Here is a 72,089-nt window from a genome sequence, read left to right as displayed (position 1 = left end):
GAGATCATGACCTGAACCAAAACCAAGAGTCAGTCGCTTAACTGACTGAGTCACTCAGGTGTCCTGCCCCACCACTTTGCTTTTATGAAGACCTACATTAGTGCTTCTTTTCACTAACTGAAAAAAACCCAAAGAGGATTTATGAAAATATCCATTACTGTACTAATGAAGATATTTCATAATAGCAAAGTGGTATAATCCAAACTTTTGGAAAATGAGGATACTCTTCAGTTTATGCCACTAAGGCTTACAAATGCTTTCAGAGGAACACTCTGCTTTCAGATAGTGGGAGAAAATCTGTAGTTATATGAGCCAGTAAATTCCCAATTTTGCTTAAACTGGTTTGAATTGGGTTTCAGTTGCTTACAAACAAAATATTCTAAGCAGATACAGACAGAAATAAATGCAGCAAGTTGGTCATAAAGGCCAAAAGATGACAGAAGACAGGAGTTTGAATAGGGGCTTCCCTGCCTTGCCCACTGACTTATACCCAGCACCTAGAACAATGTTTGGCACATAATAGGCACTTAAAAAATATCAATTGATTGAATGCAAGATAGAATTCAGGTTGACTCAGGCAGCTTGCAGGTCAGACTTAGCTATCTTAAGTTTAGAGCATAGTGGTGGTATTTTTAACTTTTGCCATGCTTTTGTATATATGTTTCCCCTTAGTTCCTAACAAAGTTTTTTTTAAAAAAAAAATTCATGCTTGTCTCTTGTGACAAAAAAGGCAAAGAAGAAAAGATTTATCCAGTCCTGGGCTATGAAGAGGAACAGAATACCCTTGGAGGTTGGGTATGGTAAATGAGGCAAGGAAAGGATTTACACAGCACCATGATGTAAAGATGTGGGGAGAGGTGGTCTGAGATCAGTGGTGAAGTGGTCTCAATCTCTCTCTCCCTCTTTCTCTCTCTCTCTCTCTCTCTCTCTCTCTCACACACACACACACACACACACACAGAGAGAGAGAGAGAGAGAGAGAGAGGCTCTTTCTCCTCTCCAGTGGAAGCTTTTCTGTTGTTTTCAGGGACAGTTATGTCCTTTAGTTACTTGTACATACTTTTCTTTCTCCTCCTTTTTCTTATTTCCTGCTTCTCTCTCTTCTTTATGCTGTCCCTATTTTTAACCAAGTCTTTCCCCTCTCTCTTTGCTCTCTCCTTTTCTTTCTTCCACTTCATCTCCTATTCTTCAGTTATTGTTTTCAAATCTACATGACTTTCAAAGGCTGGTCCCCCTGGCCAGGCCTCCCCAAGCTCATCCCAACATCCGCAACTTCCCTCTGCCCACCCCCCATTATTCCAAATCTCAGTTATATTATGGAAAAACATAGACAGAGGCCCATACATAGATGAAAAGGAAAGAGCTTCTGGAGAGGGTACCAGAATTTGCCAGTTCACCAACACCAGTTGGCTCAGAACCAAAAGGATTCGAGCATGGCCAAAGTATTCTTCACAATCTGTTGCCTCAATAAAGGTTACAACTGTCTATTTATTAGGCAATTACAAGGAGCAGTGTGGGAGAACACAAAAGACAGGGGATCTTACAATCTGGTAAAAAGCTAAGACACAGCTAAGAGTGGAATCCTTAGTATTCTTGGAGTTCCAGATTCACATCCCAGTTCTCATCTGTGGAAGGCTAAATTTGCCCAAGATACTTAACTGTTTTGTTTTTTTTTTTTGCATTTAATTTATTTGTAAAATATAGTTAATTGTGATATTTACCTACCAGGGTTTTGTGAGGATTCAAAGATTCAATATATTTAAATTAACTACTTAATAATTAATAATTGATACTTCTTTCCCTCCTTCCCTAGTTGCAGAAACGAATCTTAAGTGTATAACACTTCTCTTCAAGAAGACATTGCCTGGCATCACAATTCCCACCACCAAGAGATCTGTGATAGTTTCTCAGCCTTATATCTGGGTTGCAAACTCAAAAGCCTGTTGGAGCCAGATAGATAATGTAAATGAGGGGAACTATTTAGGTTCACTCAGTTACATGGGGGTACTGTGGAATAGTGAGGATTGCGGCAAAATGGAGAGTGTGTGCCCCATCTAACAGGGAAACCCAATTTCCATCCATTATTTCCTTGTGAGACTATGGGCCCCGAGTTGCCACACCATTTTACTTTTTCAAGAAAAGATGAAATTCTGGATTTTTAGTAGCCAAATTTGCTGAATTTTATGATATTAAATTCATTCTGATTAAAAACAACAACAGCAAGAAAAGACTGTGATGGGTCAACATACACACCTCTAGAAATCAAACACATTTCACTTCTTGGCTTGTGTCTCAGAACTATAGCTTATCTTTTGGGACCCCTTCTGCTGGGGCTTCTACATACAGAAGCTGCTTCTTTACTCACATTCACAAGAATTCCAATAATCTCAATGAGCATTTAGTGTGACAAGAGAGTTAGCTGGGAAGTTGAGGGTCACCAAAAAGTCCCATCACACCATATGTCTCTCTTGCCCCTTTCACTTACACTCTTCTTCATTTTCCCCTCTGCTCCCCCCTCCATGATCTCAGGAATAACTAATTTTTCTTTGCCTTAGCTGAATTTGTGAAGCTCTCTTCTTTGAAGTTCGGGCACCAGCTAACACGTGTGCCCCACAGAGATGCTCTTATCCCAAGATTGCCCCTCAAGACGTTTTTCTTTTTTTTTTTTAAAATTTTTTTCAATGTTTATTTATTTATTTGGGACAGAGAGAGACAGAGCATGAATGGCGGAGGGGCAGAGAGAGAGGGAGACACAGAATCGGAAACAGGCTCCAGGCTCTGAGCCATCAGCCCAGAGCCTGACGCGGGGCTCGAACTCACGGACCGCGAGATCGTGACCTGGCTGAAGTCAGACGCTTAACCGACTGCGCCACCCAGGCGCCCCTCAAGACGTTTTTCTATCAACGATGTTTCTTCCTCTGAAAGAATCCTCTGAACAAAAATACAAAAATCATTGTATATTTACAAATGAATGGGCTGATCAGCAAGGAAGGCATGGTTTTATAAAGTACCAAGAAGTGTGGTCCATAGGTTGAATGTCATACGTTATGGAAGAGAGAGGTGCCTGAGCCTGAAGGGGGCTTCTGTCTCAGAGAACACCTGATGTTCTGCAGCCATCCACAGTGGCCCACAGAATAATGACTGAAACAAACTGTAGCAAATGAACTGCAAGTTTGTGTTTGTAGAGGGATTGTCTAAAAGTTCTGCAGATACTAGAATGGTGGACCTAGGGAGCAGGAACAGGGGGTTACATCAGAAAGACAGACTACAATGCTTATGAGTATATGCTTGGAATCTCAAGTCTGCCATTTGCAGACTCTCTTTGAATCTCAGTTTTCTCATCTATAAATAGGAGAGCACAATACTGCTTCCTATGGCTGTTGAAAGAATTTCATGGAAAACCACGTGTAAAGTACCTGGCCATTGTAGACACTAACGAACGCAAGCTTCCTTCCTTCTTAATTCCTTCTCATTCTTCAAGGTTCAGCATAGGCGTCATCCCCTTCAGGCTGTTTGCCTTGAACTTTTCTTCATTCTTTCCATGTTGGGTTAGTACTCCACTCTTCTCCACATTCCAGACTTGCTGACATACAACCTGTGTGTGTATCATCCTTATTGCATACCTTTGAATTACCTGCTTTTATTTTTGGATCTTCTTGAGTGCTAGGAAACATCTCACATTTACCTTTGTCTCGCTAGCTCCTAGCACGGTGCTACGTGAGTAATAGAACCTCATTAAAAGTTTGCTGACCTAGGGGCTCTGCAGTGAGGAGAAAATTATCTTAGGTGACCAGATAAACTTACAATTGAGAAAAACCTTATAAAGTATACCATTTCTGAAAGGTGGGTTGTTTTTTTTTTTTTTTTTTTTAAAGAAAAATCTGTATCTGTCTCTATAGAAGTTATTACCCAACATCAGTGCTTGGTCAAACTCTAGCACTTATGGAGGACATTAACAAAGGCAAAGCATGGAGTTTAACCCGGTGTCAACTTGAAAGTTTGGTCAAGATCTCAGAGAGAGAGAATTGAGTGGGAAGGAGAATGCTTGTTTCCCTTGTGGAAAATGTCTTTGAGGGATGGCAATTAAAGACCCAGTGTACTTGAAAGTGTCTCTTCCAATCTGAAAATAAACTAAGCTTCCTGAGCTGCTTTTGGAAAACCAAAGCTTGGAGGATTTTTCTGACTTTCATCCTGCCTGCGTCAGCATTTGGAAGAGAAACAGGGAACAATTAACAATTAAAAGGAACCGACTGTATTAGCAATCAGTAGATTTGGGGGAGAGGGAGACAGAAAGGCTAATGACTCTAACTTTATAATTGTGTGAAGCCTACAGAATTATGGAATTACCTAGAACTTAAGCTTTTCATCTTTTTTCATTTGATCTCTAGCCAAGTAACTACTGTAGGATAATTTAATATTCTCTGAGTCGTCAATAATAAGGCTTGCAATGTGATAGTTAAATGCACTTGAAATTTTGATGAGATCATTAATAATATCTCTTGTCAGTGACTTAACTCTAGTTAATAACTTCCTTGTGACTTTCGTCAAATAGATTTTCCTGGGGGATATTAATTTCCAAAGGTTTATGGATGTCCTTCAATTGTTAGCCAGTGACAGAAATAGCTTTTCTGCTGTGGCATGTTTTGAGGTTTTGCCCTTACTTCTAAGAAAAAGGCGATAATTGTGTAAACCAACTACTCATCTGTGTTTGGCATCAAGCTTTAACCTAAAACCTGAAGTAATATTTTCTAAAAAGAATAGTTTCATGTAATTTTCACCACAGCATGCCAACACCAACTATTCTAAAATGGCAGCCTGTTATTTTACGAGTTATATAAGTCTAATAGAGGAGAAAAAATCCTCTTACCGCCTCTCTTTGGGAACAGTTTCTTAGAATTTTTCTGACTAATAGGAGATCACGTCAGTATGCTCATTTCTCATCTTCTGCAACTCACGCCACACAGTGAATCCAAACCCACTCCCATTCCAGAGCCAACCCAAGTTTTCAAAGTGAACTGTATTTGTATCTGTTCCGTAGTGGGCACGAAAAGCTTCAGAAAGGGTCGGCAGAGAATCGTTCATCAAATCCTAAAACAGTTGAGCAGTGGGGATCCCTTCGAAGTTGGAAGTATTTGAGGGCAAGGAAGAGAGAACAGTGCTATACATTGAATAATATTCATTCAGAATTGGTCACTTCACATAGGAACCTGGAGCCTCAATGCCAAGCCCACAAGCATTTTTGTTGAATGAAGGAATGTAATAAATAGAGAAACAGGATTTGGATAAACTTAGAGTTGACTGATATGTAACTGATTAGGAAGAGGAATTCAATTTCTCATAGGTGACACACCCTCCACTTCTTTCTTCCCTTGTCTTCCTCTTCTAATCATGTGAATTACTGGACAGACTCTTACCCTTGGAACCAGGAAACCCTTTTCCACTATTATGTTCTTAGAAAACATAAACATATATTCTTTGAAATTTCTTCTTTAAAAAAATGAAAGAGGGAGAATTTTTCTTATTTTTATTTTTTTGAGAGAGACAGACAGAGAGACAGAGAGACAGAGAATCCCAAATAGGCTCCACACTTAGCACAGAGCCCAGTGCTGGGCTCGATCCCAGGACTCTGGAATCATGACCTGAGCCTAAATCATTAAGCATCGGATGCTTAACCAACTGAGCCCCAAGAGAGAGAACTTTTTTTAACATGATCTCTAATATCTTTTAACCATGCAGCCCAGAAAAGGACTGTCCCTTAAACCAGCCCTTTGCTCCACATGTAGAAAAGAAGCAAAGGGCTGGGTTATAAGCAGTCCTTTTCTGGGCTGCACGACCCCATTGGAGGATAAAACACATTCAGAACTAGAGGAATAACGGTACAAATGAACACATACTTAAGTCCAAGCAATTCGCAGGTCTATATGCTGTCACCCCAGGAGATAAGATATCCTTTCACCCAATCAAGGGGACACTGGCCTGGGCTCTTGCTCCACTCCACTTGTTCTTCCAGGTCATTATTCCACCAATTTCATCACTTCTCAATTAATTTTAATATCTCCACCTGTCTTGTAGATTTCTCCTGGGCTCAGAAGAGTGCTCAGAACTTTCCTAACCTAAACAAACAACAACCACCTCACTTGGGCAATGTCTCACTACAACTATTCACCCTTCTTTGTCCTATCTCATCTCCATTTCCATAGTCACTACTTCTACACTGTCATCTGCCTTTCATTTCTTAATTCTCCCTACCCTCATTTTTTATCACTCGCTGTCCTTGGAGATGTTTTCTCTAAGATCTGGCGGCCTCCTCACAGCAGCTAAGATCATTAGCCCAGTCTCTAGACACTTTCAGTCCTTATTTATTGGATGGATCACTCCACTTCCTTTGCCACCACTTCTGTGATCGACTGAAATCTCTTTAATGTTTTGGCTCCCTTGGTTCTCTGCTCTCATTCTCTCTCCAACTTTCTTACCATTTCACCACGTCCATTGTGAAATCCTTTTTCCTCTTACTTTCTCTTGGATCTCAGTGATTTTCCTTTCTTTTGCCCAGTTCTTCTCTCAATTTATATGTTTTCTTGAGGCCATTACGTTCACTCTTAGAACTTACATATTTTTGCCTTATAAAACCACACACTTCCTGAGCATTGCACTAATATGTTCAACTGTCTGCTCACCCAGTGGTTTGATATCAGGCATGACTGACTTTGTGCTAGAGCCCATGAGCTTTTCAAGGGCCAATCAACACCTGTGAGACTAAATAAAGAAATAATAAGCTCCAAAAACATGAAAAAAAAAACCCGGCAAAAGAATTAATAAGTGTTATTTAAGACATAACATTTTGTTAATTTCATTACAAAAGTAAATTTATTATTTAAAAAGTTCAACTTGTGAACAATTGAAAAAATTATAACCAATCAAAAATTAAATGCATTGCAAATAATTTCAAAAATCAAAATTATAAAAACCCTCTCAAGTTTTTTATTGAAAAAGTTAAATTTAATGTGGGATGTGGGTAAATTTTAATATGTTTGTTATGATGTGGGATGGGGCTTCCAGAAATAAGAGTGCCTGGGACTTTGAAGGTCTTACAAACAGCACCACTTCCTGTATTATCTCCATCTGGATATTCCACAGGCATCTAAGACTTGGCATGTCCAAGGCCAAATTCATCTTCTTCCCTCTGGTATTCCCTATTTTAGTTGGCATCACCCAGTCATCCAAGCTGGAAGTCATCCTTGGCTTTTTGATCTTATCCAAGACTCCTCATATTCTCTCATTCAATCAATTGCTACATCCTATCAGTTTTACCTCCATATTAGGTATTAGATGGATTCATTGCTTCCCTTTCTCTTTTGCTGCTATAGTTTAAGCACTGGTCAACCGTCACTTTGACTTTTGCAAGAATCTTGTAAGTGTTCTCCCTACAGCTGCTCTGTCTGCTCTTTGCTTACAGTTGACTCAGAGTTCACCTTAGACCTTGTCACTTCTAGTTAAAATACTTCAGGGACTTGCTAGTGATTACAAACAAAGCTTGAGCTCCCGAGCATGGCCACACAAAGCTCCGGTGACCAGCTCCCACCTGTTTCTCCAGTCTTATCTCTCACTTCTGCCTCCTTGGCACTTACCAGTTAAAAAATTGCTTTCTAGGCAACACGAGGGCTCTCCTGGCTTCTGAGTTTGCTCAAAATGACCTCCCTGCTTGGAATGCACTTTTCCACTTTTCTCATTTGACTTTAATTTATTCTTGAAGATTCAGCTGAGGTATTACCGCTTAAAGAAAGCCTTCCAAGAATAGCTCATACCTGGACAAAATTCCGTCCCCTGTAGTATCCACACCTACTTCTATCACAGGCTTACCACACTATATTGCAGCAATGTATTCACAAGTCCTTCTCTGTCTACTCAGCCATAGGTCACAGGATGGCAGGGATGCTCTCATTCTTATCTTCAAATTCTCACTCCATATGCAAGACAGGAATCAGCTTCTCAACCAGACTGCTTTCAGGGGAACCATTTCCCAATTAATCACTCTGGAAACCCAAGCTTGACTAGAGTACTCAGGTAGAAGTCAGATACACTCAGCCCAGAAATCTATCTAAAACAGTCCCTGTAAAATAATTCTTTAACTCAGGTTTCATTGAATGTGAATGAACATGTTCTTTGAAGTGGAGACTGCATCTAGGTTACGTAACAATTAACACCAACTTAATCATATGTGACCATGGAGGCTATTAATTTCTAATTTCTCCTTGGTAAGAATTTGCTAAAATCTCTTGCCTAGGTGGGGCTGAGGAATTGTCTCTGTTCTGGTCTGGTCCAGATGTGTTTTTCCTTTAATTTTACACTTTCTGCTGATCCTATTCTGGGGTCTTATGTTATGATGGTCTCTGATGTTTACATGCAAGCCTCATTCCATTTACTACCATGATCCCTATTGGAAAGAGAAGGCTCATCCTCTTTGTCTGGCACTTGTTCAGTGTCCATCTCCAGGGTAGAAATAGGATCTGCACCATCTACATTTAAGGAGGTTGTTTTTCTCTAGCATTCTGCCAAATGTTCTCTGAGAGCTCCTAATTCTCTAGGTCCTTTTCTTCTCCTTTCCCTACACAACCATAACAGAGAGTGAAGGAGACAGGTAAAGGGAATGAGGAGACAGATTTGTTTTCTAATGGCCTCATAAATTGGGTTGTTGGATTTAATAAACAAAAAACCCAAGATGCCCAGTTATATTGAAATTTGAGAAACACCATGGTTTGTTATTTTTATAATATGTCTCATGCAATATTTGAAAAACAGTTACAGTAAGGAAAAAAATCTATTATTTATCTAAGATTCAATTTTATTTTATTTTGTATTTTATTTGACAATATACTCTTAAGTTGTACTCTTAGACACACTTCATGTACGTATTAAATAATTAAGAATATTTTTCACTTGCATAAGGAAATACCTTCACTCCCACTTTTCCTAAAGCAAAGATGCCTTCTTGTCTATCTTTAGTTTCTCTATATGGAACAGGAGGCCATGAAATAGTTATTTTCTTCTTTTTTAAAACATTTTTTTATGTTTGTTTATTTCTGAGAGAGAGAGAGGCAGAGTGCAAGCCCGGGAGGGGCAGAGAGAGAGGGAGACACAGAATCTGAAGCAGGCTCCAGGCTCTGGGCTGTCTTCACAGAGTCCGACACGGGGCTTGAACCCACAAGCCGTGAGATCATGACCTGAGCCGAAGTCAGATGCTTAACCGACTGAGCCACCCAGGCGCTCCTTTTCTTCTTAATTCTATAGTTGGAAAACAACATCACAATTACGATGACACCTGGCATCTGGCACCATGTCTGGATTTTTGGGACTGAGGAATATTGGGTTCTGTGGGAAACCAGAGGGCACGTGCTCCCTGTGAAGGTGATGTTGCGACTCAGTCTTAGTGTTGCCATTTGACAATACAGGTTCAGTATTTTAAGACTCTGGTTTTTTTCTCCCCAAAGAAATGCCAGATATCTTGATTTAATGTGAAAAGCCCAGCATTTTAATCATTGATAACTAATTCAACTGTTAGTGGAAACAAATGAGCCCAAACTGAAACACACACACGCACACACTCTCTGCACTTGAGATCCCCCTCTCTTCCCGTGTTCATCTTGCTGCTGCTGGAGTCCTGCACTTTGCCTTGATGTCTTGAGGCAGAGGGACAAAAGTTAATCTCTGAAAGAGGCAATTCTGGGGGAGTTTCTGAGGAAAATGGCCCCTCCGTGGGACAGAAACACAGGTGTCATTGTAGCAAGATGATTTTTCTACACATTTCCCCCCCTGAGTTTTCTCTTTTGCTGTCCCCCAGTTAAACAGGGAGTGAGATCTTGCTTCCCTTTCTCAGGAAGTTTTATGGAAGAGAACAAAGGATGTAAACAATGACCTTTTCTAGCTTTTGTTTTCAAAGTTCCATTCCATTGAGGACATATTCTAAGGCTGTAGTCTAGAGAGTTTGAGAGCAAGAATGGCCCTGAGGGAACCATAAAGAGTGAGATTCTTCCAGACTAAAAAAAAATAATTCTCAGACAGTAGAAAGGGGCAGAGGTTTGTGGTTTCTGCGAGCAGTGGACAACATCCTTCTCCTCACCATCCCTCCCTGGCAGTGCTTCAAGGAGGTGGCTGGGTCCCAGAGGGAACAGTGGCTGAGGAGACCAAGAGTAAACACTGAGCTCCCCAGAGGCACATCACAATCCCACGACCTGAGGGAACCATCTGAATGGAAAAAACACAAATCACAAAGTGACTCAATCTCTACTGTGATTGGTGAATAAAGGGGCTTCACTTTTGCTGGGTGCTGCTTGAGTCCTCAGAACTTATCTAGTGCCAGGTGGGAGAGGAAACCACAAAATGACCATGGTTGAATAACTGCATACTGTAATGGGGACTTAGAACTGAAATCAGTTAATTTCTTTTTTTTTTTTTTTAATGCTTATTTATTTTTGAGAGAGAGAAAGGGGCAGAGAGCGAGGGGGACAGAGACTCCGAAGCTGGCTCTGCACTGACAGCAGAGACCCTGATGTGGGGCTCGAACTCACAAATCATGAGATCATGAACTGAGCCAAAGTTGGACATTTAACAGGCTGAGCCACCCAGGCACCCCCTGAAATTAGTTAATTTCTAAAACACAAAGGAATAGGCACGAAGAAATAGGAATATTCACCTCAGTGTATGGACAGAGGTTCTCATTTACAACCCCTTGCTACTTCCTAAATAAATGTGTAATGTACAAATAACATTATTTGTACCTATCTGGAGGCAACAGCTAAGATTTACTAGTCAGACATTTCTCCTCATTCAATATATAGGGCACACTTAGTCAAGGTTGGACTTTCTCATAGACTAAAATATAAAAACATAGAAACTCTTGGATTACTTGGCATAAGAAATGTATGTGCTTTTGCCTTACCACTAGGTAACTAACCTAGATTACTATTTGCTAACCTCCTGACCTCCTGATGTATGTCCCCCCAAACAAGTGAGGAGTGTTAGCTATACTTAGTACGTGTCTGTAGTTTAGCACTTAAAATTAATCTTCATACCAAATGAACTTATGATATAATAATAATGATAATAATAAATATGACATGTAATAATAATAAAATTATTATGTTATAGTATGTCTAATAATTTGTTATTAAATAATTATTATTAAATCTTATTTTACAAATGAGGAAACTAAAGCAAAAGAGGTTAAATAACTCATAGTCAAGATGACACAGCTAAAAGTTCTAGAACTAAGACTCAAACCTGAATGCTTTGACTGGTTTCCAGAGCAGAACTTCAAAACTGCCCCTCCCTGTCTGCTGTCAGGCTATTCCTGCTTCCTGAATGCTCTGGATTTGACCAGGTTAGTCTCCCCATTCTATGCTCTCAGGCTCCATATATGTTTCCTTCATGATGTTTATCAGAGTTCACAAGGGTTTGATTATTTTCTGTCCCCTCTAGATTGTGGACATACAAGGCAGGGATACTGGGAAGGTTTGCCTTACAGAGGCCAAGACAGGTAGCTGACTCTCCACACCCTTCTTCCTCTTGTCCACAATGATAGAATTTTCACTCCCAGGCACATGACTCCCAGCTCTCTACATCACCCAGCCTCCCTTGTATTTGTGTGTGGCCACATGGTTAAGTTTCTGCAAATAGATGTGGGCACAAATGATGGATGTCACTTTAAGTTTTCCTTTCCATTCTTGCCAGCTGGAATCAATTGTGATCCAGTGTCCACCATAGGAGGATGGATGGCCAAGCCTCCAGAGAATGGCAGAAGTGGGGGAAGAAACCTGGGTCTCCAAATGACCAAGTGGAGTAAAGCTACCCACCAGCCTGAGTCTTACCTCAAACTATTACATGAGAAAGAAATTCACTTCAATCTTCTTCAAACCACTGAATTATTTTGGTTCTCTTTGTTATGGTAGCCTAGCCTCACTCTAAATCTCCACTGTATTTCTGGAAATTTGCAAAGTGTTTGGCACAGAGCAGAGGCTCAACATGTATTGGTAGGGTAACCCACTGAATTTGTTGAGTAACCAACATGAATAATTGTCTGTGCACCAAAACTCCTTGAAAGTTGGGACTGTGTCTTCCACTTGTTTTCATCCACATCAAGCATAGCATTGAGCATATAGTAGGTGACCAAACAATGAATAGATAAATGAGGAAGAGAGAAATATTGGGTATGCATGTGTTCACATTTGTATGTCTTTTCACATTTTGCCAGTAACAGAAATACTTTTCAAATAGTCATAATTTATTTTTTTTTCAAATAGTTATAATATAATATATTCTTACATGAAAAGCAATTCAGGGGTCCTGGGGTAGCTCAGCTGGTTAAGTATCTGACTCTTGATATCGGCTCAGGTCATGATCTCACAGTTGTGAGAACAAGCTCTGCACTGGGCTCCGTGCTGATCATGGAGCCTTCTTGGTATTTTCTCTCTCTCTCTTTCTTTCTCTCTCTCTCTCTCAATCAATCAATCAATCAATCAATATTTTTTTTAAAAAAAGAAAAGCAATTCAACCAGAAGTTCATGTAAGAAGTTCATTCATGTAGATTAATTTTCAAACCAAAATAATTGGGAAGAGGTGAGGCACAGTATTATGTTTAATGCACTTGCAGTTACGGGACCTGGATTCTAGTTATATTTCTAGGTCTGTGATCTTAGGCAAATCACCCAGTTACCCAGGCGTGTTTGCACATCTACATATTCATGAAATGAATAAAAAAGTGTGTTCATCTGGATATATTCATGAAATGAATAAAAATGTTTCTTCTTGAAGATTCCTTCTAGTTCTAAAAAGTCTACGATTCTATATACTACACTTTTTATTTTCTGGCAATACCTTGCCTCACATTCTTTAGATTCCAATTCCAGTATAGTAGGTTTCAGAATACTATATATATTAATATACTCTAGTAGTTTCAGGATACTGCCTTTGCAAAGGTAGGCACTGCAGCTTAGAATAGTTCAGTAACTTGCCCCAGGATGCACAGCTAATAAGGTGCTGAGTATTAATGACTATTCTGTGGTTCATACGAATGATTATTTTCATTTTTTCATTACTATGTAATGAAGTCTTACTCTGGGCCAGGCACTGCGCTTAGTGTACTTAACATTCATGGTAACCCTGTAAGGAAGCATTGTTATCCTATTTAACAGGTAAGCAAATTAAAGCTCATAAAGTTTAAATGTTTTCTTAATCTCCCATAGCTAGTAAATGCTAGGTGTAGGTACCAAATCCAAGTCAAATTGTTTATCCATTCATTCATCAATCCATTCACTTAGCAGCTGTGTATTGAGCACCTACCATGTGTTAATACAAGTCACTGTTTGACGCCGTAGAATCACAGCAGTGAACAAGACAGATATGGCTATGCTCTCATGAAGCTCAAATACTAGCTTCTTACCTGGAGGTGGGGTAGGCAATAAACCGGTAAAGACAAAAATAAAGAAATCTCAGATAGTAGTAAGTTTTATGAAGAAAATAAGGTAAATTAATACGACAGGGACATGAGTAGAAATGAGTTTTTATAGGAGAATCTAGAGTTCTATTTTAGGAGCATAACTTCAAGATGCCTCTTTGGTATCTAAGAGAAGACTCTCCTATTGCCACCACTTGTAATAATAATTGGTGTAATTTATTGAGTGTCTACCATGTGCTTGGAATTGGTATATGTTCCTTAAATATATCAACTCATTTTATCTTCAAAAGGTTACAGTGAGGCATTATCCCTATTTCATAGATGAGAAAACACGTCCTTAAATTCCCAAAGCTCTGAAGAAAATAAAGACCAAATAAGGATTCAAAGTCAGGCACTCTGACTGTATGGGGCCCAGGCTTACTTCTATTCAACACTGTCTGGCAAGAGAAATGTTAGAGTGAGAAGTCCATAAACAAAGCCAGGACAGGCAGGGTTGTGAGTGCACATACAGCATTAAGACCACTGGACAGGATCTAATGGAAGAGAGACAGACAGAAAGGCAAGGAAAGCTTGGCTGGAGGCCTAGGGCACACCAGGATTTCAAGGTCAGGTGGACAGCCTGGGAGATGGAACCAGGAGAAAGTGGAATTGACAGTAACCAAGAGAAGAGACAAATGCTTCAAACAAGGAAGGTGGTACTTATGTGTAGATTATTGTTGAAAAGTCAAGTAAGATAAAGACAGAGAGGTGACAACATGGAGGACAGTGACCTCCATGATGTGAGTGACCTCGGTGTGAGGGGACAGAAGCCTAACTGTGGTTCTGGAAAGAATGTGAAGTGAGGAAGTGGGGCGCATGTATAAATATATGTAAATAACTCTTTAGAGAGTCTTGCTGTGAAGGAGATTATCAAAATGAAATGACATGGTAAAAAGAGGAGAATGTGTGGTCAAGGGAGGGACATACGTGCATGTATACATGCCTCCAGGCTCACATACATATTAAAGATGGGGGACACTACAGCATATTTATTTCTCTGATTCCAAGGCCCATGCTCTCAACCTCCATGCCACACTATCCCTGTAATTACATTAAATGAGAAGTGACTAAATAGGTTTATTAGTGGACTGAAATGGACTCCACATGTAATTGATTAAAAACAGCACAGTTATAAAGCTATGTCAATGATGCAAAAGCAGTCCTCAGTGCTGGAATCACGATGTCAATTTCTTCATGCCTCCATTTCACTTACCCATCACATAGGCAAATAGGAATTCAGGGGGTGGCAGGGGCTTCCAGTGCATTTTAATAAGTTTGCCCCTAGGATATATGTTTTTGAATCAAAATTTCAGCTTCAGCCTTCCCTTAGCTGTGTGACATCTGCGCTTGGGTAGTTTTGAAAGCCAAGAAGTTGCCTCATCTTTTGGGAATTGGATTCTGTATGTGCACAGTCAAACCTTGGTCAAAATAGGAGTAAAATCTGTGTTTATATACACATTGACATTAGACTATTCATTCAGTCGTTTTCCAGCAAACATTTATGGAGTGTCCACTGTCTGATGAGTACTGTGTTAGACACTGATTATATAAAATGGAGAGGACACAGCCCCTCCCCCTCGCAAGAGTGGAGATAAGAAGAAACCTTTTACAACTAGATGTCATAGAGCAAACCAAATGCAGTGTCGATGACAGCACAAAGTTCGATGGTACTCTTGTGAGTGGAAGCTATTTGTGTGTCTGAGATGTGTGTCAAGGGGTGGGTAGATGTGGGTGTAAACGTACCTGTTGGGAAGGGGAGGTTTAGATTAGGCTCTGATGGTGATTATGGTACACCTGGCACAGGGCACAGTGTAAGCAAAGGTCACTTGGGCACATCAGTGGGGTTCATTATATGAGCTGCCAAGAGTGTCTACAACACTGGAAAGACACACGGTTGGTGAGGAGGTCTGAGTGGTGAAGAATGGTTGTGGGTAAAGCAGTAGGATCTGAGGCTAGAAATGTAGGTTGGCCAGATCATCCATTCATTCATTCATTCATTCATTCATTTTTACACTTATTTAACAATGACTTTTGAGGACCTACTAGGTACTGGGAACCTGTATATGTTGTTAAGGATGCAGTGGTGAGCAAAAATGGACACAATCCCTGCCCACATGGAGCTTTTCGTCCAGTGTGTGAAGAATAATTGGTTGCTGTGCTAAGTTAGGAATTTATCAGTTTTTGTGAACTGTAACTAAGCTCTTTTCAGAATTGGTGATCAGATCTGTGTTTTGGAAACTCATATCTGGAGATCAGGTGGAGGGCAGACTTGAGAAGGGACATTACTTATGAGTCTGGTGCAACGGTCTCAGAGAGGGATGCTGAGGAGGGAAATTAGGGCATGCTGGCACTCAGCCATTTGTGACCATTTTATTCATTTAGGAAATACTTTTCGAGAGGCAGCATCGCATAGCTCTTAACACGGTCTTTGGAGCTCCATCTGGGTTCTGCCATTGATTATCTGGGCGAACTTGAAAAGTTATTTCATCTCTGTGCTCAGGGCTTTTAATCTCTAAAACTGGCATAACAATATCAGTGCCTACCTCTGCTGGCTTGAATAGTGTCCCCCCAAATTCACATCTCCCTGAAACCTCACAATGTAACATTATTTGGAAATAGGGTCTTTGCCGATGCAATTGGTTACATTAAGGTCATATTGAAGTCAGGTGAGTCGTAACCCAATGGCTGGTGGTGTTCTTATGAGAAAACAAACACACAGGGAGCACCATGTCATGATGGGGGCAAGACTGAGTGAAGCAGCTAGAAGCCACAGATGCCGGGCATAGCCCACCACCACCAGAAGCCGGAGGAGGCAAGGAAGGCTTCTCTCCTACAGATTGCAGAGGGAGTATGGCTCTGCCAGTTCCTCGTGGACTTAAGAACTGTGAGAGAATACATTTCTGTTGCTTTAAGCCTCCAGTTAATTTGTGATAATTTGTTATAGCAACCACAGGAAAGTAATGCATAAGTTGTGGTGAAGATTAAATCTGTTAATACGTGTAAAATGCTTAGAACAGTGGCTGCTATGTAGTATTTGCTCAATAAAATATCAACCATTATTATGTGCCTGGCATTATTCTGTGGCAGTCCCCTGGGTGGGCTTATTTGATTGGGAAAATGTCCCATTGAACATATTGCTGGAAATTATATGTGAGTAGGTGCTTGGGTGGGTAAAAGTGATGTTTGACAATGCCCTTATCAAAAAAAGCCTTTCTGGAGATATGGTCGATTTTGTTGAGCATCATATCCTTCTGAAAGTAGAATGCACACCCTCTGTCATTCACTCAATACACTTCTGTATCCTCTTGGGCACAAAGGCTCCTCTTTTATCTTACATTCACCTAGGAAAGCAACAGAATTAGTTTTCTGGGGCTGCCATAACAAAATAGCACAGACTGGGTGGCTTAAGCAGAAATTTGTTTTCTTACAGTTCTGGAGGCTAGAAGTCCAAGATCAAGGTGTTGGCTCTTTTGGTTTCTCCGGAGGCCTAGGCTTGAAGACAGCTACCTATTCACTGTGTCCTCACATGATGTTTTGTGCATGTGTGTCCATGGTGTCTCTTTTACGTGTCCAAAATTCCTCTTATAAGGATACCAGTGAGATTGGATTAGGGCCTACCCTAAAATGGCCTCACTTTAACTTAATCACTCCTCTAAAGGCTTCTATCATTAAATACAGTCACAGTCTGAGGTACTGCGGGTTAGGAGTTCAACATATGAAATTTGAGGAGACACAATTCAGTTTCTAACAGTAGCCTAGGACAGGTCAAGTTCTAAGGTTCAGTCATTAGTGAGAAGCCATTTGCTCATCTTATGAAGCTCCTATGGCCCAGGAAGACCCAGGTCAAGGATTTCATGTCTTCTGTCTGGATTGACAGGAAGTGGAGTGTGAGACAGGGAGGGGACCTGGTGTGGTTTCTGGTGGGGATGTGTGTGTGGGGGGGGGGGGCACCAGGACACTGTGTAAGAGATGGGACCCTTGCTGTAATTGCCTGTTTCTATGTGTGCGTGTCCTCTAGACTGTTATTTTCTGGAGGGCAGGGACCATTTCTATCTTGTTCATCTTTGAATTTCCCAATGGCTGGCACATAGTTGGCATATTTGTGGAATGAATGATTCACTTCTGTAGACTTTTCCCTATGTGAAAGCTACTTTCCATGTAATGAAAGCAAATTCTTTCTGCATCTAGAAACCTTCAACATCCTACAATCTTGATCTTAAAGAGGTCTTGTCTTATTTTTTCTCTTTGGAAATGTTTGATGCTCACAGATGTAGGTACCATTTAAGAAAGGTTAACCATGCTCCAGACACCATGTTAAAGGCTTCACAAATATCTCAGTTAGTCCTCATGGAAACCCTGTAAGGTGGGTGCTACTTTATTCATTTAATAGGCGAAACATCCACCACTCAGAGAGGTGAGGTCCTGGCCCAAGTCACACAGCTGGCAAGTGACTGCTGGATCAGCGTGAAAACTCAGGTCCTTATGACCACCAGGCTTTTCTGCCTCACAAACAGCATTCATGTCTCAGATTTGCCAATTCTTTTAGTTCTTCAAAATGGATTCCCAGGGATAGCCAGGCCTCCTGACTATTTAGGTCAAGTGTCCACGAAAAAATTGAAGATTTGATTCATAAAAGTATTAAGAGAAGATAATACACTGTTAAGCCAAATAATAGCAACACTGTTTCATAAAAACTTTTGCTTAGAACCCATGATTCTAGGGCAGAAACTTCCAAGTTGCACCAACCTTCATCTTCCCTTTCTTTCAGCATTTGGTCTGTGGGGGGCAGACAGGGTGTTTATTTAGGTCCACACACTGAAATGAAAATTCACAAAAAGAGACTCGTTTGTATTTCTTTTGTCAACCAGACTTGAACTACGAGATTTTTCTTCTTTTCTTTTCTTTTGCTTTGCTGCTGCTGAAATTTTTTTTTCTTAACCAATTTGACTTATTGTCTTAATATTGTGTAGACACAGCCCTGGTGATACCCCAGGATGAGTTTGGTATTCTTCAAGATCTAAACACAATGGGGGTGACTTAAGGACAGAGTTTCAGCTTTGCTTCTGACTCTCCTTGGTTTTGTGGGTTTAACTTAATGTTATTTGAAAGTTTTTTTGTGTGTGTGGTTGAATATATACTATAACTTGTTCTTTTGTGACAACAAGATTTATACTGGCGGTGTCTCTCATACCACTGGAAACTGGAAGGAAATCTACAATGTGAACCTCGGAGAGTTTTAAAAAGACAGCAAGCCATTATTCGGTGGTGATGGGTTCAAGCTGCCCTTGAGCCTAGTTACAGGCTTGTGCTGTATTCTGGCTCACCAGTGAGGTCAGTGTGCAAACGGTCTGTCAAATATTTAATACATCATATATGCATTTCGACCAATTCCTTTCCTTCTTCTTAATTAAGATTTCTTCAGTGAGTAAGACTTCAGGGGAAAAAAAGGATCTGATGGAACTGTATTAAATGCCAATTTACTTCCCAAGTTTCTGAGTTTTTTTTCACTTAAATTAACTTGGCCTGAAAGACGAAGGGATTTGAACAAAATATAGAAGCTAGTGTTCCATTTTGTATATCATTTTGGCTCCAAGGAGCTGCTCCTGGTAAAAATGAGCCTGTGAGATGTAGCTGTTTTATGCAAGGGCTAACAATACTAGTCTTTTATAAATCATAAATCCTCTTAACCTCAAACAATTTGGAGCCACCAACTGTAATCTATAAGGTTTCAACTCACAGGGATTTCATTTCTTCTCGGTGCCTTTCAGGCCATTAGGCAAATATTTATATGAAGTTCTCAGCTATTAGGGGATTTAAAATCATTTTGTGTGGAATAGAAATTTCTGGTCTATACTTCCTCAATTGAATTTTTTGATATGAGTTTTATGCTTTTCCTTTTGTATTTTCCTGTAGTTTTGACAGTCATTTGATTTAATTTCTTTTTGATGTAATTTGTAATAGACAAGCCTTTGATAGATTTTTTTTTTTTTTTGGATGAAGAGAATGGTGAGGTAGACAAATTATTATTGCATAATTCTTCCTTTTAGCAGTTTTCCCTGTACCTTGTGTTTCTGGCTTTGAAAATAAATAGGAATCAATGATAATTATTACTTGACACTCTAGCAATTAAGATGCTTTAGCATAAGCAGTGGTGAACAACTCTGGAAAACTTGAGCTGAAACGGAATTTATTGAGTACTTACAAAATCAAAGAGGGGGCCAGAGGATTGAACCCTGATGAGTACAGAAATCTGAGCAAAACTGTGAGGTTGGGAGCAGGAACTATTGAACAAACCAATCAGGTTGCCACTATGGAATGAGACAACCAGTGAGCACCAACTGTTTATTTCCTTCCTCCATCCCTCCTGTGTTACCACTCTGAGAATATTCACTCCAGTCCTGGGAGACTAGGTTTGATTAGTATGGCTCCATCACATGCTTCATTCTTGTCCTAGAGAAAGGCAGGGTCTGTTTTTTGGGATACCCCAAACCTCCAACAATCCATTTAATGGAATCTCTCTGAAAGGAAATAGGGGACTGTTAGGAAAGAGAACTGAATGCCGAGCAGCCAAAAACAACATCCACTTATTGCTTAACATCACACTTAGAGAAATAAGCAAAAAAAAAAAAAAAATCCCCACTCTTCTCAAATCTAACGCAGGAATTCCAAGAAATTCAATAAGTCTCTTTGCAAATTAATTTTACCTCAGTGAGAAGAATCTGATCATCTTAGATTCGATTCAGTGAAACAACTGTGAAATCCCTTTGGCTTCAAAGTGGAGAGGATCCCGGGAACAATACCCTTGATTCAATTCCACACTGTAAGCTGGGCAATTTAGAAGAATGGCCTGGGTTTTCTTCCAAGCCCTAATGAAAGTTAATGATCAAGAACTGGGCTACATGCTTTTTTATGGTTGCTTATTATGAGCTATTTAACTTTTACAGCTTTATTAAATGTTTTATGGAAAGGTTTATTTCATGTTTTATTACAGCTTTGTAGGATGGCCATGTTTGGCCAAGAAGCCTGACAGATGAGCACAAATGTTTTGCAAATATCACTGGTAAGCAGTTTCTGGGTAAAATCATGTTTCATTTTGACATTTTGTGGGGGCTAGGTAGGAGTGTTCTCTTTAATGAAGCCCAGTAGAGCTGGGTGATATGACGGGAAGGGAGTAGAAAGTAGGAGCATGCCCCACATTCTGATCTTTTAGATGGAAAAAATTAATTAATGAAAATAAAGTGTTATAGAAATCCACTTTGGCTAAAAGTGAACATTTGAGTAAAGAACCCCTCCCCCTACTCAAAATACATTTAGCTGATATTAAATGTACTTTAAAAAACTAAAAATAATATTTTACAGTGCATTTGTTTCACTGTTACAATAAACTTATGAGGTAGGTAAAAATAATAACTACCTTTACCGCTTGTTTAAAGCCTTTTTCTAATCACTTGACATGCAATATCTCATTTAATCCGTATAAGAAGATACTAGATGAGCACTAATATTAACCCTATTTTATAAATGGGAAACTAAGGCTTTTAGATGTTTCCCAAGGATCTCACTCCCAGTCCAACTTATTTCCCACTCTGTCACAGAGACCTAACTCTGTGGTTTGATGTATGGGTTGTTCAAGTTATCAATTAATCTTTGAGACATCTTTTTCTTATTTTTCTACAAACAATGTAGAAACTATTGTGGACATGAATTCTAAGGCTATAGCCACACTGGCTAGATCTCAAGTTTGACTTGTGAATACTCTTTACACCCTCACCTGACTAAAGGTCACTATTTTCTTTAGAAAAAAAGCTCACATCTCGAGATTCTTGATTCCCACTTGCCACCTTTGCCGGGAAATATGGGCAGAAAGTTGAACTTTTCCCTGCAAAGCAAGAATCTAGCTATTTGGAAATCAAAGCCTCATGCAAAGCCTCATGCAAAGAATTCCTAAATACTTGCCTAATTTTTATGAAGAATCCAAATTTTGTTTTTCCTTACCAATTTTGTTAGTGTTGCAATGAGAAATTCAGCTGAAATGCCATTTTTTTTGTAAAAGCACCCACATCTACCCCCAGAGAACTTGGCTTTGTGTAACATCTCATGTATGTAGAGTATAACACAGCATTTAACCTGTCATTAATTGACTGTGATGGGTACTTTACATATATTGTCACTTCACTTAATTCTCACTACAACACTTAAGTGGTGAGTATTATCATCTCCTTTTACACATGATAAAACTGAAGCTCAGAGAGTTTACAAGGTAGACGTGGGTTTCAAACTGAGGTCTCTGTCTCCAGGACTCCGTTGTCTTTCCTCTACTGTATGTGGACTTTTTCTTGGAGGTGAAAGAAGACTTCAAGGATGTCCAGATTAAGCTCATTGGGGTAATTTTCTAAAGCATTGTGACATTTAAGTCAGGGAAATAATTGTAGATAGGTGCCCTCGATTGGGACTGTTTTCTGGCCTTTGGCTTTATGGATAGGGAAGTCTCCCAACTTACCTTCTGATTATACTGCCCTCTTCTCCCTACTTTGCAATTCTTCCCTCTTCTCTTGCCCAAGCAGTAATTTCAGTCACTATGGTGAAGTCCAAAGAACTTGCCAGACACATTTAGGGCCTCAAAGTTGACATGATTCTTGAACATTGTGAAACCTGGCATTTGTGTGTGAGTACCTGTGTATGTGTAGGTTTAGTTACAGGGGTGGGGGGTAGGATATGAACAGGAGATGTTATCCAAAGAGATATGTGTATGTCTTCTGTGTCCATAACGATCTTCTTCTTGGGGAAGGGGAGTATAATCAAAAGGTGTGTGTGTGTGTGTGTGCAAATAAAGTTTGTGTGTACAAGAGGTGATTATGCAGTCATGTGTATATTCGCTTATGGTTTGTGTGTATAATCATAGAAGTGAACATGTAAATTGGGAGAGTACATGGGCTCAGGTAGAAGAGAAGAAAGGTTTAAAATTCAATTGAGGGAAATGTATGAATTCACACAATTCAAAATGCATTCCCTGAAATACGAACCATTTAAATTTACCCTAGACTAATGGTATAGGACTTCACTCAAGTAGAAATGAACCCCACACACATCAGCATAACCAGGGGTGTGACAGATCCATTTTGGATACTTCCCTGAAGAATCAGTACAAAAGGGACTGCATCATAGGGCATTACTGCCACTTTCCCATGAGCTAATTATTTGCATTTATCTTTCCTGATTTCGCCAGAGTGGGCTAACTCTCTAGTAACTGTTGAGCCTTTCAAATATATCAAGATATTGGTTTCCAAGGGGAGTGGATAGAACAATCAATCAGGAATTAGGTCTGTCACTGACTAACTTTGAATAACCTGGAAAAGTCATCTAGTCTCATTGTACCTCAGACTTCTCATCGCCTAAACAGGCATTAGAGTATTTGTCCAATCTACTCTGCAGGGCTGTTTTATGTAGCCAACAAAATAATATGAAAGCTTCTGAATATCATATATATTGTAAAGCAAATAAATTGTTATTGATTTTGTTGCTGTCTCAGAACCAAGTTATTAAATGTACTTGTTGTTTGGGTTTCTCTGTTAACTGATTAAATGAAATGAACACCTGATACAAACACAGGAGTTGACTTAAATTTGAGCACTTTTGGCACAGTGATTTTTAGGTATGTCATTTTATCTCTTGAACCTTAAAAGTGTCACACTTGTAAAGTAAACTTATGATACTCGAACTCACAGGATTGCTTTAAGGATTACATGAGATACAAGAGCACACTGTAAGCTTCAAAATATACACATGAAGAGGGTATTAGTGTTTCCCTTGTGCTCTCCTAGCAAAGTTCACTTTGTTTTAGTTCATGTGACACAGGGAAAGTTGAAGAGCTTTGCCAATAAATACGAATTTTATTTACCTCCCTGTCTCCAAGTACATAATTAACAGCTGGCTGGTGTGTTACTGTGAATTAGGATTAAGAGGCTCTATAACTAACTGCTCAAGCTTCTTGAAAGTTAGTTGACCATGTAACACCAAACAATTGGCTAGTCAATTGATTAATATTTAACTAATGACTGGGTTGTTTTACCAACCTAGGTATTTTTGGTTTTGTATCTTCAAGCTTAATATCTAGACACTAATTGATTTGTTCATCAAACATTTATGGAGTTCTTACCTGGTTCAAAGTAGAAGATAGATATCCAGAGATTAAAAAATACTTGGTCCTTGTTTCCAAATAGCTCCCAGTCTACTTAGGAGACAGAAAAGTAAAGAAATTAAAAAATGATTCTGCAAAGGTGCATTGGGTACATTAATAGATGCATAGATGTAGGTGCTGTGGGGGAAGAGAGGATGGGAGTCTAACTTTGACATTTGTCCCAGGTGTTAGAGGTTATGATGGACCTGAGTCTGGAAGGATCCGTGAAAGTTTACCATGCAGAGAGGAGGGAGAAAGATTTGAGACAGAGGAAATGATGCAAGTAAAACAGACGTGGAAGTGTGAGAATGAATCATATATAGTGGAATTGAAAGTAGTTGATAATGACCCATTAAGATGCCTATGAAAATGTAGTTACAGCTTCTCTCCTAAGAGTGGGGGAAGTACGGGCCAATTTATTAAGGACTTAGAATCAAAATGAGAAACTTAAATTCTCTCTGCATTTAATGACACACCAAAGACTATAGGCAGGCAGGTAAATGACATATTTTCATTTTAGAAAGAAATAAAATCAAACTTTTGTTGAACATTCACTATATGCTCTGTGTGAAGCTGCGACAGACTAAAGATAAAATATCTTGAGGGTTGTAATTTTCTGGAACTTATAATAGAGTACATGAAGGGGGCTGTGGATTTTTCAGCCCTTTTTTAGTGTAGAGGATAAGGATACCAGGGTGGAGGACTTCACGTCTCAGTCCATTAGAGCAACAGCAGAAGATGGCCTGGTGGATTGGGCAAGAACTTGTTCACATCAGTTTGTGCCCCTCTTCCACCCTGCCCCAATGTAATAGGGGGACTTTTCCAAACCTTTGTGAGTGGGGAAAGTGCAAGTCACATACCCTATTATTGGCAAACATCAATTATATAGGTCTCTCCTACTTTCAGGAGAAGAAAAGAGAAACCTCTGAGGAGTATGAAAATACACTCTGTAAAAGAGGATTCCTCTAGGCCTATGAAAATTTATGGCAGAAAAAAGGAACACATTTCTTTGTGTTGGATTAGAAAATGAAGATCATTATCTTTAAAAACTATTTTTAAATGGGAACCAGAATTTTTTTAATAATAAGATTCAAATAGATATGTGCTTTTTAAAGATAAGAGCAGAGAACAATGAGAAGAGAACATTCTGGAATGAAAATACAGAAAGATGAAATGTGAAGACAATATGTTGAGCAAAAAGAGAACTAGGTGACATAAGGAAGACACAGCAACCAATTTAGTTACCTGACCTCCTTACTCCTCTTTCTGAGCCTGTGCTTCTACTCCCACTGAGGAAAGGGCACATGATTTGCCTTGCTCACAGTTGATTGGAAGAGGAATGGGCACATGATCCAAACTTGGCCAGTCAATTCTTTCCTTCTAGAAAGTCAGAATAGAGACCCAGGAGTGCTATGCAGGCTTGGATTGTGCTGAAGAAAAAAGGTAGAACTACTTTGGGGGCCATTTCCTTTTCTGTTCTTGGAGAAATAGAGATATGAACTGCAGAGAGGAATGAAGTAAGAAGATGAACAAAGAAAAGCAGAGACAAGAGACCACAGAGTCTGGAGAGAGATAGACACAGAGAGAAAGTAGCTATCTTGGTCCCTGACAACTTTCCAGTTCCTCATTCCAGTCTCCCATGAGGCCTCACAAGACTTCCTGACTTTGGGTTCTATGAATTACACTTGTATTATTTTAAAAACATTCCACTTTTGGCTTACCCTAATTTGAATGGGATACTATTATTTGCAACCAAATGGTCCTTGACCAGAAAAGCAGGATTACAAGAATACGAAAAACAAAACAAAACGAAAAACCCAGTACTAGTGTAGACTTCTGTTTTGAAAGTCAGCAGGAGAACAGCTTCTACTGCAGAATTTCTGATTTCCCACAAAAATACATATAAATTAAAGGATTTAGAAACGAGTCACAAGAACATTGAAAATTTAGACTTGTAGTCAACCTAATTCCGGAATCAAGAGGGTTGATTTTTAATATTTATTTGGCTTAACCTCTCAATGGCATTTGTCCCTGTGGGCCATCCCCTCTCTCCCGAAGCATTTTCTTTCCTTGGCTTTCATGACTATATTCTCCTGATAGTTTCCATGTCTCTTTAGCTACATACTTAACCATTTTATGATTTCCTTTAGGGTTATTCCTGAGCATTTTTCTCTCTCATTCTACTCAGGGTGGTCATGTTTATGGTTTCTCTTATTTCCCATATGCCAATGATTTTGAAATCTAATGCTCAGTCCATAGCCCCAAAGTATGCAAACATCTTCCTACTAGAAATTTCCACTGGGATGTTATGACAGTATTTCATAGGTAACCCAAATCATTCTCTTTCTAGCCATATCTGCCCTTCCTTCAATAAATATCACCTTCTCTATCTTCCCAGTCATTCAAACTAGAAACTTGTGAACTATCTTGAAATATTTCATTTCCCTTATCCTTAATATTCAGTCGCTCACTAGGTCCTATTGTGAAGATGATAGAAAAAAAACCAAACAAGTAAGACACCCCCTCTCCCATTGACCTTTGATTTGGTACCAGCAACCTTTAAACTTCATCTCCTTTCCATGTTCTTCACCTCTAGCTCAATCCTAATAGGGTCACACACTTCCTGGTAAAATGGAAAGCCTGTGTGTGTGTGTGTGTGCATGTGTGTGTGTGTGTGTGTGTGTGTGTGTGTGTGTTAGAGTAGGCATATGCTGAAATAAAGAACTCTAATAACAGTGGATAATGGAAATTGAGTTCTAAATAAATACTATGAGATAACACTATCAGAGAACAAGGTGATGACTGTAGAGAAAGGAGGGCATTAAATGAAATTGTGGTTGAACCTGAGGATTGAAGTCAAATGAAGTACACCCACCTAACCTTACCTCTCCTTACCATACCACCACCATCACAAGCAGCAGCAGCCCACAGCTGTACAGCTATAAAGGAGATTTTTCCATCATATGACAGAATATAAGTCCAATGCAATCCACATACTGTTTGTGGACAAACTCTATCTGAAAGCGCTTTTCTATGTTTAAGAATGAGTAAGATGGAAAACAATGGAAATAACCATATGGAACTTATGAAAAAATATTGTAGAATAAGAGAAAGGGATAAGTATTGGAAGACTCAAAGGAAGAACCTATTTCTGAAAATGATCTCTTGCACTGTATTAAAATATAGATAAAGGTGTTATTAAAAAAGATAACCCATAATACAGTGTTTCAAAGAAGATAGAAGTTAATTCTCCTTTCCTATAAGGGTCTAGAGACAGGATGGTCAAGCATGGGACAGCAGCTCTAAGAGATGCCTTCTATCTTGTTACTCTGCAGTATCTAGAGAAATACTACTCAAAGTGTGGTTCAAACCAGCGAGCCATCTTTGGACTTCTTGAAAACAGTCAGCAATGAGACAAGTACAGAAACTGGCAGTGTTTATCTTCTCTGATTTTGCACTAAAAATACTTACCACTAACCAGGAACAGACAATTTTCAGATTGTACCTCTGTAGGCACACTTTGAATAGCACTGCCTTTGTGGACCATCTTCATTGTATGTGTGACACTAACTAACACCATGCTGCATACAGACAGATAACAACAAAAAATTCTTCAGGAAGGGCAGGCAGTAATTTCACTAATATAAAATTCACAAGACACAATGAAATAAAACAGAATATTATAAAAAATTAAAAAGAGAATAGGAGATGAAAAAGAGAAAAGAAATGATGAGCTAAAGATGTTGTTGAAAATACAGTTTAACAATAACCTTGAAATCTACATTGGAGGCAGCAGAGAGCATAATCAATGCTGCACAAAATCCAGTAAGTGGTGTAAGAGATATATCTGAGTTGTTCTCCTGTAATGCAGGAAAAAAAAAAGCTCAAAGAAATTTAAAAATTGAAAGGGAAAATGACCAATGTGGAAGCCGGAAACAGAGAACCAAAAACTAAATAAATCACTCTCTTGGAAAAAAGAAAAAGACCACAAATAGAATCAAATTATTAATTAAAGATATAAGACAAAGCAATCTTAACTGAGGTGAAGTGAAACATGTTTAAGGATTTAAAAGCTCACTCCATTCCAGGAGAAAATCACTGAAAATGTAATTAAACTTAAAGTCATCCAGATAAGATTTCTGGACTAGAAGGATAAAGAAAAATCCACTGAAAATCCAGGCAGAAAAAGCCATAATGGGGAAAATCTACGTTTATTCTTTTTCATAGCAATAAATTCTATGGTTAGAAATTTTGAGGGAAGAAATTAAAAAAAAAACCTATTAGCCAGGAATTTTATATCCCAGCAAATTATCTTACTTTTTCATAGGTAAAGTACTAAAATGTCATTGAGTTAATTTGTTCTATAAATATAGCCATGTTTGTTAAATGTCAGGCCCTTTAGATACAATAGTAAGCAAGATATATATCTTTCTCAAGTTGGAAATATAAAACAAACAGTATTGTTAGATTATAAATAATTTGGATTTAAAATTCCAGATTATATCAATGAAGACCATGAAATGAAGAAAACATGGGAGAAAATGAATGAAAAGATACTTTTTCATTCCCGACAAAGATAAAAATAACTAAAGGTTAAAAAAATGCTTTTGAAAATTTTATAAGTATCAATTTGTAAAATTAATAATAGGAAATCTTTAGAATAATACAGTACAAGATTGTAGATCATATATGTTAGTGTTAATCAAAAGCATCCATGGGCAAATTTTCTTTGTTAAATGAGTCTCAAACTATATTAAAATAATCTAATCATTTTTGTCTTGGTAAGGAACATATATAACAAAAGCAAAGAGCAAAATTATTAGCAGTGGTAGATGTTGAAAATTCAAAGAGAAGGAAACAGATTGTAATGTTAATTTCAAGGCAAAATTCAAGGAAAACGTTACAGATAACAAACAATTATCTTTGACATACAATAAAGATATAACTATCATGAACCTTTTGTTGCTGAATGTTATACTATTGAACTAAAAAAAGATAAAGACAATTAGAAATACAAATAAAATTTTTTTAATGTTTATTCATTTTTGAGAGAGAGAGAGACAGAGCATGAATGGGGGAAGGTCAGAGACAGAGGGAGACACAGAATCTGAAACAGGCTCCAGGCTCTGAGCTGTCAGCACAGAGCCCGACGTGGGGCTCAAACTCACCGACTGCGAGATCATGACCTGAGCCGAAGGTGGACGCCCAACCGACTGAGCCACCCAGGCACCCCTAGAAATACAAATAAAGTTGAATGAGTATATCCTGGAATCTTTTTCTCTCAATCCAACCCCATAAAAATGAAATAAAAGATATATTTAAATATTAAACTAATAAGAATAATGTTTGAAAATAGGAAAATAATTTATATTGGCCCAAAGGCCAATCTATAGAAGAAAATGGAGAGTGGAGATCTCAGCACTAAGTTAGTCTGCTTTTGCAGTAAGCCACCTAGAAAGTGCACAAGTCATAGGAAAGTGCACAAGTCAACCTAGAAAGCCACAAGTCATAGGAAGACTTTTAGCTCAGGACACAAGGATGAGAATTCTGTTGCAGAAGATGAATTCACAACCAAACATCACTGAATCTATGAGAAACAACTACACCTCATCAGGGTCTATCAAGCCTAACAAATAGAAACACTTTCAGCTTAGGAAATAGAGTTAGTAAACCAATTAGAAAAGGACTTTAAATAAATAAGTTAAGATCTTCATAGAGATAAAGGAAGGAAATTTGGGATAAGAATAGGGCTTATAAAACAGGAGCAGATTGATATATCAATATATCTGAATCTATATATCATCTATATATCTCCTATTAGAGACCTGAGAGGAAGTAGGTGTGCATGTATGTATGTGCATGGGTGTTTCTATATACAAAAGGAAATAACATGCTGGATAGAGCTAAAGAACAAATCAACAATGGGGTACCTGGGAGCTCAGTTAGTTAAGCATCTGACTCTTGATTTCTGCTCAGGTCATGATCTCATGGTTTGTGGAATTGAACCCTATCTATGTCAGGCTCTGCACTGACATCATGGAGCCTGCTTAGGATTCTCTCTCTCTCTCTCTCTCTCTCTCTCTCTCTCTCTCTCTCCCTCCCTCTCCCTCTCTCTCTCTCTCTCTCTCTCTGCCCCTCTCCCGCTCACACATCGGCACTCTCTCTCAAAATAAACAAATATTTTTTTAAAGAAAGAACATACCAACAAGCAAACATCTTTACTGAGGAATTCTTTTCAAAACACAGTACAAAATAATAAAGAGGTAGGAAAGAGGGGGAAAAAGTTAAGAGACTGGAAATGGATCCAACCCTCACCTACTAGAAGTATAAAAACAGGAAAATAAAGGAGAGATAATGTTTGAAGAGTTCACCAAGGGACAAAGCAAATAGAGAATAAATTACATTTTAGAGTGCTATAAAACTTTACAAAGACAAAAGATAGAAAAACAATTTCTAACAGCTATGAAAGGTCAGATCACCTGCAAAGGAATGACTATCAGTTTAAAATCATTTTTCACCAATAACCTCAGAAACAAGAAAGCAGTTGAAAATATTTGCAAAATGTTTGTGGAAAAATATATTGAATCTGGAAGTTGATACCTAAGCAAATTTTTATTCTATAGCAAGGATAAAATAAAGACATTTTCAAGCAAGCAAAGACACATGAACTTTTCTAAGGACTCTCTTAGCAGGAGGGGGAGAACTACTGGATAATAAGGTCCGGTAAGAAGACAAATGAATTCAAAGATATAGTAGAATACAGGAGTCAATGGTGAACAAAGAAAATGGTCTCAATGCTTATTGTGTACAAAAAAATTCTGATTAACAAATTATTAAATTGTAACTAAAGGTACATATGAGACCTTAGAGGTGAGGAGAGTAGCTAAGAGAAGTAACTTCTTGTCTTCTTATTTGGGATGAGAAAGAATAAAAATGCTGATTAATTCTACAACATTTTTAAAAAATATACATTTGAAAGCTAACTACGGGTAAACACTTGGTGAAGAAAGATAGTGAATAGCTTTAAAGCAATAGAGAGAAAATGGAACAAAACATGTACTCAGTCCAACCAAATGCTCAAGAGAGATAAAGCAATGACATGGTAAGAGAAAAACGTAAAATGTAAAGATATCTGTAATAAAATTTGAAGTAGTTTTAATTACACATTTAACAAGATTAATCTAATACCAAGCAAAGAGCTCTGAATTCAACACATAGGAATAACACAACTTTTAGTCAAACAGATGGAACAGGTGCAAAAGCTGATTATATACTATGCCACAGGGGAAGCCTTGTCAAGACTGATATTGCATAAGTCATGTTCACTGACTGCAGTAAGATAAAAATAAAAGTTCACAACCAAAATAGAGCCTTCCAAAAGACCAGATATCTGGAAATGAAAACAATACAAGTAAAACACATCAATTTAATTCATGGATCTAATGGAAGTATTTAGAATAGATATGAAATAAAATTTGTAAGGTATTAACTAATGTGATATGGAGAGACAAATTTATATCCTTAAGTGGTTTATTATACAACACAATGTTTAAAAATAAACTAATCTTTCCAACCTAAATGCTAGGAAAAACCCAGAGAAAATAGAAGGGAGGAAAATAAAGATAAAAGCAAAATTTAATAAATTAGAAAAATGCACAAATACCCAAAGTAGAGTTGATTAACAAAACCAAAAGTCAGTTCTTTGAAAAGTTTTATAAAGTAATACTCTGGGGAAAAATTCTACGAGAAAAGAAAGCACAAATAAATAGCATCTGAAATGAAAATAGGGACATAAAAATGCTCTAAAAATTAAGATATTTTTGTACCAAGGAATTTGATACATAATTAAGCAGAATATTTTAAGGAAAATTTAAATAACAAAAATGAACTCAACAACATAGGCCAATAAACATAAAAGAAATAGAAACAGAAGCCAAGGATATTTCCTAAGAAAAGGCACCAGACCCAGATAACTTTATGGGTGAGTTCCAGCAAATCTTCAAGGAATAGATAATTCTCATCTCATGCAAACTGTTCCAAACAATATAAAAAGGTGGGAAACAACCCAACATATTTGTAAGGCTAGCTTAACAATGATATCAAAACCAGACTATGTTCGTAAGTCATATTTGGTGTATACTTTTTGGTTTGGTGTGTGTGTTTGTGTGTGTGTATGTGTGGATTTTATTCATAGGTAGTAAATTATGGCTTTTGTTGTGAACATAAATAGGAACATCCTTCCTATTATTTGTTCTAATTGGTTATCACTGCTTCAAATACATTACTAATTATTGAAAATAATTCTGAAACTCAGCATAACCTAGTGGAGTTTGATAGAAAGAGACACTTTGCCCTCGAAGGGATTTATTTAGTCTCATGCTTGGTTTCAATAGTTGTCTCATAACTTCAGGGTATGTAATTTGTATAGTGTAGACATATACTCTGATTTATGTGCTTTTTATTTGGAAAGGAAAAAAAAAGGGATGAGAAAACAGTCTCTAAGGTCCCAGCCATCATGCATCAAGATCCCCTTTCATCTTTATACATGTTACAGATACTTCATATGTAAGCTATAGAGAACCATACAGATGTTAGTCATTACAAGAACGGTCACTCTTCTGTGACAGGATTGGGAAACAGTTCTGTCTCCAATCTTAGGGAAATAAGTTTCTCTTCATAGTTCCTTTTCTCTCCAGTGCTTTCTGAGACCATTGCTGGAAACAGAACTAATATATCAGTTGCCACATTTACTGTTCATGAGTTACTAGGAGATTGAGTTGGCTCTGGCCAAGGGCACACATTCTCAGAGCCACCACCACCTTTTCTTGCCATTATTGTCTTTCACTTTCCTGCAGACTCAGTGTTACAAATGGTGAAGTGGCACCACAGGTGCATGCAAAGTAGTAAAAAGAACACGTAGCATTAGTCCTTGGTTCAAATCTTGACTCTACTGTTCAAACTGTGTGACTTCAGGCAGGTTAATTAATTTCTCTGTACCCCCAACTCCCTATTTGTAAGATGCAATTATTAAATATGCCAGGGTTGTTAATGAGAATATAGAACATAATATATACAAGATTATTTAGCACAACTCTTCTTATGTATTGCCAGTATTCCATATATGTTGGTTCCCTTATACCTAATTTATAAGAAATCTTGGATCTAGATCAGTTGATAACAGTGTCTTTATGAAAAATCTGTTTTGAATTTCAAACAACAAATTTGCAAGTTAATTTTAGAGTCATTAACAACAAGAAGTTTCCTGTAAAGTACTTAGCATCATGGCACTTAAAATTTTGAAAAAAAAAAATTAAATGTAGTTTCTAACCTACACACTCTTTTGAATAGGAGCTGAGTCGTCATCTGGTACCTGTTGCACAGCAGACAATCAGATGTTTGAAGAATGAAGGTGGCATTTATGTGTAGGTGATAATTAACATGATTCAGCACTTCCTCGTTTACAAAGCTCATTCACTATCACAGATTTTATGTGTTCACCAACACCTGGGGAGTAAAGTCAAAAAAAAATATCATCATCTCTATTTCATAGTTGAAGAAACTTAACTCTGAGAGGTTTTCAGTGACTGTCTTAAGGTCACAGTTAGGGCTTAGAACATAGGTTTTGCTGATTGTTTTTGCAAAATTCAGTTAATTTTCTCATGGTGCCTTATGCTTTGGGAGAGTGTGTGGAGTAAACATGGCAAGAATAAGAAGGCCATTTGAGAGTAATTTGGCAATATCCTGCAAGTCTGACAATGTGCAAGCCCAGCAGCTCTCTTCTAGGTATATACCCTAGAGAATTTTTCTACAGGTGCAAAAGGATGCGTGAACAGGAATACTTATTGGAGCATTATTTGGTAATAGCAATAATTGGAAGCAACTTAACATCCATTTGAAGGAGAACAAATAAGTAAGCTATGTTCTCTTCATACCATGAAATGTTATACAACATTTGAAACAACAGGCTAGCTCTCAGAAACCTGATATTGAGTGACAAAAAGAAATTTTAGAATGATACATGATAGTGTTTATGCAACATTTTAAAAAAGTGAAATGACAGATGCTATTTATCTAGATATCAGAGACTATTTATCTAGATACATATTTATCCTAGATACTATTTATCTAGCAAATACATATAATACACACTTGTTGTGAACTCTAAGGATGTATACCAGTTTCAGCATAATGGTTGCTTCTGGGGAGGAAAGAGGGAGATTAAGAAGGAGAGCAAAGGGGGCTTTAATCTGTAGTGCTCCCTTTCTTTTATGTAAAAATAAGAAACATGATAAAATGGTAACATTTGTTAATTTCTGGTATTGGGTACACGATGTTTTGTTTTCTTATTTTCTCTTTTAATGCATTGTTTAAGCTTTTCAAAATTAAGAAAGAGAAAAAAATATTCACTTAGAATGGAGCAGTACACTATAGTAATTAAGAGTGTGTTTCAGAGACCATGTTTGAATCCCAGTTCTGCCCATTTCAATGCTCTTAAAACGAACCAGGTCTCCATACCACAACATTTCTCTGTGCCTTTAATATGCTTATGTGTACTGTGGGCCTTTAGAAGAGAATATAACATTCAGAATTTTCCGAACTCATTTGGCCATGGAATAGGTTTCTTAGAACCCAGTCTGATGGAGCCTGCCTTACAGGTATTCCATATTTAAGTGTTAACTTAAATGATCAGTTGTCTTCAATCTGGAAAGGGTCTCCCTTCATCTCCTTCCTATTTAACCCGTCTGTGTGTCTTTTCTACTCCCACTATCTCTAACGAGATAGGCTCTGTTAAGACAGCAAGGCTCATTTGATGTGGGCAATTTTTTTAAAATGTTAAGGTCTTTAAAAAAAAAAAGTGTTTATTTTTCAGTAGCATTTGTTATTTCCAGCTTTGGGCAATTTCCAGCATGTCTGTTAGATGTCTGGCCACATTAAATCCAATTTCCTCTCGGTTACTCAGAAATCCATTTTCATTTATTTTGTCCAGTGTTCATGCTTTATAACTGTGAGGGTCTGCCAGGCTTAAGCTTCCTAAAGAGTATCTTAAGCCATGGTTTCCACCAGACCCACAGGTGGCTTGCTTATTCCTCAGGAATTCCCCTAAGAGACACTTCAGAAGGCATCACACATGCCACACACATACTATAATCTTGTTCTTGTCCCTCCCACTCATCAAGCCCTATGGGCCAATGTCCAGAAGTAGAATTTCTTTGATTTCAATGAACCTGTTTTATTTTACTCAAGGCTTACAGATCTCTGTTGTAATGCCAGTTTTAGCCTAGGGTGTAACACTCAGCCTGAGTTTGGAGCTGTACCCTGCACATTGGGAATTAAGGGTTCTATTCCAGGTTCTGCCTCTGACCTTGGTCTCCATTTGACCTTGGGTAAATTCAGATCTCCTGGAGGGCAAGCTATCCAGACATAGAACATTTAGCTATGGTTTACCTTGGATTTGAAATGTTTCCCCCAATGATTTATGTCTCTGACATGGTTTCATTTTATATAACCCCAAATAGAGCCTCAGTTGTTTCCCTTGGCCTCTTCGAAATCACCAGAGCTGCTTACTCCATATATTCAAGTTTTGCAAAATTCCCCGGGATGTATCCCCTTATATGTAATAAGGCCAGCTCTGCTTTGTCGATTAGTTTGGTGATCCTTTGGGCCTCTTTTGGGATTTCAGAACTTACGCTCTCATAGTAAAATGTGCCAAAACTGACAGATAGAAAATAAGAATCAGCTCTTTAGAAATGAGAGGGCCCCCGAACTCACTTCTTAGAAGTTGAGACTTGAGCTCTAGGTCTTTCCATAATGAGCTCGGAGTACAGCATAAGCTATATTAGGGCTCAGAGCTACAATGACCTGGCCAAGTCTCCTCGTCACTGAGAATGTATAATTACTTTCAAAATGCCAACTGATTGGTCTTAAAAGCCATTGATAAACTCTGTCTTTTTAAATTAATTTGTCTAGTTGGGTCATGTCAGAAACAAACATTTCTATGTGTACCTGTCAGTGCACATATAATATTCATTGAGCCCTTTCTATAACCACCACTTTGCAATGGAGGAGACAAGCAAAGGATAGAACCTTAGTCTATGCCTTCTAGGAATTTCCAGTATGGTTGAAGAAACTTAATCACAAGAAACAAATTGAAGGTCACTTAATATTGACCTTCAGTTAGTATTGAGATTTGTGTGAAGGAAACTGGTGCTACCAAGCATCTGACCATCCCTATAGACTCTGAAAACAACAACAAAAATAGTATAATCCATTAATAAGCTTCAAAAGAATTGTAACAGCATTGTCTGGTGTGTATATCTGTTTAAGGATGAGTGAGTATATTACTGAGGCAGTTTATGTACATAAGAAATACAAGAAGACTTAGATAATTTGGACTATTCTGATACCTCCCTAGTGCCTGGACAACTGTTCGTAGATGATGAATGTTTCTGATGCTTTGAAATTTTCATGAAATGTTGGGGTGGATGAATGACCCATAACACTGAGAAATAGGACAAGAATGGTTAACATCCTGGCCTTCATCCTTCTAGTCTTTGAGCTGATGTAACGTAGTTGTTGGATTATCTGTTCTCTGAAAATTCAAATCCATTTGTGCCTTGGCTTCTTCCAGAGAAATGTTTCTGAGATCCTTAACACACTGTGACAGGCCCCATCACGGCCACCTTCAAAGACTCCATCCTTGTTCAGTTTTGGATGACTTTCTTATTCTCGGCCCAAGTGACCAAAATCATTATTGATGTCCTGGCAGGAGCATTGCTGACATTTTTCCAGATTAAATAGGATTTATATGTGATCATTCAGGTAGTCTGCTTTGAATTTGGGGGAACATGTTTCTACTTCATGGAGATGAGGGGATCTGTACATGCTCAGGAATGACAGTAAAGTTAAAAGCATTTCATATCACCCTTTCCTTTCCTGTTGATTTTTATGAAGCTGTTTAAAAAAACAATCTTGCTGGGGCGCCTGGGTGGCGCAGTCGGTTAAGCGTCCGACTTCAACCAGGTCACGATCTCACGGTCCGTGAGTTCGAGCCCCGCGTCGGGCTCTGGGCTGATGGCTCAGAGCCTGGAGCCTGTTTCCGATTCTGTGTCTCCCTCTCTCTCTGCCCCTCGCCCGTTCATGCTCTGTCTCTCTCTGTCCCAAAAATAAATAAACGTTGAAAAAAAAATTAAAAAAAAAAATCTTGGACTGCTTCAAGGAGGCCCATTCTTCCCTTCAAACGTCAAGCTTTCTTCTCAAAGCAGTATTTCTTGGATAAATGTAATTCAGACCTGTGTCTACACAGTCCAGTGAAGTGGAGCATTGCAGATAATTCGAATGTCAAAAGATGTTTCCCCTCAATTATCCAAATATTTTAGGTGAATGTGTTAAAAAAATTTTGTCTGAAATTATCTAGATCAAGAACTCAGTTCCCCATATTACTTTACATAAGTACAGGGTGTATATATCTTTTGTTAAGAGTTATTAACCATAAAACCCCCACCATTGGAGTTTTAATTCATTTTTTCCCAGTTTCCTGTAGAAAGAGAATTTAGCAAAACATTCCGTGTCCCTTCTTTACCCCATCATATTCTCAGAAGCAGCTGCTGTTGCCTTGGCCACAGTACAGCTTTTATTTGCTGATTTGGGGACATTTATGTCCAATGTTGGCTGCGTTGTGGGGATGTTGAATTTCTTGGAATACAAGGCTATAAGCCATGGCTTGTGAGGCACCTGTGAGGAGAACACCCTTGCTAGTCTGTAAGCATAGACCCCTGGCTTTCCACTCACCACAGCCTAGACCCAGAGGAGGCTCTGGTGGCTTTTAACTACAACTGAGGTGGGTAGACTAAGGCCAGGCTTTCACACACAACTCCCATGAAGCAAGGAGTCTCTCCTGGACTTCTTCAAAAATCTAGAGACTCACTACCTGAACATTCTTATTTGTCTGACCAGCCTTTGGGCCTAATTGGAGAGAGAGACACAGCTGGGTCAAAAGAACATTTCTGGACTCCTTTGGTCTTGACAGTTTTAACCCAAACCCAATTCACCCACGAAGACTTACTACTGGCACTCAGTTAAGGAGCAAACCGTTTTCTATGCCTCCTGCCTTTGGAAAGTTGCCATGGTTCATCTCGATACTATCCGGAAAACCTTGCTGAAGGATGTTAGGACTCAGACAATGATGCAGTTGGAGGCACCACATCTGTGATTTAAGTCTGCTTTAAAGTCTTCGGTGGTGGCTCATGATCTAAAATTTCGTCTGTGATCTAGTCCCTGTCTACCACTCCCATGTTATCTCTCATCACTGCTTGCCTAGTACTTTGTATGCCAGCAATTCCAAGCCACCCCAAATCTCCACAGTCCCCAAACAAATCCATGGCATTTCTTGCCTTTGGGTTTTTAGAGTGTTCTTTCTCTCTGCAATGTCCTCTTCCCGGTAAATGCTCATTATCTTCCTGCTGTACCCCCCTGGGTCCCCTGTCTTATTGTGAAGACCCTACACAGGTGTCATTTCCAAGGAAAGTCCTCCCTGAGCCTGGTCCATCCAGCCTTATCCCTGTTAGTAGGGATAGACCTACTAATAGGTCTATCATTGTCTTACACATACCACATACCACATTGTCTTATAATTATCTGGCTATATGTCTGCCTCCCCCACATCAAATCTCTTTTACCTTTCTTTTCTTGCCTGTCACAGAGATGGGAGCAGAGTAGACACTCAATACAAATGCTGAGTACATTGAATGAACAGATAAGTGTTCCTGAGTGGGTAGGGGATAATGTTTTTTGGTTGGGAGTTTTATTCAATGGTGGGTGGAGAATAAACATCACAGTAATAATAATAGTTATGTTCTATCTGAACAGCTATTATCTGATAAGTGTTTTAATATGTGTAACTCTTACAATAATACTATGAGGTAGGTACCATGATTATTCCTATTAAAAGATAAGAGGATAATTATGATAATGATAATAATTATGATAGCAATACTAAAGAATTTAAAATAAAAATTATAAGAGAACCACATAAGAGAGAAGTTAAGTGACTTTCTTAAGGCCACACATAATCACAAAAAAAATAGAGCCTGGAATTACTATTCAATGCTAAGCATAATATGCTAAATCAATTACATCTTATCATTTGGAGATGGGTATAGAAACTGGTCATATTGGAAACCAATTAAAATTCCCTCAAATGATTAGACTTTGAATTACTCTACTGGGAAAACTCTAAAAGCACTAAAATCAAGAAATAACTTCATTCAGTTTGGAGCTGGCAGTGTCCATGTACACATGGGCTCCAAAGGCAGGAACGGCTTGTTAATTTGGCATTTAACTAGCAGAAATTTCTATTAACAATTATTACTGGGAAGAGTAGTTGATGCATAATAATGGCCCTTGAGTATTGCTTGGTCATGATGTGCCTTTTGAATTATCAAAGAAAATTGAAATTATGCTCATTCTAAGTTTAGTATTGCCTGTCTTATTATTCTTCAAAATCTTTGTTAGTAATCTTTGAATAACATAGGCCCATTAAACTATCTAAAATATTTTAATAACCAGAACCCCACAAAGAGAAAATGTATTATTATTTCAAATCTGGTTATTTATCCTTAAAAGGTATGTAAGTATTGATGTAATTTCTAAAATACAAATTTGTAATAAAATAGGAGCTCATAGTAGCTTTTTGGTTATTATATACTTTTCCATTAACAGATAGAATTTACTCATTAATAAATGTTTACCAAGCACCTACCATGCTGACAGACATTGTGTTGGGTGCTGGAGTTACAGGTATAATTAAGACAGATATAATCCCTGTCCTTCTGTAATTATGGAATCCATGAAAGTTTTGATGTTAAAGAACAGAATTCTGATTTTCGAAGATGAATGCTATCGTGGTTAAGACTAAGACTCCAAGGTCAAAATAAATAAATGGTACAACCGAACAAGCAAACTGCTAAGTACAGAAAAGGAAGAGTGATTTGACTTGGGGCCTGAGAGGCAAGAAAGTGTGGTGATCACTTGGGATGGATAGGGAGGCAGGGGGCATGTGGTCTTGTAACAGGAGACATGCTTTGGTCAGATTTGGGGGTCCTAAGAAGTCTGGGCAGTATCCTGCATAGTGGATGGAAAATAGGCTTTTGTCTGTATGTCAGTGACTTGGTACTGTCTGCATGTAAAGCCACTTGGGGGGAACTTTAAAAGGTCCCTTCTGCATTTCAGAGAAAGTAGTGTGAATGATTTTTGATATCATTTGATAGTGTTGGAGGAAGAATGGCAACTGCAGTGCAGTGAATGCATTTGCCACCCCACCTGTGGAAAATGGAAAACCATCGATTAGTCAATCAATCAACAAACATTTATTGATCATCTTCCATCTTGGACAAAGTATTGCTCAGAACTGGGCTTGGCCCTATGAAAATAAAGAGGTCTAAATGTCTAATGTCTGAGTATCTAAAATATTAGACATTTTCCTTACAACATAGCCATGAAGAAGTATATCCATGGTATAATCAGATTGCAGTAGAGGCTCAAGAAAAAAATCTTGACTTTACTTTATGCATCAGGCTTTGATGTACAGAAAATGTGTTAGTTTCCTGTAGGACAATTCAACAGCAATGATGGAGAGCTAGAAAGAGCTCTTGCAACATCGCTTAAACGTCTGGTGACAAGACACAATCAGGGCACTGGGGAGGGAGGTCAACAGCCTGAAACTATTATCCAAGCAGGCACTCAGTAGAGTGCTGGCCAAGCAAAGAGCACACAAAAAAGTATGGGCTTGAGTTAAGTTTTTAGGGTCTCCAATTCCCTTCTCAGTAAGAACCTTCAAGTCAAGGGTCCAAAGTCAAATTGGCTCTGGCTATGGATTGGCAGTTCACTTAGACCGCTGGAGAGCTGGGATTTAATTGCTTTAAAGTTTTCTCCAAGACATGTTTAATAGGCAGATGTAAACCTATATGTTCTCCTTCCAACAACACTTGGATCCTTGTGTTCCTTGATGCTTGCACTGCTTTCCCAGGGTGTCTTTAGCAACATAATCTTTACTTTGCTGAAGGAGAAGGGCCTTTGGCTTGCATGCTTTCCCACCACCCTCTCAGTTATTACGTCTGTTTTCTTGAAATGGCTTGCTCCAGATTGTTTATTTGTTATGGACCTTGTGGTCAGCTGCAAACATAGTTTGCAGTTTTTTTGGTAACATTTATTGTTTTCATCTGATTAAAGAAAAATACATGCCAAAGCTTAAAAAATTGAAAAATACAGGGAGGTATAAAAATGAAAATTCAGATTACTCATAAGTCCATCATCTAGAGTTTTTCACTATTGGCATTTTAGAATATTTTCTCTCAAGCTTTTTGGATATATATATATATATATATATATATATATATGGCATGTCTTCATGTCTTTCTAAATAAAAATTTAATGGCTATAGAATTTTGATTGATTCTGATTATTTTTCCATTTTAACTAACATAGGTACCTAAATCTTTATCCATATTTCTTTTTTTTTTTTTAATTTTTTTTTTTCAACATTTATTTATTTTTGGGACAGAGAGAGACACAGCATGAACGGGGGAGGGGCAGAGAGAGAGGGAGACACAGAATCGGAAACAGGCTCCAGGCTCTGAGCCATCAGCCCAGAGCCCGACGCGGGGCTCGAACTCACGGACTGCGAGATCGTGACCTGGCTGAAGTCGGACGCTCAACCGACTGCGCCACCCAGGCGCCCCTATCCATATTTCTTTAGGAATAGATTTCCATAAATGGAATTAGAGTCTTGATTGTATAAATATTTTGAATGACTACTGATAGATACAAATATACCAGTTTAAATCTCCACAAGCATAATAATGCTAGCGTGCTTTCACTGTATACCCTTACTACCATTGCGTATTATTAATTTCAATTTGATAATTTAATAAGTGAAAAATAGTTTTATTCTTATTTTAAATCCTGTTTTTGGATTACTAGTGAATTTTGTAACCTTTGATAGAGAAGTGATTCTAGAAGTCTTGGTCCTTATTTTTCTGTACTTACCTTTATTTATATTGTACTGTTGAGTTCCTGGCTTCCCTAAGTAGGACCTCTGCACCTTTTTTTGATTCATATGACATATTAACTGTCTGCCCTGAATGTTTCTCTTCACTCAACAATCATGCAGTCATGACATATTATTGAGGATCTAACATATTTTAGGCTTCTGAATCTAGAGATAGATAGATGAGAATTGAAGATCCCTGATCTCTATAATCTCATTGCATAGAGAAAACAAACACATATAACCTGTGAAATAAAATGCAGTGTTTTGATGCCATGTAGTTGACAATATCTAGTCATTTTCTTTAGAAAGCTTAGACTCATATTGGCTATGGAGAACGGTATAAAAGTTATTATAATATTATAATACAGTAAGTCAGGAGCAGCTTAAAATAGTGGCTAAGGACATGTCTCTGAAGCCACTGTCTGAGTCACATTCTGACTCAACCACTAACAGTACTCTGTGATTATGGGCAGGTAAATTAGCCATTTTGTTCTTTAGTTTCCTTATTGGGAAAATAGAGGCAATAATAGGGTTGTTTCGTAGATTCACGCAAAGGATTTGGAGCAAGACCTAGTATGCAGTGAGTGATCAATAACTGTATCATTTTATTTTAGGAGACACAATGTGAGAAGCACTTTTGTTATTGGAATGTGTAAGAGGGGCTTTTTATCTAGACTTACAGAGTAGGGGCAGGAGTATGTGTGTCAGGGAAGCCCCTTTTGGAGAAAGAAACAGTTACCTGAAACCTGAAAGATGAGTACACAGTGCGACACATTTGGGAAAGTGCAACAGATTGTGTAAGCGTATGATGGTATCGTTTCTATGAAGAGGGAATAGCAGATGCCAAGTTTTGGAAGAAAGAAGTGAATGGCTTTCAAAGTTCAGTGTGATTGGAATATAGGGCTAGAGGGTGTTTCAGTTATCTGTTGTGTAAAAAAACACCTCAGAATTCAGCGGCTTTAAAATACAATGGTTAGGAAAACAACAATGCAGTGACACCTGGGTGGCTCAGTTGGTTAAACTTGATTTCAGCTCAGGTCATGATCTCACAGTTCCTGGGACCACTGAGGGTGCTAAGCCTGCTTGGGATTCTCTCTCTCCCTTTCCCCCTCTCCCCTCTCAAAATAAATAAAATAAATTACAACAAAACATAAATAACTGAAAATTTCATCAGAAACCACAGAGACTAGAAAAGAGTGAACTAATCTCTTTAAAATGATGATGTCATTAAGACATGACAATCCTAAATGTGCACATTCCAAAAACAGAGCATGAAGCAAAAACTGATGGAGCTAAAGAATAGATAAGTTCTCAATTATGAGAATCTTTTTTAAAAAAATATTTATTTATTTTGAGAGAGAGAGTATGAGCGGGAGAGGGGTGGAGGGAGACAGAGAGAGAATGCCAAGTAGGCTCAGTGCTGTCAGAGCACAGCCCAACACACAACTCCATCCCAGGAACCGTGAGACTGTGACCAAAGCCGACATCAGGAGTCAGAGGCTCAACCAACTGAGACACCCAGGTGCCCCAATTATGGGAATCTTTAATACTCTTTTATCAATAATTGATAAAACAACTAGAAAATAAGAAAAATAAATATAGTCAACTTGAGCAACATTATCAGTCACTACAGAATGTACAAGCATTAAAAGAATAATAACAATGCTATGCCTGTAAATTCAACAACTAGGATGAAATGAACCAATTCCTTGAAAAACACACACTGCCAAAACTCATACCAGAAGAAATGTAAAACATAATAGTCCCATATATATTTAAAAAATTGAATTTGTGAGTAAAACCTTCTAGCAAAGAAAACTCTAGGCCAGATGGTTTCACTGGCAAATTTTATCAAACATCTTAAAAGGAGATAATATCAATTCTATACAAACTTTTCCAGAAAATCGAAGATAACTTCTCAACTTCTTTTATGTGGCTACTATTACTCTAATACCAAGATCAGACAAAAACATAGCAAGAGAGGAAAAAGTATGGACAAATGCCCCTCATGAACATAGGTGCAAAAATCCTCAATAAAATGTTAACATATCAAATCTGGCCATATCTTTTTAAAAAAGGATATTGGTGTTTGTCCAGGGGTGTGCTGTTAAACAAACCATTCTTTGGACAACAAAGCTCCGATTTGTAGTATTTTCCAGTTTCCATACTCTCACCATGGCAAATTTTAAGCTACCCATGTGAAGCTACTAATCACAGAGCTGGAAAGAGATGTACATAATCAGCTCTCGTGAGCCAGTGGAAGCTGGCTTCATAATCCATGTTTCAGAATTCCGTCTTTATCATAAGGAAAATGGGAAACATTTGAAGCTTTTAAGCAGGAACGGATTTGTGCCTTAGAACAATCCCTTTTGCTTCAGGCTATAAAATGGATTAGAGGTGGGCAAGGTTGGGGCCAGAATGACCACTTATGAATTGTTCATTAGCATTACTAAGAGATGGTCATGGCCTCAGGTTGGGTTGTGAAGGATGGGATGGAGAAGGTGGACACTTGTGAACCATTGTTAAGATGTCACCTCAATGAAACATAAATTGATTACAGGGTATGAGGCAAAAACAGTCACACACCCCACCTAGGAAGGTCCTTGTCATTATCTTTGACAAGCAGGGGCACACAAAGCTGCTCTTCATGGAACAGTTTTCTTTTTCTGCAGTTCCTCAGTTCCATGACAATAGGTAGCTGTTAATCTATGGAACAACGCTGGTTTTGTTTTGTTTTGTTTTGTTTTGTTTTGTTTTGTTTTGTTGAGAAAGAGAGCTTAAGCGGGGGAGGGGCAGAGAAGAGAAGAGGACAGAGGATCCGAAGCGGGCTCTGCACTGACAGAATGACAGCAGCAAGCCCGAGAAGGGGCTCAAACTCAGGAACCCTGAGATCATGACCGGAGATGAAGTCAGACGCTCAACTGACTGAGACACCCAGGAGCCCCCGACACTGGTATTTTTAAAAGTTTTACTCGAAGCAAAGCTCCTGCCCTTCATGGTCTTTCAGTTAGTTGCATCTCTAAGGTTCAGTATTGAATGCCTACTTGCACCATGTTCTGGGTATTTGAGATACAGTATTGAATGAAAATACACCCCTGTCTTTGTGGAACCTGTATTGTAGCTGTGGGGTGGAAGGAAGGCAGATTATAGAGATAAATGTAATGTAAAAGTAAGTGATTTAAGGTGGCCAAAAGTAAAGAGTACTTTATTAAACAAAAATGTGGAGTAGAACAAGGAGAATTCAAGAGTGATGGGGAGCGGGATTGCAGAATTAAGTATGGTGGTTACAGACAGACTCATTTTAGCAGGAACAATTGAGTAAAGTCTTGGGGAGATGGAAAAGCTATCGGGAGTGACTTCATTCTTGTCATTGAGATCAAGTATGTCCTCTCCCATCTTATACTTGTCTCAACTGCATTTCTGTAGTCATTGTGCTGTGTTACAAAACCAAAATTCTTTACTCTCTCTACCTATTCTCCCTGACCTATTGTGGAGGTGGGCTTAGGTGCACTTCCCATGTTTCTGTGGTATTCTGAGCACCCCTTGACTGCAGCACTGCCCCAGAGAGGTGCGACTGCCTCTTTCCTTGGCTGTTTTTCCCACTGGACTGAGAACTCCTTAAGCCTTTTGAGTGCCCCATTTAATTTTGTATTCTAGTGCCTGTAGCCCACCTGGCACACGCGAGGTGCCCAATAAACATGCCAGTAAGGAATTGATGAATACAATATTCTAACGCGTTTCTTATTGACAAGTAGCACCAAGACTTGAAGTGAACTCTAATCATAGGATTTGATGGGAAGTGATAAGTTTAATTGCCTGATTTAATTATCATCTCTGTGTCCCACTCATGTGTTTTTGACATTTCTGTGTGAGCAGCTATGAAACTGCAGGATCAGAATAGTATTCAAGTTTATGACTGTGTGTAAAAAGCCCATCGTTGTGTATGTGTGTTGCCAAACTAATACTAGATATACAGTTTCTTTGGCAAGAAAGAGAAGGAATATAATAGTTTTATCTGAGTGCCTGGAGTACCGAAGTGCCAGACGCCTCATCAATGGTTACTTAGATAAGAAGTAAGCTAGACCAGCTTAAAGTTAGAAACATTTTAAAACTAAAGCAGGCAGTGATATTTTTGTTTGCTTATTTATTTTATTTCTTTTTTTGGAGGGGAGGAAAAAGAGTAAAGAACTTTTCAACAATGACTGAACTGCTTGAACTACTTAGGGCATATAGGGTTCATCTTTGTCTTTTGACTTTCAAAGATAGAAATTTAGTGACGCGATCAAATGACAATTAAAACACACACCAATACACCCATGTACACAAGTAGTAATGAGGACTAGGGAAGAAAATGTAAAGACAGGACAAGTTGGATAGTGGCTACCACAGGTACATATACTGTGCAGAGCAATTGGCTGACTATGGATCTGATATGTGTTAATAGAGCATTTTACAGCTCTTGAGAAGGTAGGCTTGAGGGATCCATGAGAGGCCAAGAAAAAATTTCTTTGGAGGAGGAGATTGTATGCCCTGAGCACCCCAGTCTTGTCAGAGTTCCAAAGGAGTGAAAGAAGTATGGATAAATGAAGAAAGATCTTAGAGTGCCACATAAATAATTCTTCTGAATAATGGTTTGAGGAATTAGTTTTAAGATGAATGGTGGAATATTGATTCATGGGATCTTCGTGAAGTTTCCACATCAACCCTGTTCCAGGAACCAAGATATCCATTCATTCAGTTAAGTAGTTTTCACTGACTTCTCTGTATTGCCAGCCACTTGGAACTGGGAACCATGGAGGTGCACAAGACACATTCTTGTTCTCTTGGAATTCACTACTGTGAGTTACAATGACTTACAATATAGTGTACAAAACGCCAGGATATGAGTATGAACATAGTGCCTTGGGATAACCAAAAGTGATAACCCCCTTTGGCTATGGGATCCAGGGAAGACTTCAGGGAAGGAACAGTACGCTGATCTGTGTTTTGAAGAATGAGTGGGCATTGGCCAAGAATAGGGTTGGGAAGGGCATTCTAGACTGAAGCAGCCTACCCAAGGGCACAACATGGTGAGAAATCCTACCCTGATCAAAAAGGGACATGACAGTAATAATGTCTTAAGACAAAATGTGTGAGGAAAGTCAGGAAGGGAAAAAGACATGAGAAAAGAACAATGGAATATGATGTCTAAGGGGATGGAAAGTGTGATTGAGGAAGTCTTTTTGTACCACAAAAGGTGTTTGGATTTTCAAATGCTTTAGAGGCATTCCCATAATGACAGTCCCCATTTATTAAGCGCTTATTTTTCTAAGCTAGGTCAGATTTAGACACGAAAGTGAAAGGGTAGATGCAGACATAGAGAAAGGAGGATACCAGACATTGCGATGACGACAACCTGAAAGTTATTTGCAGAAGGGATGGCACAGAGTTACCAGTATTGCCCTCATGAGTAAGGAGTATAGGAGTCTACAAGAACAGACAAGAGCAAAGAGCATTAGTGGACAATTTTTTAAGGAATGAGGCTGGAATTCTACTCCTGTAAGATTTAAAATTCTAACCCCTTAGCCCTGCCAGGGAGTAAGTTCCTATTCCTTCTAAAAGGTCAGTCCCCAGCATCTGATACTTGATAATCACAGAGCTTTTCAACCCTAATGGGGGAAGGAGAGTGGTGGAGGTAAGAAAACTATGACCAATAAATGGAAAATTCTCTGATCCTCCCATTGCCATATTGTATTATTTGCTACAGATCTCAAGCTACATGCCTCCCAATATTGCCAAAATCCAGTCTTATGTGTTGTGTGTCCCTACCTCCCTCCCTCCCATTTCCCCCCAGAAGGAAGGTGGGAAGGTGGGAAATAATCTAGGTCAGTGCTGAAGTCAGAGGACTGTCAGAATGCTAGGGAATTTTTAATTATTTTCTTCCTTCAAGTATAACCTTGAAAAAAAAGTGATTTTACCAGTCAAAAAGAAAATAATTAGTTTTTTATTGACAAATCAAAACTGTATGCATGAAATGAGTTTTCTTACATCAGAATTTTTAAAACTCAAGTCCATAGATTCTTAGGATCCTAAAATAAATCTGTGGATATCAGAAATAGTTTTTTCCCAGGAAAGAGAAGTCAGCAAACTATGGCCCATAGGCTGCATTCAGCTCTCCATCTGCTTTTATAAATTCAGTTTTATTGGAACTTAGCTACAGCCCATTTGTGTATGTGTTTTCTGTGGTTACTTTCTGGCCACAAGGATAAAGCAGTCTCAACAGAGAATGTATAGCCCATGAAGCCTAAAATCTTCAATATTTGGCCTTCTACAGACAAATTAGCCAATCCGTGCCTTTAAAGATGCTTTATATCACTGAGGTTTAAGATATACTGATCCAGGCACCAAATGCTCATGAACTAATTGGAGTTAGAGTTATGTGCTCCTGGCATCTGGCATTCCATGCACAGGTTCTGACATCTATTAGCTGTCTGACCTCTGCTTTCTTACCTGTAAAATGGATGAAATAAGGCATCTACTTCACAGTAAAAGCCTAAGCTTACTTACTCACCCCACTCAAGTTTGGATATTTGGAAATTGATTTCTGGACAAAGGAGTTCCAGTAGGCTGCATAGGTTCCTTGAAACAAAGAGACCCGCACCTTACAAATTTACAATAGACTCTACTAAAGCTCGATGGCAAGATTTTGCTGTTGTCAGTATGCATGGGACACATGAAAAAGAAATCAGAACTTGTAAATCACAGGTTTATCTGTTGCTATTATTGTGGCAAAGATGTTTCTGTTTTTTATAGAAATCCCTTACTACCTAAACTCTCCTTACTCAAATATTTACAAAAAAAAAAAGCGCCAGGCATATAGATGTCAGCAAAATTGCTTGTCACCTGTGATTATAGATGAGAGAGTGTCATAATGTATTCCTGTTGCATCTCATTATTTCAACATGTTATGTATTATCATTGTCCTCTTCCCCACATTAAGTGATGATGTCTCCTCAGAAAATGGTAAAGCTTGTAAAGAAAGTTGGTAGGTCTGAGACACTTTGGAAAGTCCATTCACTGGAAGATTGGAAAGTATAAAGCTAATTAAAAAGGGTGACTGCGTAAAAAATATGTTATCGTAAGTTTGTCTACCTCTACTATGTATACCGTTTTATCCTATGTGGGAGAAAATATTTAAAAATTATTAAAGTAGTGTTGGTGTATTTGCACAGAAATCCTTAATGGACTGAAATGTGGCTGCTCAGTGACATTTAGAAATGTTTGGTGGTTAAGGGACACAACTGTATTATTATTATTATTATTTGGTATTTATTAAAAATAAGAGGCTATGGGCTTCCCACTATGTGAGCATGTGCTATCCAACAGGCTTTTAGGAATGGGTTAAGTTCAGGTAAAGAGGCAAGCTTGTACTGTTCTCTGGGGAATTGAATTACTATCTTGTTCCCATGTGTGAGCCTCTTCCTTGCTAACCTATCCATGCTGCAGACTTTGCATTGTTTTGCTAATCACCTCCCAAGAACTAGAATCGTCATCTCTGGTGGTGGGTGGGCCTCTGCTCTCCAGGTGCCAGCTGTCTCTGCCTGTTTGCTTGGGTTTCTTGGCATAGCCTGCTCTTGTATCCTGCTAATTCTTCTCCTTTCCTTTTCCAAATGTGTCTCCTTTGAAGCTGTGCGTGCCTAGGCAGAAGTCCCATCCTTTAGTCAAGCAAGTTCAAGTATGCATTCTTGCTTGTTCCCAACATTCCCTTTCAATATGTTCCTTCCATGGCTCAGGACATGCTGTGCTCTGCCTTGGGCTTCTCTGGTGTCCATTGCTTCACTGACCTACCACCTGTTGTCTGCTCTCATTCTTTCAAGGTGCTGTTCTGCACATGGCTATGAACTCCCAGGTCCTACACCTGGGCCTGTTTTCCTACCTTCACTCCTCCCGGATGATGGTTCTGATTCCAGATCCCTGCTTTCCCAACTATCTGTATCACCAGTTGCAATGAACAGAGCAATGCCTAATCAGGGTCAGACACAAACCAGGCTACCTTTTTTGGGATTTGTTTGCTTCTGATGTCCTTTGTTGGTTAATTTTAAAGTGATTGGTCCAACATAAAATGTTGCATAGAGAAACAGGGGTAGCTTGTGGGTAACATGATACGATGTGACTCAAGCATGAATTTCTGTAATTATAAGCCATATACAATGATCTGTCATGGACCCCTATCATACAAAGCATTTGTGACATGGTAAGTTTGGAGATCTAACTTTCTATTTCTACTCACTGGATGTGTGAACTGTCCAAGTCTCAGTTTCCTCTTTCATAAACTAAGGGAGATAATGCCTGCTTAAGAAAATTGTTACAAATATGTAAAGAACCTAATACAGTGTCTTGACCCAGTGATTGCACAGTGCCAAATAACTATATCTATACCTTTCACTGGTCCCAGGATTTTTTTTTTTTTTTTGGTAGCCTTTACTTTCTACAACTGCAATAGGCCCCAGATGTGTAGAGGTGCCTGGTTATTCTACCTTGGAGTTCCAGAAATGAGACAGTGGAGCACCAAGATGTGTCTAAACTAGAGCTTATTCAGATGTAGAAAAGATTAGACCTGTCCCTCTTATCCAAGTTCCTTTCCCTAAGAAGTGCCTTTCCTCCCTTCTATTCTCGCCACTGGTCTTTCTCTTTTCCCAGTCTTGAATGGTCTCATGGCTTAAGCAAATGCTTTGTTCCAGACTTAGCTTTGCAGTATCTCTTTAACTATTCCCTGCTTGGCCGTCTTACCTTTGCAGCTAGAAAGGATTCCTTTGCCCTTTCACATAGGGAAGAAAACATTTTATAGAAAGAATACCAAAATTAGTCAGGAAACTTAAACTGGTACAAGATCTATTCTTTTACCAGCTGAGTGATCCTGGAAAGTAATTTTACTTCTCTGCATGTAATTTTCCTCAACTCCCAGATTATGAAAGTTGAAAACTATATACAACTATTTACAAAGTTATTTCTCTTAATTAGCTTCAGAACCCTGCAGAGTTCTAAAAAAAGATAGAAACTCAATAATATACTTATTCATAGATGAACTGAAGAAAACCTACGATGTTCTAAACCACTGTAAGTAATTCAAGTTGGGTTTCCCAAATTAATGGGATGATGGGAGATGGAGAATGATGTACGAGAAATATGTCAGATTTAAGGATCCCTGTCCATTCGTCTAAAAATTTGTTCTGTCTCCTTTCTTCTTATTCACACACACCTTCCTAAAAGTGAATGAAGCCTTTGGAAGCTTTAGTCTTTCCTTCTCATGGTAGCTGTTCACCACTTGATGTTTTAGACTCTGAAGACTGAGAGTTGGGAATGGTTTTTCAAGTGGCATGGACCAAGTGAGCCTTTTCAGTGAGCTCAGTGAGTGAAAATTCCATCTGTCTTTGGTCTTTGCATGAGAGAATCCCCAAGAGACTGACCTCTCCAGAGGAGCCACACCCCTCTCCCCGAGTCCATGTTATTCCTGTCTAGCTTACACCTCACTTTGCATCTACTCTGCCTCCTTCCCCATCAATTCCCCCAATCTTTCTCCACTTACCGCACCAATGGTGGTCTGGGCTGTGTGGCCCAGATGTTTTCCCCAAGCGATTAGAAAGTTACTCTTCAAGTGTCTTCATAGAGCAGATGTTCCCATGCATACCCCCCTCCCCACACACACCCCAATTGCTGAAACCTTTCTCTGCCCCAGAGAGCACATCACGTTGCTGCTGTGTGTTTGATCAGGAGAGTACAGAGGGGGAACAAGAGAATCGCACACTGATGACTGTTTGGCATGCAAGCTCTTGCATGTGTGTGTGTTCCTTCTCCCTTTGTTCCCATTACAGTTGTGAGCAGATGTTCTCAACTGGCCCATGGGCTGTTCTTTCTCAGGCCCCTTACACCAGTGCTTCAGCCTATTCCCCTGCTTCAGGCTAATCACAATTTGCCCAAGACTCTAGTATCTTTCTTCACTTAGGTACACCCATTCCCTTTACTTCGTCCAGAGCTTTGCTGGCTCAGCTTGGGAAATCTCTATGACATAAAGGGGTTTGCTTCTAAGCCCAGAGTTCAGTTACAGGTTGCTCCCTACCCTTTGCTTACCTGAGTCTATTATCTATCTATCCTCTGCTTCCCTTCTCAGTCCACCTTTCCTCCCAAGCCCCAGCCCCACTGAACTGTTGCAGATCAGCCATGCTCTCTCTCACCTTGAAGCCTTTATGTGTGCCTTCTCTTCTTTCTGGAGCATTCTCTCTTTTCTTTTCCCTTTTGCCTGGTGAATTCCTGCTCATCATTTAGCTCTTTGCTTAAGCATGACTTTCTCTTTGACCTCCACTTGCCAATCATTAGCTTCCATAGAACTCCTGTGTTAATTCCAACCCAGCCACTATTTTCTTTATCCTACAGTTGTCTTTTTACCCGTTTCTCCATTTTGTCATTAACTTATTTTGCAAATCTGAGCAAGTATGTTTCCACAGTATCAAACAAGAGGGTTAGAATAGATTCAGATTCCTGTCTCTCTGCCTTCTTCTGACAATGTTCATTGAGCATCTACTCTCTGTTAAACACTCTATTACATCATGGAGTCACAAAGACTAGGCAAGGAATCCTCTCTGCCCTCAAACAGACAAGTCCCAAATACGGACTTCCAAAGTAGTATGATGGTATTACACTATCCAAGACCATAAGGAAAATTGACACACAGCTAAAGTAAAAATTCCCGAAGGCAGAACTCAGAAAGAATACAGCAAAGCCAGATTGGAAAACAACTTGGAGGTAAAAAATGGTTTAGAGCGTGGATTGACAAACTGCTGCTCACCAGCCGAATTTGAGCCTGCTGCCTGCTTTATAAATAAGCCTTTATTTGAACATAGGATTGTCTATTCATTTACATATTATTTACGATTTCCTTCACAATGGCAGAGTTGAGTAGCTGTGATAGAAACTATGTGCCCTCAAAGTCTAATTGCTGTCTGGCTTTTTGTAGAGAAAGTGTGCTGACCCCTTGTCTAAAGCATGCATAACAAAAGTGGCCAAGAAAACTTTGGAAAAAAAGTCAAAAGGGGTGAAACTCCTCAAACAGATTTTAAAATGTATTATAGAGCTACCATCATCAAAATAGTATAGTATCAATTTGCCAAAAGGTGAATGGCTCACTGGGAAGATAATAGGAAGTTTAAAATGAATTATTTATATAAGAATTTAATATGTGATGGAGATGGCATTTCAGTTCTATTCAGAAACATAATTTCATTCGTAAACAATGTTAGAAAAATTAGCTATTCATTTGGAAAAAATATTTCTGCTAGGTTTTTAACATTCCTTACCCACTTTCCCTCTCCCCAAAATAAGCAATGCACCATTGTTTTGCAGTCAATACTTACTTCTTTTCTTATCATTGTTTCTTGTTTTCTACTCCTTCTTTCCAGGTTCAATTTCTTATTACTATGTTATAGCCTTTAGCAAATCTTTCCATTCAGGTATGTGACCAGTGAATTTTCTGTTCTGACATGTAAAAACAAAATCTTTATTTTACCCACACTCTTGAATTGTAGTTTAGCTAAATATAGAGTTATGCTCTCACAGACCATTTTCCTCAACACTTCAAAGACATTATTGCATTGTCTTCTGACACATCTTAGTGCTGACAAGAAATTTTCTGCAGCTCTAATTATAGAACTCATTCATCTGTACAAAAACTATCTTTTGGTTTTTCTATCTCTTAATACATTTTCTTTGTCTTTGATACTCTGCAAACTCCCGCAGTATGTTGAGATGAATATTTTATGTCTTTCCTCAATTTTAGAAAATTCTTCACCATTATTACTTTGATAACCCCATCTTGCCCATTTCCCCAGTTCTCTCCTTACTGAACTCTTTCACATTTGAGTTTCTCACTCTTTGTTTCGTGTATTTTAATAGCACTTACATGTTTTCCAATTCTGAGGGATTTGCTCAGATCTATCTCCCAATTTTCTAGCGTGTTTTCAGCTGTATCCACTGTGTCTATACTACTGCTTAACCATCCACTGTGTGTGGGTGTATGTGTGTGTGTGTGTTTAATTTCAATGACATTTTCCATTTTAAAAATTTCTATCTTTCCAGAGAATGAGAAAAAAAAGCCATAAGCTGAGAGAAAATATCTACAAAAGATATATTAAAAACAAAGGAAAAAACAAGGGGCACCTGGGTGGCTCAGTTGGTTAAGCATTTGACTTCGGCTCAGGTCACGATCTCACAGTTTGTGAGTTCGAGCCCCGCATTGGGCTCTGTGCTGACAGCTCAGAGCCTGGACCCTGCTTCAGATTCTGTGTCTCCCTTTCTCTCTCTCTCTGCCCATCCCCTGCTCCTGCTCTGTCTCTATCTCTCAAAAATAAATAAACGTTAAAAAAATTAAAACGAAAAAACTGTTACTCAGTTTAAAAAAGGCGGGGTGCCTGGGTGGCTTAGTTGGCTAAGCATCTGACTTCAGCTCAGGTCATGATCTCACAATTTGTGGGTTTGACTCCTGCATTGGGCTCCATGCTGACAGCACACAGCCTACTTGGGATTCTCTCTCTCTTCCTCTCTGCCCCTCCCCAACATTCTCTCTTTCAAAATAAAAACTTAAAAAAAGTTCTTAAATTTTTTTTAAACATCCTGTTATTTAAAATGTACAAAGAACTCTTGGGGAGCCTGGGTGGCTCAGGTGGTTGAGCATCTGACTTTCGCTCAGGTCATGATCTCAGCGTCCATGAATTCAAGCCCTGAGTCAGGCTCTGTGCTGACAACTCAGAGCCTGGAGCCTGCTTCACATTCTGTGTCTGCCTCTCTCTGCCCCTCCCCTGCTCCTGCTCCTGATCTCTCTCTCTCTCTCTCTCTCTCTCTCTCTCTCTCTCTCAAAAATAAATAATAAACATTAAGAACATTAAAAAAACAGTAAAATGTACAAAGACCTCTTAAGACTCAACAATAAGAAAACAAACAATCTGAGTTAAAAACAGGCAAAAGACCTGAACAGACATTTCACTAAGGAAGATGTAAAGATAACAAGTAAGTATAAGATGCTCCACATTACATATATCAAGGAAATGTAAATTAAAGCAACAATGTAACTATAGAATGGCCAGAAACCAGAATACTAACAACAGTAAATGTTAGCAAGGATGAGGAGCAACAGAAACTGTTACTCATTGTTTATGGGAATGAAAAACTGCACAGTCACTTTGGAAGACAATTTGGCAGTTTCATAGAAAACTACACATACTCTTGCTATATAATCTGGCAATTGTATGCCTTGATATTTATCAAAGTAAGTTGACAACTTGCATGTGCACAAAAACCTGCACACAGATATTTTTGCAAACTTTATTCGTAATTGCCAAAGCTAAGCAGCAACCCAGATGCCCTTCAGTAGGTGAATGGATAAATAAACTGGGGTACTTTCAGATAATGGAATGGAATGAGAGAAGATACTTGCAAAGGACTTATCTGCTTAAGGGTTAGTATCCAGAATATATAAAGAACTTATAAAACTCAACATCCAAAAAAACAAATAATCCAGTTTAAAAAAATGGGCAGAAGACATGAATAGACATTTTTCCAAAGAAGACTTCCAGATGGCCAACAGACACATGAAAAGCTGCTCCACATCACTCATCGTCAGGGAAGTACAAATCAAAATTACATTGAGATATCACCTTGCACCTGTCAGAATGGCTAAAATCAACAACACAAGAAACAGCAAGTGTAGGTGAAGATGTGGAAAAAGGGGAACCCTCTTGCACTGTTGGTGGCAATGCAAACTGGTGCAGCCACTATGGAAAACAGTGTCAAGTTTCCTCAAGAAGTTAAAAATAGAACTACCCTACGATCCAGCAATTGCACTGCTAGGTATTTACCCAAAGAATGCAAAAACACTAATTTAAAGGGCTACATGAACCCTGATGTTGATAGCAGCATTATCTACAATAGCCAAACTATGGAAACAGCCCAAGTATCCATCAATTGATGGATGGGTAAAGATGTGTGTATACACACACACACAGACACACAGACACACACACACACACACACACACAGACACACACACACACCTCTGCCCTACTGTATGGGCTATTACTCAGTCATAACAGAGAATGAAATCTTGCCATTTGCAATGATGTAGATGGAACTAGAGAGCATTATGCTAAGAGAAATAAATCAGAGAAAGACAAATACCATGTGATTTCACTCATCTGTGGAATTTAAGAAACAAAACAGATGAACCTAGGAGGAAAAAAAGAGAGAAACGCAAACTAACAAACAGACTCTTAATTATAGAGAACAAACTAATGGTTACCAGAGGGGAGGTGGTAGGGGGAAGAATAAAATAGGTGATAGGGATTATGGAGTGCACCTGCCGTGATGAGCCCCGGGTGTTGTATGGAAGTGTTAAATCACTCTGTTGTACACCTGAGATTAATATTACACTGTATGTTAACTAACTGGAATTTGAATAAAATTATATAGCATTCTGGAAAAGGTAAAACTATGGAGGCAGTAAAAAGAACAGTGCTAAAAGTTGGTGGGGGGAGGGATTAACAGGTAAAACAGAGGATTTTTAGGGCAGTGAAACTATCCTGTATGATACTATAATGTAGAATACATGCCATCATATATTTTTGAAAACACACAGAATGTACAACACCAAGAAAGAACTCGAATGATACAATGATATATTAGTGTAGGCTCATTGAGTGTAAGAAATGGGCCACCACTCTCATGCAGGATGTTGATAGTGGGACAGGCTATGTGGGCAGGTGTCCATGGAACAAGAATTTTTGTTTCACGTAACAAGGGATTTCAAAGTAGGCAGTGCAGGACTGTACAACTCCTCAAGAATGTCACCAATGATCCTGCTCTGTCCTACTCCATAATCATTTGTCCTCATTTCACAACATGGGTATGTGTCTCCAGAATCATGCATGCTTTCCAGACATTAAAAAAAAAAAAAAAAGGTAAATGTCAAAAAGGCCTTCTTCCAGTGAGGCTTTGTCTTTTTATTAAGGAAAACAAGTTTTTCCCAGAACTTTTGCTTTAATCTCATTGTCCAGGTGAGCTGGGATAGTGGATATTTCTTTTTCTGGCTTGTTTAATTTTTAGAAGTTTATTTTAAAAATGTATTAATATTATTATTGTTGTTATTATTATTATTATTATTTGAGAAAGAGAGAGAGAGAGTTGAGCGCAGGGAAGGGGCAGAGGGAGAGGGAGAAGAGAGAGAATCTCCATGCCCGACGTGGGGCTCCTTCTCACAACCAGGAAATCATGACCTGAGCCAAAATCAAGACTCAGACACTCAACCGACGGGGCCACCCAGGCGCTCCTCTTTTTCTAGCTTTTGTAGTAGAAGAAGAAAAGTAAAAGGGAGGTTAGATGTTAAGGAAGTCAGTCTACAGTATTTTGTACAGCTGTTCTATACATCATTAGGTTTCTTTGAGTATTTTTGAAATATTGATTTGTAGGTGACTTTTGAGTGGGGAATGTTTTCTTTGTCTATATATTCACGCCTCTTTATCGATGGCTCTGTCTGTTCTCCATCTCCCAGCTTTAGTAGGTAGGTCTGCTCGTGGTGCAGAGCTTTTGTGCTTGTGCTGTTACTGTCTTCACCTGTCTAGTCACCAAGCTTGGATGATGTTTTTCATTTCTGGTAGGAAAGTTATGTCTGTACCCTCCTCTTCCTTTGGACCTCAGAATCCTAGAGCTTAGTGCTCTAGACAGCAGTTGTCAAGAAATTTTTTTGGACAATTCTTATGTTAGGAAGACTAATTTTAGTTCTTTGTCTCACATGGAGCCCCTTTTCTTCCCATCAACCCACAGGAGCCAAACTTCCAGACCCTGTTATTCTAGACCAGAGCCCAGTATGTCTATTTATTATTTAGCGTTTCTGTTCCATTTCAAGTTCACCAAAATGTTTTCCTTGTTTTTTTTCTTAATAATAGTTCAACTATATCATTTTGATTTTCTCTTTTACACTTATAATCAGCATGTCTACGTATTTGAAACAGAGCAGAACGTTAACGCATTAACTAACCAAGCCGCCTATGATTGTTTTTCTTGATCACACATCTTTTTTGTATTGTCTGCTTGTGCAGTTAATCTTTATAATACATCTGCGAGGTTCTTTTTTTTTTTTTTTAATTTTTTTTTTAATTTTTTTCAACGTTTATTTATTTTGGGGACAGAGAGAGACAGAGCATGAACGGGGGAGGGGCAGAGAGAGAGGGAGACACAGAATCAGAAACAGGCTCCAGGCTCTGAGCCATCAGCCCAGAGCCCGACGCGGGGCTCGAACTCACGGAGCGCGAGATCGTCGAACTCACGGAGCGCGAGATCGTGACCTGGCTGAAGTCGGACGCTTAACCTACTGCGCCACCCAGGCGCCCCCATCTGCGAGGTTCTTAAAGGCACAATGTCATTTGTATTCCCCAAGAGGTGTGACAGATGCTAGGACTGAACTGTAAAAATAGATGTGTGACGGTGCCAGTCACTAGAGTTCTGGGTGGTAGAATATTGGGTACATGAGAGTTTCCTGTATATATTGAATGGGAAATTGGAGGAGATGATTTAAGGGTCCAAAAATTTATGTTAACTCTGTCTGGGATTTTAGAGAATTTCCCACCTGTCCTAATAATCACTTGGCCTAGAGATTTAAAGAAGCAGCTCTGGAATCAAACAGACCTGAGTTTAAAGAGTAGTTCTGTGATTATTAGACAGCAATGACCTTGGAAAAGTTCCTTTAATTCTCTAAACCTTTGATTCCTTCCATAAAAAAGTGGACATAATAATAATACTGACCTCATAGGATTATGGCAGAAATAAATGAGACAACACACATAAAGCTCTTAGCACATCTAAGCATGTAGCAAACTAGTTATAGAAGTTAACTGCTATTATCACCAATGAATTTTCTGGCCATCCACAAAAAGGAAAACTTTTTTCTTGTTTTTACTTTTATGTATTTATTTTTTTGAATAGAGACACATTATAACCAAGGTAAACATGGCTAACCCAGAGACCCAACAAGCCAACCTTTAGTTATAATGTGAGTCCACGGCACATGCCTTCTTTGTACTTTTGACCATTGACTATTAATTTTGTAACAGGATTTTCTGAGAACTGCTATCCCACTAAGGTCAAATTCTAATCAGCGTTGTGCAATTAAGAAGTCCCGTGCTTGTCAAATTGAGAGGGCCAGTTCTAATTTCTTGTAGTCTGTCAGTCATCGTACACTCTCCTCCACCACGTCCTCATCTTTGCCAGTTCTCTGGTTTCTTTCTACTGCTTTCTGTTCCTTTGTCATCCCCTGAAAACATTTGCCTGCCCAATTGAACAAAACAGTCTTCACTGAGCAGAAAAATGTTAATTTCACTGGGGCTAAAGATTAATGTATTGCTCCTAAGCGTGCTTCCCCTCCAAAGTGTCCAAAGTCCTAAGTAATAGCTTCATGTACACTTCATACACTTGGATCTCACGTGTACTGTAGGCTGTAGGACTTCAGTCGACCATGAAATGATCCTGTAATTCTAAGCCATTTAAAGGAGCATTATTATGTAATTTGCCTTTTAGATATCACAACAGCAATTTACTCAGAAGCAGAAATAACCAATTTGTTTCTTTTCCTCCCCATCATAGTACCTGTTATGAAAGAACTGTAGTAATTAGGAAGTAACTGGAAAGTTATTTCTGTCAAGTGTGGCCACTGAGTAGACAATGAAAAAGGAATCCTTTGGCAGGAATTTTTTCATAGTTAAAATATCTGAAATGTTTTGAATTGATTTTCAGAGTAAAAAAAAAATCTATCTGGGCACACCATGAAAAAATAAAATAATTTCACTTTTTTTTTTTTTTTTGGACTGGTTTCTGCACAGTTGACTTGGTTTGATCCTTTTGATTGGTTTTTACCACTTAGATCAGAAAGCCCTATCTTTCCCAGTGCATCTGAACTCATTTCCACCCCACCACACCATGTGGTAATTGTCCACGTATAGACTAGATCTTTTAAAATGGTGCTATCGTCTGCTATACTCCCCTGTTCAGTGGATGTTTCAGCTGTGAGTTTAATTTTCCGCTTGTATTACATGTTCAAACAGACTTGATTGGAATAAATTTTTAAAGATTGAATGTTGCTATTGGTGCTTGGGTTTTGTTTGTTTTGTTTTGTTTACCAATCTATAAGTCAAACTCAACTTTTAACATACCTCAAAGTCACCCAAGAAATTTGTTAAAAAATGCATATCCCCGTCCCAGCCCTGGATGTTCAGTAAACCTCAGAGCACCCCCAAGTGGCTTTAATGCCTTTGGTCTTTGAGCAACACTTTGAGAAAAATCATTTTGCGTCGTGAAGGCATGAAATAGAAGCTCGCCTGTGACCACACTCTTCCTAATGGAAGGAAGAAATCACAGAAGTTCTTCTGTAAAGGACCAGCTAGTAGATATTTTAGTGGGCCATTACACTCACCTCGGCTGCTGCAGTGAGAAAGCAGCTATCAACAACATATAAATGAATGAGCATGGCTATGGGTTGCTAAAACTTTAGTTATGGATACTGGAATTTGCATTTCATATAATTTTCGTGTATCACAAAATAGTATTGTTTATTATTTTTCAACCATTTAAAAATGGAAAGATAATTCTTAGCTCCAAGGCTTGTGCAAACACACTAATGAGCCAATTTGGCCTGGGGGTGGTAGTTTGTCAACCCCTGTCCTAGAGAAGGGGTTCCTATTCAAGGCCATTTCTTCCTCTCCATCCAGACCCTATCCCTTCCTTCTTCTTCTGAGACCTCACTAAATCTACCATCCCCTTTCTCTCCTGTTCCTTCCTGTCTTTCTCGCTCCTGGCTTCTCCTTGGACTATAAACCAGTCCCACTCTAAACTAAATTACGTTGGCCCCATATCATCCTGCTTCCCACCCTCTGTCTCTCTTCTTGTCTAACTCTAGAAGAACAGTGTTGAGACTCAGGTGTTACAAACTGAAAACCTGTGGGCAAGTCTAGCCTTCAGATTTGTCATTTGATCAGCACAGCGTTGGGCTACATTGTTTAAAAAACAAGACTGTAATTTAATGACATCATTTAGAAATGGAAAGATTTCACTTAAGAATCCAGATTTCTACTTTTATTGTTTGTTGTTGTTGTTGTTGTTGTTGTTGTTTTAATTTGGAGATTGGGAAACTAAGGCCACATTCTTCAGTGGAGCTGAATACACGCTATTGGCCAGCAACTGTCCCCTTTGTTAGACAAGTGCTCCCCACTCTGCCATGATCCATACTGCTTCTATCATCTCCAGGATGATTTATTCTTGTGCTTAATCTGGGCTTTCTGGACACTTCATCCTACGCCATCTGCAAACAATTCCCTTCACCTTGTTAACCATTCCCAGCCATGCTCTCTTCTTTGTTACTCAAATACCCCAAGCTCATTCCTGCTTCAGAATATTTGCATTAAAAAAATTTTTTTTAATGTTTATTTATTTTTGAGAGAGAGAGACAGAGACAGAGCACGAATAGGCCAGGGGCAGAAAGAGAAGGAGACACAGAATCTGAAGCAGGCTTCAGGCTCTGAGCTGTCATCACAGAGCCCAACACAAGGCTCGAACCCACAAACCGTGAGATCATGACCTGAACCGAAGTCAAACACTTAACTGACTGAGCCACTCGGGTGCTCCAGAATATTTGCATTTACTATTTTCCCTTAGCCTAGAATATTATTTCCCCACATATTTGCGTGGTTGACTTATTATTCAGGGATGAGTTTAAATGTCATATCCTCAGAGAAGTCTTTAATGTTCTGCACCACAGCTCAACAACTCACTCTTTGCTCCATTTCCCTGTCCTGTTTTTTTCGTTTTCAAATAATTCCCAAATCATCATTTCTTTACTACTTTGTTTTCCCCCACATCACTACTGAAAACCTCCATGTCTATTATATTACCTGGCACATGTATGTACCGACACATATTACTGAATAAACTACCATAGTTTACCTATTTGGCTCACCTATCTGACCCAAGTGAATATTTGAATCTCTGATCCCTGGTCTTTACTCATCATAACTACCTCCTCACCTCCCAGTTGTTCCTTAGCTCATCATATTGTAGTATAATAATAATTCTACTGTAATGGCTCTTGCTAAGATCACCAGCGGCCTCCAAATTGTCTCATCTCTTGACCCTTTTCTTCCTGGGACTCTGTTTTGATTCTCATCCCCTCTTCTTCCTTTCTGGCATTTTCCTTAGATTCCATTTTCAGCCCATTACTCTTACCACTATGTGCACTCTCACAAAGTACTCATGTCTAATTTCACAGCCTCGACTATCACTTCTATGCAGGAATTTCCAAATGTATTTCTTCAGTCCAATATTTTCTTGGAGTTTCAATATGCAATATCCAAACTTCTGTTAGATATCTCTCTGTGGGTGTCCTACAATCATCTCAACCTAAATTGAACTCATAATCTGTCTTAAATTGGTTTCCTTGGAATACAGACTCTTAGATGGAGCTTTATAGAGAAAGAAATTTATAGAAAAGTGCTCTTGGCAACAGACTAAGAGGGATTGAAGGAAGCAGGACTGGGTAGAAGGAGAACTTAACTAAAATGTACTTACAACAAAGGCTTCGGGTGATCCAGTACGAGGTTCTGGAGTTTTAGAATAGGCTGAATTGAGGAAATGGAGATAGGCTTTTGTGTCCTTACAGTGACCAGTCATTTGAGGCAAGTTCTCCCCTAGAGAAGAATATATAGACCTGAGGCAGCTCCTTTAGCAGATGACAATTCCTAGGGAAAGATGAATCTGTAGACCAGCAGCAGATAATGCTCCTGGCGGATGTAGGAATGAGTTTCTCAATACCGAAGGGAAGATCTGGGTAGCTGAACATATATTACACCTTTCGAAATACTGAATTCTTTCACTTCTTCTAATAAATTCTCCTCATGTGGAAATAGCTTCTCCCAGGACTATGGTTTGCTCTTTTCCTGGTGAAACTTCCAACAGGAAGATCGGTGGGATTAAGATTGTAAACCCCTCTTCTCAGCTGGTCTTGGTACTACAACTGACACCTAACATCTCCTTCTTCTAGTATCCATTGTGAATTCCTTTCATATAGCACTTTTGCTAAACTAGGTGGCTTACCTGGAAGAGTGACTCAGACCACCTTCTCTGAGGGGTCTGATCCTCTAATCCTAATGTTCTTGTCAAGCTTTGGCTGCTTTCCCCATCCATTTAGTGACAAAACTGGATAGAGGAGTACCAAGAGATGCCCCACTGGATCAAGTGGATGTCAAATCGATTCTTCCTTATCCGGTTGTGTAACTGCAGCTCTACCTGTTCTTTACAATCAGGATAACTATCCATAACAGTATGCTGTCTCCTGTCTTTGCCTGCAGTTCTCTTGGTACAAGGAAATTAAAGGGAGTAGGGTGACAGCCATAACCTAAAGTTTAATGGTATTCACGCTCCTGGTGGGAGCTTTCTGATTCTAGGAACAGACTCCTCTAGACCTAAGGAACCTACAATTAGTGTGTTTGAGAACACAAATTCCTGAGGGATCATTGGGAATGACAGTAACAAGAGCTACTCTTTCTTTCAGATCTTGGTTCCTAGACCTATGTATTCTACCTATCAGAAACTTAGTCCCATTTAATTATTTTTTTCATTTAGGGTGGACATTATGTTCTAAAGAATAGCAGTCCATAATTACAGATATTATCTCCAAGCTTATAGTTCAGTTGCACTTTCAAATGACCTTCCATTCCTATATTAAGCCAGCATTGTCTAGGTGGTGCAGTATGTGAAATGCATAGTGAATCCCATTGTCATGTGCCTCTGCCATATCTCATATAATGTTAGTAGGTCCTTTCATCTAATAATATGTTATGTTGGTAGATAAATACTGTTCAAGCTCTCTGATAGTGGTGTTCATAGGCTCTGTGGTCAGGAAAAGCAAACCTATACTTGGAAGACGTGTCAATTCTGGTCAAAATAAATTTTTGCCCCTTCCAGGATGAGAGGACGTCAGTGTAGTTGACTTGCCAAGTGACTGGCTGTTCTCCTCAAGGGATAATGCCCTATTGGGGTTTTAATGCTAAATCTCTGTTGTTGGCAGCTTGGACTTTTGGCAATGATGAAAGCTAAGACCAGCCTAGCCATGTAAACCCATGCTGTTAGCTTATGTGTAGCATCTGTGCCTACCACCATGGCTACTCTTATTCATGTGCTTATTGTATTAGCACTGGAGTGGCCAATGACTGATGTCAACTGCTGAGTCATTCCATTGACTTGATTATTTAGTGCCTCTTCTAGTAAGGGATACTCTCTGGTGGGTCTTTAGATATAATACTCACATTTTGTGCTTACTTTCATGAATCAATCCATATTGATTAATCCATCAACCCTCTTCTCCAGATCTTTTTTTCTTAATATCCCAGATTAGATTTTTTTAAAAGCCAGATAAAACTTTCTCTTTTTAGGCCTTGGACCAGCTAGAAAGCTATTTACCACTATCCATGAATTCATAAATAACATTTCCTCAACTCACCCCTCTTTCCACACAAGATGCATAGTCAAATGTAACACCTGAAGTTCTATCTGTTGGGAGGATTTTCTCTCACCACTATCTTTTAGGGCTACTCCTGAGTTGAGCTATAATACAGCAGCAGTCACTTTTGGTTGTACTGCCATACTGAGTGGACCCATCCATGAACCTAGTTGGGCATTTGGGGGCATTTTGTCATTTTTCTTCCTTCAACTTGATCAAAAGGAACTCTCATGAAGGCATAGGTGTGAGCTGAGCAAGAGGCACTAGTGCAGTTGACGATATGGACATTCTTGGGGAGAGTCTTAGACTGAGCCGTTGCAGCCACGCTCCCAGTAACTGGGAGAATGAGAATATAAATCCTAGACAGTGCACCAGAGCATTCACTACACTATCATCCTCACCAAACCTGTTTCTCCTTCATCCTTTTTCTTTTGGTGACACCATCATTCACTTAGTCAATGAAATTGAATTGACTCCTTCTCCATAACTTTTGCCCCTTCTTCCTGAATGCACTCAATCACAAATTATTGATTAATACCTCTCTAAATATTTATAGACTCTGTCTTCTCCTCACTATCTTTGATTTAGTCAGCTGGAATGTACAGACCTGAACTTCAGGAAAACCACTCCACTCTCAATGTAGAAAGTGGGTTGATGGAGGCAAGACTGGCAATAGGAAAAAATTTAGAAGGTTAATTCAAGGAAAGAAATAGTAGAAACTTCAAGGTCATTTTAGGTTTAGAGGTAAAAAAAAAAAAGTGGCCAAAATGCAGCACTATTAATAAGGCAGATTTGAAAAGTTGTAGGTGAGTGGCAGAGGAATGCAGAATGACTTCTAGGTATCAACTTGAACAAGGTAAAAAAGGAAAATAACATTTATTAGTTTCTAGGCTCTGTGCTAGTTATTTACACATACAATCGTCTGGAACCTAGAAGACCTGCATTGCTTACATTTCACTTATTTTAGGATTTAACTGGTTTGGCTCTAGGTCTCTGCATCTAGATTTCTTTATCTGGAAAAAGGGAAAAAATGTTCAATTTGGCTGTGAAGAAATATCAATCTTGCAGATAGCATTCTTTAGTCATAATGCATTTTGATTTTTCTCATTTATTCTGCATCTGTAGAATCTATCCAGGATCTATCTGGCACACAGTAGGTATGCAGCAATTATTTGCTGAACTGAATTAAACCATTTTTTTGAATTAGATCATTGTTTAAACTATTAAATAATTATTTATGAACTGAAGACTGTGGGCCTTCGTGAACCATACATGGGTTGCTGGTAATAGAGTTGGGCAATGTGACCAGGGTAACATTTGGTTCATATCCATCTCCACCTTCCACCATGTTTTCTGGGTTGGAATAAACTCTGAAAGTCTAGGGTGGAATCCTAATAACAGCAAAACAATCACTTGGATTGCTTGGAAATCAGCTTGGATAATTCATCATTGTAGGGAACATAGGACAGGCAAGGGGAAATGGAATTTGGCACCAACAGTTCCTAATAATCATCCTTAGCTTAATAACACTGCTTTAGTAAAGCCATGGAATGTTAGAATTGGAAAGGGCCTTAGAGACCATAAAATCCAATCTCTTCCTCTTACAAATGAGGACAGTGAGAGCTAGGAAGGCTATGCAAAATTACCCAATGTTTCACAGATAATCAGTGATAGAGAGGGATCCAGAAGCCAATACTCTGTCTAGGTCAGGAAGCATAAATTGAGTGACTAATATATTTCAGACACTGATTGCAGAAATCAGTTCCCTGACCTCTAGTCTTCTGTCTTATGGGAGACAGACACATAATCAGATTTTAACACCATGGATTAATTAAATGATAGAATACAGGTTCTATCATAGCTAATTGCTACCATTTTTTGAGTCCTTGTTATGATCAGGATTTTGCTGATAGCTTTCTATGGCTTAGTTCATTTAATCATCTCACAAATGGCTTTATCTGTTAATCCCTTTCCATCTCTATGCTGTGAATGAGACTGGAAATACACATTGGAAAGATTTCTTCAAATGAAAATCCTTGTTCGGATTGTTCCCCTTTACCCCAAGTCTTGGAGATCAACACACTCTTCTCCTACTGTGGATAGGGGCATAAGGGAGTAATAAACAGCTCTGGGAACCTTAAAAGGACCAGTACTAGAGGAAACCTCTGTGATAATCCAGCAAATGGAGGGGCAGCTCTCCATGTTTATGATTTCTTTGGGGCTCATATAGGAGTGTTACAAGACCATAAATTCATACTTAAAGCTGATAAAAGGACTTTTAAGGCTTACAAGGCACACAGCAGAGTATTGGTTGGAGTTTCTGACACTAAGCCATGAACACAGCTTTCACTGCTTCTTAGGGATTGACTGCTGAAAACCTATGACAACATCAATTTACATTTTGACAGTTCCCTAAATACATCATACTCATGTCCTAAAATGCTTCACAGGAAGGTGGGGCAATTGGCTGTTAAAATCAAGGAATTTCAATGAAAACATAATCAAAAAGCCAAAATTTACTTTAAGATTTTTACTGACCCACATGGGGGAAAATGTGCTCCCTGTACCCTCAACCATTCCAATGAACTGATGTCATCTCAAATAAGAAAGACTCAAGGGGTTACTACATAACAGTTCGCATATTTTTAACACTTGAGTCCCCAAAACTTTTTCTACCAACTAAACAAATGTATGATATAATTAGATAACAAGATGAGCATCTTTAAAATCCCTTATTATAAACTCTTCCCTTCTCAAGGGATCAAGATGTACTTGATCTTTTATTATTGATCATTTATTATTTGCCAAACATTATTCTATGCCCCAGGGACCTTACATTCTAATTGCAAAGATGAATGGGCATAGAAAACAAGTGAATACAATAATTCTGGGAGAAGGTTGGGTGTATATGTGTGAGGGCACAGGTTTTTGCTAAGATGATTAGAGAAGACCTCACAGTAATTGAGATCCTAATGAAGAGAAAGGCAAGCCTTTACAGAGATTCGGGGCAGAGTAGTCCAAATAGAAGAAACAAAGTGCAAGCACCCTGAGACAGGAAGCAGGAAACCTTTCCTTGATTTTTAATGTTATGGTGTTTTATCCCTTTTCAACAATAAATGTTTTGAAGGCCTAAAGATTTATTTTAGTGTAAATGTGATCTCTAGAAAGAACGCATATGTAAATAGAAAGAAGACCAGAGTAGCTGAACAGTCATAATGGGGGATGGGTGGGACCCCAGTGAAACGAGAAGAAAAGCAGCCAAGAGTTGTGTCCTGTAGGATCTTGAAGACTATCTAAGGACTTTAGATTTTACTCTAATTTCACTGAGAAGCTGTTGCAGAGCTTGAGCAAAGAAGGCATAGTCTAAATTGTTTTACAAAATCACACATGCTTTGTGAATGAGGTGGCAGGGGCAGGTCAGGGAAGCCATTGAAAAGGGAGGTGAAAATCTCCAGGTAAAGGATAATAGGTGAAATGGTTTTCACTCTTAGAGGCTGAATTTGAAGGTTACTTCCTCAGTGAACATTTTTCTGACACTGCCTCTCCTCCCCACAAGCAGATATAATCAGTCCCTTTTTGGTGTCTCCATAGCCCTTTGCATATGCCTCTCTTGGGAACCTATCAGTTGGTTTATAATTAGTGATATGTTTCCTTGCATCTCTCCATGTAAATATAGGTCATTATAAAAGACTGTGTTTCACCCATCTGGACCTCGCCAACACTTAGTAGTGGGCCTGATACATTATAAGTGTTCAGTAATGTTTTAAAGTAATAAATGTGTGAATGATTGAGTGAGTGTGAATGAGCAAATGAATAAATGCATGAATGAAGTGGCACTGTACTCAGCATTCTCCAGACATAATCCTATAGCTGATTTTAATGCACATGCTTTGCAGATAGTCCCGGATTGAGAGAAGTTTTTTATTAACTTATTGATTTAATTCATGCATAATTAAAAGGTGATTTATGCAGATAGATGGGTATGTATGGTTTTTAAAGTCATAATTTTGGTTAGATTGTTTGTTTCTTTGGTGTTCATATAGTTTGTATAACCCATATATATATATATATATATGTATATAGTGTGTGTGTGTGTGTGTGTGTGTGTGTGTGTTGTATATGTTCTTTATATACTTTGGATATTAACCCCTTATCAGACACGTCATTTGCAAACATCTTCCATTTAGTAGGTTGCCTTTTTATTTTGCTGATGGTTTTCTTTACTGTGCCAAAGCTTTTTATTTTTATGTAGTCCCAATAGTTTGTTTTTACTTTTGTTCCCTTCCTTAGGAGACTTATCTAGAAAAATGTTGCTATGGCTGATGTCAAATAAATTACTATCTATGTTTTCTTTTAGGATTTATATGGTTTCAGGTCTCACATTTAGGTTCTTAATCCATTTTGAGTTTATTTTTGTGTATGGTGTAAGAAAGTAGCCCAGTTTCATTCCTTTGCATGTAGCTGTCCAATTTTCCCTGTATCATTGGTTGAAGGGACTGCCTTCTCCCCATTGCATATACTTGCCTCCTTTGTCATAGATTAATTGACCACGTGAGTGAGAGTTAATTTTGGGGCTCTCAATTCTTTTCCATTGATCTCTGTGTCTATTTTTGTGCCAGTATCATACTGTTTTGATTACTGTAGTTTTGTAGTATATCTTGAAATCTGGAACTGTGATACCTTCAGCTTTGTTCTTTTTTGTCAGGATTGCTTTGGCTAGTCAAGGTTTTTTTGTGGTTACAGAGAAGACATACACATGAAAAGATGTCCAACATCACTAATCATCAGGGAAATGCAAATCAAAATCACAAATAAATAGAACTTTACATCTACCAGAATGGCTAAAATAAAAAAGATAAGAAGTAACATGTGTTGGTAAAGATGTGGAGACAAGGGACCTTTTGTGCACTGTTGATGGGAATGTAAATTGGTACAGTCACTGTGAAAAACAATATGGAGTTTCCTTAAAAAAGCAAAAATAGAAATATCATAGGATTCTAATAATTCCACTGCTGGAATTATTTCTTTTCCCAAAGAAAATGCAAACACTAATTCAAAAAGATATATGCACCCCTATGTTTATTGAGCATTATTTACAGTAGCCAAGATTTGGAAGCAATCTCAGTGTCCATGGATAGATGAATGGGTAAAAAAGATGTGGTGTCTGTACACAATGGAAAATTATACCATCATAAAAAAGGGTGAGATCTTGCTATTTGTGACAACATTGATAGAGCTAGAGGGCATCATGCTAAGTGAAATAAGTCAGGCTGAGAAAGCCAAATACCATGTGATTTCAATCATTTGTAGAACCTAAACAACAAATGAATAAACAAACAAACAAGAAACAGAATCAGACCTACAAATACAGAGAACAAACTGAAGATTGCAAGAGAGATGGGGATGCAAGAAGGGGAGAGGAAAATACCAACTTCCAGTTATAGAATCAATAAATCATGGGAATAAAAGGTACAGAATAGGGAATATAGTCAATGGTATTATAATAGTGTTGTATGGTGACAGATGGTAGTGACACTTGTGTGACGATAGCGTATGACACACTGCATTATACACCTGAAATAAACATAACATTATGTGTCAATTATACACAAATAATTTTTTTTTAATACAGACACAATTTTTGTCTTTTGGATCATTTGGCAAAGTGAATTTAAATCTCTCTTTTATGGCATACCTGTAATGCAATTATTTATATTATTATTATTTATAATAATCAAAGCAGAACACACTCATCTACTAGATGCTGTCCTGCTGCCACTGGGTATGTTGGAATCCTGCCACGTGTTCCAGGGCTGCTGCTGTGGACTCTCAGGTGAATGGGTAGTGTAGTGATGGAAGCGGGCGAGACCCAAACCCAGAATTCTCAACGTCTCCAACAGAGTCATTTTCAGAAATGGGAATGCTAGCCAATTCCATGGCTTATAATTCTGGTCATTCTTGATGGCATTGAAAAAAATCAAACCTTTTATAGCGTAAAACTCCCACATCTCCATTTCCAAACAGTATAAAGAGCTCGGGGCGCCTGGGTGGCGCAGTCGGTTAAGCGTCCGACTTCAGCCAGGTCACGATCTCGCGGTCCGTGAGTTCGAGCCCGGCGTCGGGCTCTGGGCTGATGGCTTCCGATTCTGTGTCTCCCTCTCTCTCTGCCCCTCCCCCGTTCATGCTCTGTCTCTCTCTGTCCCAAAAAAATAAATAAACGTTAAAAAAAAATTAAAAAAAAAAAAAGAGCTCAAAGGTTGGAGTTAAGCATTTCTAGGTTAGAGTTGTGGTTCTCTGGACATATGCTCTTGTGCAAACCACTTCACATTGCTGAGACTCATGGCTTCATCTGTAAAGGGAGAATAGTAATGCCTACCTTATAATTTTCTGAGAGGTTTAAATGAAATACTTTGTGGAAAATGCCTTGACCATTGCCTGGCATGTAGGAAACACCTAACGAATGTTAGTCTCCTTGGTCTGCTCCCACCATTGTGTATCATGGATCTCCCCACCACTGGGAGATAGTGTGGTTGATGGAAAGACACTGGACTGGAATTTGGCTTACAGTTCGGGCTTCACTGCTAACTAGCTCTGAAACTTTGAGGAACCTCTTTGGGTTTATTTCCTCATTTGTAAACAGGAACTGTATTGGAATGGATTATCTCTAAGCCCTCTTTAATCTTAACAACTGTCTGCTTTTATGATCACAGTGTCTAATGGACCGAACGAGTTAAATAAAATTTCACCAGTAGTCATTGCCATTTACTTGATGATGTTCTCCACTGAGGAAATTCCTTCAGAAACTCAAAAAAAAAAAAAAAAATCAAACAAAACCAAACCCCCCCAAATCCCAAGCTTTGATTTATTGATCATTAAATTTTGTGATTATGCAAAGTGGATTTTCCTCGAAATTAAGTACACCTGCAGTTAAGTACACATATTTATTAATAATCTGAAGTCACACTAAGGTTGGATTGGAGCTGTTTTATTATTAAACTAGCTGTCACAGTTGCTGACACTAAGGAAGTGGCATTGAGAACATCTCAGGGCCGGGTGAGTCCTTGAAATCCAGTTGTGGTTCATTCAAATGCCAAGCCCATGTGCTGATGACAGCAGGAAGAAAATTAAAATCAGAAATTTGTTCGTATTTTAGTTACCCAGAGAAAAATTTCTTTTTCTTAATATATTGTGTCTATAAAGTTATGGAGAAGATAAAATCCTGCTTTTAAAAATTACTAGGATTAGATTTAGTAGGTGAATTCAGCACATCATTAAATACAAAGTCAATATATAAGCATTAATTATATTTCTCTCTTCCAGAAATAAAACAACTGAAAAGGAAAAAGTTTAAAAAGATGCCATTTGCAATGACATCAAATTACATCAAGTATTTAGACTAAATCTAACAAAAGGTATGTAAAATCTCTGTGGAGAAAATTACAAACTATTTTAAAGGAAGTTAAAGATCGAAGTAGAGGGCATATATTATATTTATGGGTAGATAACTAGAAAATGGAAGCTCCAGAAAAAGACACGCGCATACATTGCCGCAACATAAAACAAATGTGATGCGGCATGCAGTGCAGAGAAGAACGTTTTCAATAAATGTCGCTGGGTCAATTGGCTAGATCTTGACTCTGCCACGACATACTGTCCACAGCATCAGCTCCAGGCAGAGTGTGTATCTAACTATGAAGGATCAAATAATGAAAATTCTAGAAAGTAAAATAGAAGTATATTTTTATGACGTTTGGAAAAGGCAACCATTGCCTAAACAGGACACCAAAAGTGCTAACCACAAAGGAAAAGATGGGTA

At 38.6% G+C, this 72,089-nt stretch overlaps 1 long non-coding RNA gene across 1 annotated transcript; it reads right to left on the bottom strand.

Annotated features, from left to right (window-relative positions):
- Positions 1-19,659: 19,659 nt before the first annotated feature.
- On the bottom strand, positions 19,660-23,721 carry LOC121041038 (uncharacterized). The gene is made up of 2 exons (XR_005795531.1): positions 23,646-23,721; positions 19,660-20,007 (listed from the first exon to the last, which is right to left on the bottom strand). It is a non-coding gene; the product is annotated as an uncharacterized LOC121041038 (long non-coding RNA).
- Between the last annotated feature and the right edge of the window lie 48,368 nt (positions 23,722-72,089).

The sequence above is a fragment of the Herpailurus yagouaroundi genome, unplaced genomic scaffold, assembly GCF_014898765.1.
Source record: "Herpailurus yagouaroundi ecotype Mexico unplaced genomic scaffold, PumYag 182, whole genome shotgun sequence".
NCBI classification, from domain to species: Eukaryota; Metazoa; Chordata; class Mammalia; order Carnivora; family Felidae; genus Herpailurus; species Herpailurus yagouaroundi.
The sequence above is the reverse complement of the archived record's forward strand: the minus strand, read 5'-3'. Positions and strand labels throughout refer to the sequence as shown.